The sequence below is a fragment of the Lutzomyia longipalpis genome, chromosome 3 (genome assembly GCF_024334085.1).
Source record: "Lutzomyia longipalpis isolate SR_M1_2022 chromosome 3, ASM2433408v1".
Classification (NCBI taxonomy): domain Eukaryota; kingdom Metazoa; phylum Arthropoda; class Insecta; order Diptera; family Psychodidae; genus Lutzomyia; species Lutzomyia longipalpis.
This window is the reverse complement of record NC_074709.1, coordinates 30323377-30395465: the sequence shown is the minus strand read 5'-3', so window position 1 is coordinate 30395465 and position 72089 is coordinate 30323377. Positions and strand designations below refer to the sequence as shown.

Genomic DNA, 72089 nt, shown 5'->3' with positions numbered 1-72089 from the left:
CAGCAAATAATTCTCGCAAGACGAGATGATATAACTTTCTGTACGAAATTGTAGCTCCCAAGAGCGAGAGATTATTTTACATTTTGCATACTTGCTTGGAAAATACTTTCCACGGAACAATTTACAAAGTTTTCACACAAAAGAAAATTCATGTGAAAGAGTTTCCTTATTTTCCAATGTAAAGAGATCTTTTTGATGGGAAAGTTTTTGTTTACCGAGTATTAATTTGTAAAAAGCTTCGAGCTTTTGTAATGTAGTAGTGTTGTTGGCAAATAATTAGTATAATAATAATGTAAAACATCGCTGGAGATGAAATGGTAGGTAGAACATTGAAAAGGAATCTTTAAAAATGAATTTTGTGTGTTGAATTTAAATTCATTTTAAAATAAAAAAATATATAAAGAAGCAAAATAATCTATGGCATTCTGAGAGACAAGTTGCTCACATTGTCACCCCTCGAAGCTTTCTATAAAGTGCCCAACTAGTTAAAAAAAAATTGCAAAGAAAAAAAGTAAAATCAATTAAAAGACAAGTTTTTCAAAGTAGATCCAATAAATTAGAAATAAAAGCCCAATAAAGTGAGCATATTTGCATAAAATGAAACATACATGTTGGTGAGAAGTGCACACACCGATTTTTATTATACTAGATTTTTTTCAAGGTCAAATTGTCAAATTAAAACATTCTCTTTGGAACGCGCGCGCACGCTCGGGCACATTTATGAACGCGAATGTCCCAGCAAATGCGCCTTGACCCTCACTTTTCCTTCTCTTTGAATAAAATTTCCATGCACACAGCATGAAAACATTAATTAATCTCTCGAGCCTATCATTTCCATAATTATCACACTGCAAATTGGAATTTAAAAAAAAGGCAGAAAAAGAATTTTAAAAAAAATATCCAAGAGAGAAAAACTTGACTCTATGAGCGATATTGATTCCACTATCGGGGTTAAAATTATCTACATACATAAATACATTATATTTTGTAAATATTGCTGGGAAAAAGAGAAAGGAAAGTGGGAAATTTTTGCTTATTTGCCTCCCCCAAAAAAAATTGATAAGGCTGCGAGATGGTGTCAATGTTCTGTGAATGATCGCCAACAGCTCTTAAAAACTAAAATGTACATATTTATTTTCCTTTCGATTGCCACTTAATCGCGCGCTTATCAATGCCTCTCATATGGTAACGATGGATGGGGTGAGAAAGAGGGTGGGAGGATAGGGAAAATTTCCACTCTTGCCACACAAAAAGGAGTTTTTGAGTGAGAGAGCAAAAGTGCCAATAAAAGAATGAAAAACAAGATTAAAAGCAGCTGATTGACTCAATTACTTATATGAGGGAGGGCTGTGTGAGTGCATCTAAAAGTGATTGCTTTATTGCGAGAAAAACATGCGTGCAAAGAATTAAAAAATTCAGGGATCATCACAGATTTATTTTTTCCCCACCAAGGGGAAGGCTTTGCGCTGAATGTGGTGTACAACACACTTTAAAGGGTTTTTGATGTTGAAAAAAAAAAGATTTCTTTGTAAAATTTCTTTAACAGGAATTTAGGAATTTTAGAGAGAGAAAATGAACAGTTTTCCAAAGCTTTCGACTTTTTCTAAGTTTTTATTAGGAGATTATGAAGAAGATAAAGGATAAGATTGTTTAGGTATCCTTCTGAAAATTAATTATTTAGATCAAGAAATTGCTTTTTTAAACAGAATATTAACCCTTTCAAATAAAAAGTCGTTATAATGCAAATAATTTGAAAATGAATCTTAGGAACACAAGAAACTAGGATAAAGAATTACGTTAACAATGAATAATTCAAAAATGAATTCCACAGAATATGAGAAAGGAGAAAAAGACAAAATTAGTATCATGATAAGCTAAAGACATCCCAGAAAACTTCTGAAATATTCGAAAATAAATTCCATGAAACATAAGAAATTGAAAGAAATCTACAGAAAATCTAAAACTAGAAACTATACGTTCCGTAAAACACACGAAACGAAACAAATAAACATGAAGTCTGGAAGAAAGCGAAAAAACTTCAGTAGAACGTAAAATATTCGAAGCTACATTCAAAGAACCTGTAAAAATTCAAAGTTTATAAGATTAACTAAAATTTGTACGGAGCACGCGAAACCAAGGAAAAACACTGCGAATCGTGAAAAACATAAAAAAAACTGAAAATTAAAAAATATCGATAAACAAGATGATTTCTGAAAGATCTAACATTTCGCATTTATTGAAAGTTTCATCTTTTCCGAGGAATTTCTTATTTAACACTTGAAGAACCAAAACTTCTAACCTCAAACTTTTCCTTAAATTTTTGTAACTCTTTTAATTCCTTCTTCAATGAAAAAACCTAAATTTCACTTTTAACACAATTTTCTTTTATTTTTCCTCTTCACTTTTCATTTTCCATTCGATTTTCTAATTCATTCACTTTTGATGCTTTATAAAAATTGACAATCGGGCCGCGTGGGACATCTACAAAACCCTGGACTTTTCTGGCTCTTTGGCCTCTCTCTGTTGCTGTCGCTGCTGTTGTTGCTGGTGTTGATGCTGCTGCTACAGCTCAGCGCTGGGCACATACTGCTTGATCTCTGCAAAGGCAGAAGAAATGCCCACGGGGCAATTAATACAATATTCCCATTTCGACCGTCCGCGCTGCATTTGGGGGAATTATTTAAAAATTTTCTGCGCGGACTTTTTCAAACGTAACATTTTGTCTTTAAAAGAAAATGTTTTTCTAGACTTTTTTTCAACGAACTTGAGGTAATTGAAATCGTTTACACAGAATTTATACATTTAATTAGATAGACTTTTTTATGTAACGATTTAAAAAAAAAAAGTAAAATTGGCAGTGATTGCCAATTTTGTCCTTCGGTGTTAAACAGAATAATATTAATCAATTTGATTCATTTAAAATTTGTAAGTCCCTCGAAAGGATTTAAAGGATCAATTAAGATGAAATTGTCTAGCCCAAACTGGACTAACTATTTTATATTTAAACAGTACATAATAGAGATGGTGTACATAGCATAAAGATGCCTTGCGACCACCTTGACCACCTAAATCGCATTCTGCATGAAAATGACGAAGCAAACAAAACTCTGTGCGGTGGTGGAGTCTTAAGTGCGAGGAGTTTCTTGTGAAGCTCGCCGGTCAAAATGATTGCGCCCAATGCTCAATGCTACACATGTTTTGGCAGTTGTCCGATTGTGGCGAGGCTGATGCATCACAGTGTCGCATAGATGTTTCTTTTTTTTTTCTTCGTCTCATACACTTCAATAAATCTCACCGTTCATGGTTGACTTTTGCATGGGTGAAGAGCAGAGAACCGGCATCGCGACTGTTGTCAAGCGTGTGGACAATTAAAAATAATCTCTCTCTGGCAAGTTTGCCGGCTTTTTGATTTAGGCATTAAGACTTTCTGCGCTTGTCTCAAGAAAGCAAGAAAAAATTCTCAATTTTTGAATCTCTGTTAGTCTGATGGAAGAAGAATAAAAAATTCACAAAGAACCCTCCATTAGTTAAATCAGCAAAGAAGCCTCCTCAACAGCCTCAACATGATAATTATTTTTCCCACAGAGGTAAATGTGTGTGTGTGTGTTAAATATTTAAGGGAAAAAATGTAGAAGAAGAGTCACAGAAGCTCCAAAAAGATTCTCTTTCGTTGAGGAATGTGGAAAAAAGATGAAACGTGACTTGGAAAATGTGTTTTGGGTGGGAAAAAAAGGTGTGTGTGTGTGTGCAAAAAAAGAAACGTTGGATGAGGAATTAAAATTAGAATTTACCTTTTCGTGGGTTGAAAGTACCCCACGGCATGGGGATCGAAGGGATGGTGGCTTTCCCGGGGATACGCGGTGTGTGAAGAATTTAATGGAACTTGGCACTTGAATGGCATCTACTCACAGATTAACATTCCAAACTCCAAACACAATCAATATTTTACCACGTGTTGTGAGCTGTCTCTTTCGCTTCTTCCTCCCCCCCCCACCCCCCGAAAAACACTTGACAATGTTTTTTTTTTCTTACTAAACTTTCTTAGAAGAAGGTAGCGAGGGAATCTCGTATGTATATGCCTCACAAAAACACGAGTATTTGCTTTAGAAGAAAAATTTTGGCAAACATTCAGCGATGTTGAAGAAGAGAAGTTCCCAAGGCGCCAATCACGTGAATTGACTGAGAGAATTAAATTTTCATTCAATGAGCAATTGAAAAAAAATTCATTAAATTTTTTAGCCTTTGGATGCATTTTTTGGGATTTTTTTAATTAAAAAAATAATTAATTTATTAATGGAAAGACATTAAAACGATTAAAAATGTTTTATCTTCGGAGAAAGCTCCGAAAGTTCACTTAAGATTATTTCAAAGCTTTCAAAAGAATTTTTCTCACTGTCTTCTAATTTAATTATATAATTCTCCTAAAAAACATTATAAAATATACCTGAATGGTGGCACCGGCTTGACACCATCGCGAGAAGCTAATTAGTGATTAATTTTCCCATACAAGCGGGTGCAACAGGTGCACCATTTTAGGGCAAATAGACACTAGCACATACATATTATAGATAGGTAGCATTTGGGTGGATTCTTTCATTAAGATTCCTCAATGTAATTTGATGTGTACCAATTAATTGAATACCACACATTTCTTGCAGAGAGCGTGTGTGTGTTGAGAAATTAATAAAAAATACCACATAAAATGAACTTTTAGGAGAGATTAGGGGGACGGCAGCGGGTCTACAGCAAGTGGGGCAAAAGGAAAAAAATGCTCCTAATGCAACAATTGCCAATACGGGGCTCGATAAAATTAATTGATTGAACAAATCCAATAAGTAAAGCAATAAACCAAATCAAGTTGCGGCCATTTTTTTCCTACGTTAGGAGCTAGCTAATCCAGGCGTTTGTGATGCAGAAAGAAATATATAAATGTTGATTTTAGCAGAGAAAATGCAACATAATTAGAAAATGTTGAAAATTTCAAAGAGGTGTGTTCTTTTATGATTTTTTTATCTCTAAAGTTTATTCAATTTTCTCGAAGAAATCTTTGTAGAAAATTTTAAATAGAGAGATTTTTTTTGAAGTTCTGTCAAAAATTTGACAGCTGTATCGCTTTGAAAGTTCTATTAATTTGACAGGTGCTTTGTTTGACAGTTCTCAGGTATCTGAAAGTTAAAAGACTTCCTTTCTTATTTAATTCATTATTATTTCCTCCATGAAGAAATTTTTGTTTAATAATCTTTAATTTGACATTTCTTTGAATAAAATATAGATCATATTATCATTATTTAATAAAATGCAAAATAACAGCTTCTAATAATTTGAAAATAATTATTTTACTTCCTACAAAATTATGAAAAGTATATTTTTTTCAAAAATTATTTTAAAGAAAGAATTTAGGTAATTTTTTTTTCAAAACAATCTTACAGTTGACAGAACTTTGACAGAAACTTTGAAATTCCTTTTAGATTCTCACGGCATATTAAAGCTGTCTTTAAATTTTGACAGGTGAAACTAATTTTTGAATTTCTTGTCAGTTAATCTCCTAACGGATTAACTATCTTGTGCTTATTACATGGGAAAAGATGTATGTATGTAGCACGGAAAATCTGTATTGGAGAATTTTGCAAATGAATTTCCGAGAAAACCCGCAATGTGCCATTCACTTGCGGAGGAATTTGCTGAAAGTCGATGACCATACCACCTCAACATTGTTGGATTTAAAATCTTGTTTAAAAGTATTTAGCAACTTTTAGAGTATAATGTTTTTTTTTTCGTGTGTGCTGCCCAGTAAACAACATATACTGAATATCTCGCAATATGTCCACTAATTAAGTGCTTAAACTGCAACAAGAAGAGAGAGAGAAAATAAATCAAATGGCATGGAGATTGATAATTTGCCCGTTTTCAGAATGTCTGTGCCTCACATTTCAAAAAGAGAGAAGAAAAAAAGCTCTTACATACAATGTATGGAGCGCAATGTTGGAGCTCTATGGGTGAGAGTACAAGTGGGAAAATTGGCTATTTCAGATACAACGCAGTGATTTCATTTTCAATCGCACGCCGCTTTTTTTCTCCACAAACTCTGATGTTTTGTGGTTGAGAAAAAAATTGATAGATTGGAATTTTATGCACATATCACAGACTTTTTTGCGATTTTCTTTTTTTTTTCTTACGAGACATTCTTCAATCAAAATTACATTTTTCTATCTTCTTATTAAAAAAAATCTTCGCAATTTAATCAAATCCGGTTCAATTTCATTTTTGCAATATAATTTCTACCCTCATGAACGTTTTCACTGACCAGCTAGGGAATGAAAATAAAAAGCAAAACCAAAAGGGTTTGTCCACACGCAATTACAGCAATTTATAGGCAATTACAGAACCCCTTTTTTTTTGCTCGTATCCTCCTTCCTTCCGCCAGCACTTAAGGCGCGCGACTTTTAATACATTACATATACACAACGGATCATCCCATGCAGAGAGACTTGAAAGAAAAATTGAATCTCATTTCCATGCACATCCACATGCCATTGCGTCTTTGTCTTTGGCCACACAAATGATGTGCAAGATGTTGTTGGGGGTACATTTGTGTTTGGACTGCGGACGCGTATTAAATGACTCATTCATAAATATGCTGATTTTTCTTTAATAAAATGTGTAAAGAAGAACATATCGTGTCTTCTTTTAGTACTTTGTTTAAGAAATTAAATCCTTTTTTACCATTTTTCATTTAAAATTATCTTCGTTAATTGAAACAGAGTTGAAAAACCTTTCCCAAGCAACTCAAAGTAGTCGTAATGTACTACATTCGAAAATAAAGTAGTACATAATGTAATACATAAACTTATACGTAAAGTAGTCGTATAACATTACTTTGGGAATCATCAAGTAGTACATTTTTTGGTCGAAGCTGACAACTTTACGTAATACTTTACGACGTGAAAATTCCTGGATTTAGGCAAAAATTTTTTTGCAACATTTTGCATTTAGTGAAACATTTTTGTACATTTTGTATGCTTTTTCCCCTTCTCGTTCATATTTATTGCACTCACTCTCTCTCCAAATTACCTGGTGAAGCACATTTTGGGTGCACAAAAATGTTCTCCGTTTTCATGTCGTCCCTTCTCTTAGAAATATTCTCTAATTTTTTGCCACATATAGAAATAAAAAATTTCATGCGTATATATGCTAATAATTTTATGCGAGACTATATCCTCGACAGGAAATAAGTCATTATATGGCAAAAGTATTGAGAACAAATAAAAATTTTGACTATTTATTAAAATTTTTAACTGAAAATAAAATTTTTTAAATCTCATATTAATTCATATGTTAAGTATTTGCTTTGCGAATGCTTGTAATAGCGAATAATGTGAATTTTATTTATATGAATTTTATCAAATATTTTAAAAAAAATAGTGAAATTAATTTGGGTGATCAAAAGCAGCTGCATTCACAAATTTAGTCAGTTACTTCAGCATAATTTGTACGTTCCATGGGATTTTTACAACAGATGTAAAGAGTGGTGATAAAACCGACGATTTTTCCACCATTTTTGTGAATTGCATACCTTATTTTGCAAGAATTCACAAATATTGTCAATAAACAAATATTGCTAACAAGGAATTCTCTAAAAGCTTTCTATAATAATTAGTATAAAAAAAGCGTGTGATCTTGTAAGATTTGATAAGAGTTTTTAAAAAGAAAACGAAATTTAGAAAAAAAATATTTAAGATTTTTTATGACATTTTATCTGTTCTTTTACTTAGAAATGGGATAAACTTAAAGATTATCCTGTGAACTTCATGGAAAACAAAAACAGTTATTGAGAAAAGTTTACCTGCGCACTGCAAATTTTATTGCCCTTAACACTTTTTAAGTCTGTGGGTCATAAAAGGGTATATTTTTCAGGTACCCATAATTGAATTCCAAGAACTGAAGATATTTAAACATTATTTACTTGAATGCATAGAATTTTTAAGAAATGTGAATATTCGTTAAAAAAAGCTGTGTCTGAAAGAAACACAGCTAAAATATTAGTTAGATATACATACATATTCTGTTAAAAAGTAAAAATATATTTCTATCTTCAATGGCATACATTTGAATCATAAAGATGAGGTATGGGAGAAGCTTACGATGTTTGGGAGTTGTGAACAATTTGCCGGAATGTTCATCCGGAATGAGGTTATGCAACACAATATTATAAAAATCTTAATATATCGTAAAGTTCTTTGCGATATTCAATAATAAGATTCGCTGATAATTCGCAAAGATGCTAAAATTATTAAATAATTTAAAAAGGTTCAAAAAACAATAAAATTTGGCAAAATTCATTGCAATATTTACGACTTCTTAAAGACTTCTTTTTGGTAGTCGTTCATTAAAATGTAATTTTAACTTGTTTCTAAATAATACAGAAACTAAAATTACAGCTAAAGATGTGTGCTCCATTAAAACAAACCTTTTGAAGATATATTTACTTTATAAATAATCAGCAATTTCTTCAAATTACAAAAAATTTCAGGTGCGTGATACCGTATTTTACGACTTCTTAAAGACTTATTTTTGGTTGTCGTAGGAATGAGTCGGTTACAAATAAATATTTTTTTAATTTTAAGTTTTTTTTTTATTAAAGAAGAAAATTCAAAATTGTTTATTCCAATGAGAAATGCAGTAAATAGTATTATCATGTAAAATTAGTTTCTGTAACTAAATAATAACCACAGGAATATTCAATATTTTGTCCAACGCATTATGACTTCTTTAAGACTTCCTTTTCGTGGTCATTCTCATGTTTTTCTTTAATTGCGTTTTATTGTAATTTTAATCAATATTTTGCACTAAAATGTATCCAGGAATTGTTTATAAGTAAATTACAACGATGAAAGCATTTCAAAATGTGATTTATATTAAAAGATTAAGCAAAAATTGGATTTTATGTTCACGACTACTCACGACAACTTTACGGATCCTCATTACAAAATGTTGTCAGAACTACGACAACATTACGACTACTTTTCTTAAAAACTGCTAAGCATTCAGTTTTTGTATATTATTTTTATGTCAAATCGTAGAGTAAAAGGCGACGACCACTTATATTACTCAATTATAAACAGGGATGCAATAATAATTAAAATATTGAGAAAAGAGTTTTGACTAGTCGTGAAAACCCAAAAATACGACGTCTTAAAGTACTACATAAAGTTGTCAAAGCAGTCAGTAGTCGTGGCGTGTTGCTTGGGTTGTCACTTGCAGAGAAAAAGGTTTTTCCGTGAGATGGCGTTTGTAATAAATTACATGATGAAAATTAAAGGGTATGTAGTGACATCTATTGACTGATTTTTAATTATTATTACTATTTTAATTATTGAAATTTAAAAACTGCGTATAAAAAATGGAAAACTTTCGGAATTTATTTTAGATTGAATCGTTTAAAAGAGGCAAAAATCTACGATAGATGGCGTAAAAATATTTAAAAAATTAGGCGACATCTCGTGACTAATTGTTCACAAAACTAATGACATTACTATTAAGGTTGAATAGAAACATTTCTTGAAAAGATTTGTCTATTTTATGAGAGAAAAATTCTCAATAGATGGCGTAAATAATCATCAAACTAACGACATCTGATGGTTTTATAAAGCAAGCAAAAAAAAAATGTATCAGTCACTAAAAATGGAATGAAATATCATTCTAAAAAGAAATATTAAATCAAACAAAGCGTTTTAAAAATAAGTTCTATTAAAATTAAAGTTTTTATTTTTCATTAAAAAAAAATGTTTTCGTGTGTTTCTAGTGAAGCAAAAGACGTTAAATTTTATCTTCTCACGATTTTTGGGTAAAGAAAATTTAACAACTTACCCGTTTTTTTTCCTTTTCAAAGCTTTAGAGAAACTTCCTTTTGCAATAAATTCGTGTGAGAGAAAATACTTTAGGAAAAAAATGTAATTTTGACGATTTTAGTGTCTCCATACACAACAATATATTGCATTGTAATGAGTTATAATATTGAGTGGCGCGGAGGTAAATGCCCTCATTAAAGCACTATGTGGCTGCCAACGAAGACTTGGTGTTTTAAAAAAAAAACTTGTTAATTTGGAGTTGACTTTTTTTTCTGGGTGAAGCCCATTTGTAATGTACATAAGGGGGGCGCCCCCCGCCCCGCGAAAAAAGTAGCAATTAGATAACCACAAGTGGAATTATCACATATATTTATTTGTGTCAGAGAAAGAGGAAAATAATGCGAATTCAGCAGTTAGAGCACCAATTTATTATATTAAATTACAATGCAAAGATACTCTCGGTAACACCAGTTATTAAATCACAAATCATTGTCAATACTATGGTGGCGGCGTGGAGGTGGCGGGGATTTGAAATTTTGATCCTACTAACTGCTAAATTGTAGCGCAAAATTGAATAGAAATTTTCCAGCTCTCATGATATGTGGATTTTGTGGCAAAAGCGTAGTCTCTATACTCAATGGTGTTGGCCAAAAGTGAATGCAGGTGATAATTTTGCGTGCATTCAACCACCCACCGCGTTGACCCCTCACCGTGCCCCGGCATTTTGAATAGTAATCATTTTGTTCAGTGGCTGCCCATTTGTCGCCTCCATGGTTATGAATTTTGTTGTTTTTGCCACCTGAATGCCCCGAAATAATCGTATTTCACCTGAAGATTTATTATTCATGCGCATTTTTACATGATTTTGTTGTAAATTCTCTTGGAAAACTTGTGCTAGAAGGTTTATTTGGCTTCACTGTTGTTGTTTCTTGAAGATTCCGCTGCGCTGCTGTCGCATTGAGGTAAGCTATCCTTTAATTTTTTTTTGGCAATTTAAATTAATTTTCTTGTTAATTTAAAGGTTCTTCTCTAAATTTGGAAGAATATTTTTTTACATATTTGTTATATATAGACAAAAAAAATATTAGAAACTTTCTTGAAGATTCTATGACGCTGCAGTTGAATTGAAGCCTAGAAATAAATTGCAAGTTTTTGAACATTTAATAAATTTTTCATGCACATCCTAAATGAATTTTATTTTTCTTTAATGAGATATAAATTAATTAATAAAAATCTAGTAAATGGCTCCTGTGTATTAGATGATATCTTGAAGATTCCGTGGCGCTCTTATCGTAATAAAGCAAACAATTAATTTATTGAATTTCTTAAAGCATTTTTCTTGAAAAACTTTTAAATCAAACTGTTAGATTTTATCAGTTTCTTTTTAAAGAAATGTTTTTTTCTTATCAGTATAAAATTAATCTAGAATGGGAATAGGATAAATAACTAAATATTAGGTATTTAGTAGTTTTTAGAAGAACTCATGGCGCTGCAATCGTTTTGGGGCAAGCATCATTCAAAAATAATTCGTTATTTCAACAAAAGCATGCAAGAAAATTCTTTAAAAGGTTATAATTTAATTTGAGGAAAATATCCAGGAAATTCTGTAAAGTATTTTTATTGATTTTTCAATCAAAACTCGCGGAGACTGTGATGATCCGTCTGGACAGCGAAAAGCTCTCTCTCCCAACAAGGGATAGAATTTAGTTAAATCCTCAAATTTCAGAGATGGTTGGAGGTCTCTCTCACATTTTCTTTTTTGATTCACACATCTCGGCGCCAGAGACACAAATAAGGAAAACACAGAATATCGATCGTATGGCGGAAAATTTAGTTTATCCACCCACGGAGATTTTCTGTGCCACCCACACACAGCACTCACTTTGCAAATGTACTTCTTCACGGGGGTTTGGCGCTCCTTCAATGTGTGCAGCTCTGTGAGAACGTGGAAAATATATCCATGCAGACCATGTTTTTCTGGGGGAAGTTGCAGAAAATTTTATACGTCTTTTGAAGAACTTTCAACTATTGGGACTTCTCTTCCATCCACGTACCGTCAGCTGCAGTTGTTGCATGATTTGTGCCAAGAATAACAGAAGGAATAATTTGGAATATGAAATTAAATTCGAATTTGGCAAATAGGTATGTTATTCCGTTTATTTTGCATCTGATGAACTAAAATTAATCTTTTTTTTCCACTTAATTTTCGGGAATAAAATTTATATTTAATAATCAGTCCAAGCTGATAAAATTAACACTAAAATACACAAAATAGTTTAATAAGTTTTTTTTTCAGAGCATTTTTAAATTTTCCATACTTTATGTCCCCGTATGTTTGCAAATGCTGATGCCCCCGAGTCATTGGCTTTATGTAGGACATAAACTCCATATGATGTTGAATTTTTTTCACGCTCCTTTTTTTCCATCTCCCGTTGCCTCTGACCCCACGTGCGGACAGAGAATTTCAATTAACCCCCATTAATGGAGCTTTTTTCTCTCCTCACGCTCCACCCACATATTGCCACTTGGCGTTGCTACTCTACCGGAATAAGGACAATTCCCAGGATAATCCACATTTAATAGTACACCGCGTTACTTCCCTCTCACAGCAAATGTATAAATAGAAAGATCCTCAATGGGAAATTCATGTGCGCTGAATTTAATTTCAGCATCGTGGCGAAAATGGTTGGAAAATGGATGGGAATTGCTTTGGGGAAAAGTTGTTTGTGGGGGTGGCGCTAGGCATTGTTTACAGCAGTGTGGCAGGTCTCCAACCCAGGAAATTATCCTTTCTGCAAATTAGGCGCACACGGTATTCCGCATAATATGTAGTGTAGAACTATGATTAATAGAGCTTTAAGCTCCACACGATATATCCCTTGCGAAAGCTTCTTCACAATATATTGCGAGAAATTTGCATAGTCAGGAAAAGCAAAAAGGGAGGATCTGATGAGGATCTCAAGAAGGAAGTTCTGTATGTGTTTGAATTTTCATTTACTCACAGTAGTAATCCTTTAAATGAAGATAATGCGAGTAATTAATTTATTTTGAGGAATTCTGAGGAAGTTCTTTGAATTTTCTTATCAAAGAATTATTTCTTCGTCTTCTGAAATAATTTTAATTTTTTTCTTGATTTATGTCAAGTATTTTTTTTTAAGATTTTCATTGAGGAAAATTCTACAAAATCTTCTGGTTTAATTCTTTCTTAAATAACCCAGAAAGGTGTGATGAATGTTGATGAATTTTTAGAAAGTAAAAAGATCGTTATTGCAGCTGATTTTTTTTCTGCTTGGCTTTGCGAAGAGAATGAAAGAAAAATGCGGCTTGTATAGCCATCAGCCTGGTTTACACTGTCCCCCATATACCTACATTTATGTATACACATTATTACATAAATCAATGACGCACTTCTTGCGTGAAATTCGAGCTTTTTCGCCGACAAATTTTCGGGGGGACTCCAATTGAAAGTGAAAGAACTCCAATTTGATGCCGAAACACACACATTTTTCACTCTTCATTGCTCTTCAACTCATTTTTTTTTCGCTTAATTTGTTCACTTTATTGATGGTTCGTTTTTTTCTTTCTCTTTTTTTTTTTTAAAGTTTACCAGCAATGTGAATTTGCGAGTCATTCTGTAATTCTGAATGGGGTGTGGTGAGCTTCGCAAGAAATTAGGAGCAAAAGAGTATCGATGAGGAATTCAGCTTTCACACTTATTTATCAAATTTATATTCAAATAAAATGAAGGCGGGGGTGGAAAGTAGATTGGAAAATTCTATATAGTATATTCTGCATTATATGTGAATCAAATATCAATTGAGTCGAAAGAGGGATGTAACACGAGCTTTTCCTTGAGCTTTTCTTCATCACTTCCATGCATTTTGTATCGTCTTAATTCACCCCCATTGAACGTTTTATCGCAGCTTCAATTCGCTCCTTCAATCAGACTTTTCTCAGAAATTCCTTTTGCCTGCAATTTTGTAAAATGTTCACCAAAGAAAAAAAATAACACGACATTGCTCTTTTATTGTCTCGCCAATCGCTGGATCGACATATTTTTCGCATTTTGCACACGCAAAAATATGTATTGTATGACTTTGCGCATACATAACCCAACGGCAGAACCCAACATAAATTAATCACCTCTTTGGGGACTGATTGGGGGAGAGAAAAACATGAATTTTTAATTTTTCAACTGAAATATTGAATACCGCGTGTGCCCTTCAGACGCGCAATACTTTATATAAAAAATCCAACCCAGAGACAAAGAAGAAAAATATGCGCGGTGTTCGAGATATTTCTTGGGATTGTTTCTGCCATGAAGATTGTGATAAAATATTATGTTTTTTGCTTCGCTAAGCGCGATATCGGGTGTGTTTTTGTGCCAAAAAAAAAATATTGATTGGAAATCAATCATGGAAATCTTTCCAAATTATCGAAAGAAATGTCCAAAATACATTTCTGGGGAATTCATGGAATATACATATGTATATTCATCTCAATAATTTTGGCAAACAAAACAACCTCTTGAGCGCCTTCTAATCACCCCAAGAGGTGAGAGAGTGAGCCACTTGGTGGGATGGGGAGGGGGGTTAAGGAAACAGCCGTGAAAAGCTACGATTTCCACGTAAACGTAGAAATTAAATGAATTTATTAATATAAATCGTTGCCATTGCATATTGTTAGTAAAATTTTCTGATCTTCATTCTGTAGTTTGCGCTTGAGTCGTTGTGTAGCGTTGAGCGCTACTGTCGTATGAAGGGAATTTTAATTTTCTTAAGCTGAAAATTTAATAGATTTCTCATGAAAATTCTTTTTCTACGATTTTTCAACTTCTTCGTTATTTGAAGAAGAAAGTTTGCAGAAAGTACGACTACTTTTTAATTAAAATTTTAAAGTAACGGTTTTAATATTTACAGCTCCCGGAAAGTCCGGAAAATCACGAGAAATTTTTCTTTATTCCTAAGCAATGATCATTGAGTGTATAGAACAGAAAACAGAATAAAGAAGAGAAAAGGAATTAAAAAATTCAAATTAGCAGCTTAAAAATTATTTTATTTCCGGAAAAAATATATAGCCCTCTAGCGGACATTCTAAAATAGATTCTTTCAATTTTTTGGTATTATTTGAGAATTTATGCAATGCAACATAGAATTTAATCAAGGAAATATTGAAAAGCATTTAAATTTCCTCTCAAATCATCTTCCGGAATACAAAAATAAAGCTTCCGGAAAATTAAATTATAACTCCCGATATAATTAGCGCCATCTCTTGAGAAATATGCCAAGAATTCACGTACTAACAGCATCCAAACACAATGCTTGATGAAGATTTAATTCTTCCGAGAAATTAAATGTTTACTATCTCTAAAAATTTTCACCTTATCATACCCACAGAAGCATTGAAGAAATTCCAAGAATTGGCCCACATCTCCTCGAACCTAGCTCCAGTATTCTATTCAATCGTCTCTTGGGATTTGCTTTATTTTTCTTTAGATCAAACCAAAAAAGATAATTCCATGGAAGCATTAATTTAGCGAATCTTTAGAAAATAAACGTTCAAAGAAGCTTCTTCTTCTCTTTTCAATTTTCTCTCTCTCTCTGTCTTCTAATTCATCACATTCACTTCTGTTTTTCCAAGAGTTGGGAATGTGTGGGATTTTCTAAAGGAAAATGTTTCCCCGTTTGTGTGGGGAGGAGAATAATGTCCAAATATAAATTTCCCAATATTATTTGTTTTGTTTTGTTAGAAGGGCTATAAATTGAAAATTTCGTGGTATTATTCACGGCGGAAATTGGCCCTTTTGTGTATCATATACCACGTTGTGCAACAAGTTGTGCATGACCAGGAAGGTCAGACCTTTTTGGAAATACCTTCATAGAGTACTGGGAAATTGGATTTCCCACTTTAACGGTACAAGAAAGCACCCAAAAAAGCTCACGGAATGTTAAGAGTTTCTTTCATGAAAGGCGAATGTTTAGTTGCTCAATTTGAGATAAATAATTAAAATTACAGAGCTTCACAAAATGTGGGTGGGAACAGCAGCTTCTTTCCCTTTTGGCACTTAATTAAATCTCAAAATGTATACGATGTGTATGCGTGAAGTAAAACGACAAAGTCAAACTTTTCGCATGACTTTTCACGCGAAAAGTGAAATAAATTTGTAATTTCAAAAGCAAAGATGGAGCGAATTAATAATAAAATATTTCTATAAATAGATTATTTTATTTTCAAGTGTTTGATTAAATTGCTTTGTATGTGGAGTGAAGAATTTGTCCTTTCTGTGACAAATTTTTTACACAATTGCTTTGAGAGTTCATCAAAAAATGAACTGATACAATGCTCCTTTATTGAGGATAAAAGGCACAATTTTGAGTCAAAGGGCATCAAACTGGCGAAATATTTTGCATATTGAATAGAAGTTTGTAATTGTTTTAAATTCATTTTAGGGGGAATTTTATTTGCAAAAATTTCCTTTGGGGAATTGTTTTTTAATGAAGTAATTTTATGTACCTACCACCAAGCGTCTCCACTCTGTTAGCTTTTATACTAAAATTGAAATACTCAGCGTCACACTCACTGTCACACATTACAAATTAAAGAAAATTAAATTGAAAAAATGTTAACGTTTAGCAACTACCTGCCTACCTGGCGACCCCATTGTAATTTTTACAGAGAGCTTTTAAAGCAAAAGAAAACTCATCTAAATTAATCTTTGAATTTCTTTTAATAAAATAATTCATTTTAAATCGTATTTTAATTCATCAAAACTTCACAAATAAATATTTTAATTTATCCATAAAATAAATATATTTGAGAAATGGTACGCCCCTCTGGCTATGAGCAGCAGTGCATTAGACTGTTTGTGGTGTGTGTCAGACAAAAGCACGGGCATCGTGAAAAAAAAACCTTGACATTGCAATTAAGTTGGGTGTTATCAGTGCGCAATCCCTAAACCAACAAACACACAATTCTTTATGTTATGTGAAGCACACACATTGGGGATTAAGTAAGAAGTTCAGAGACACTTTGAGTATGTGGCGATAATGCCCGTATCAGCTACATACCATGTATTATGTGTGTTGTGTTGGGTACATAAACAAACCCCAGAAAATTAAGTAGAAAAAAACCGCATCAAAGCATTAAAACATACTCAATGATTGTGAGTTTTTTTCGCTTTTTTTCTTGCTCTTCTTCCACTCAATCCTGCAGCGTGATTATTTCTTTTAAATGCCGAAGAAAAATCATGAAAATGCTTCATAATCTCATTGAATGAACAACAATAAAAAGAATCACAGCTAAAAAAGCTCTTTTTGTGCATCCTGCAGGAGATGCGCAAAATGAAGCTTTTTCGTGGAATTTTATTGCATCTTTTTTGTGGCTTTTAGGAAGAAGAAAAAGTCTCTCACACAAAAGACTCATCATCTTTATTATTGCGCGGGGATGTCGTAAAAGAAAAAAGCTCTCTTTTAGCTTCTGATTTCGACGACACCAGGGACCACTCTCATTGAGTATACGCGTACATCGAGATTAGAACAAGATGATCCCTCGTAAAATCCCACACCCCTGCAGAAAAAGCTCGTAAAGTTTGTGGGGGACTTCCGCGCAATTTAGATGACCAATTGTTGCTCCCCGCACACCCAAAATTCACATCCGATAAATTTTTCCATCATGCCAATGATGACGTTCTTCCGCTTCAAGCAGGTGCCTTATCACAAAGTTTTCTCTTTCACCTCTATCGCGCACCTCTCTGCGGATTCGTGGTAAAGTGAAAAGAGAAGAAAAAAACAGGGAGGGAGAAATTGTAAATTGCACCTGTGCCCAATTTTTGAGTACAACACAAGCCCCTCGAACACCTCATGTCGTGTACATTGGCAATTGAGCAATTTTCGTTATCTCCAACAGCAATCAACAGATGATTGTGGAGTGCACAGAACGTGGTAGTCACATAGAGTTTACAAGAAAGTTTTATCAACTAAAATGCTTCTTTTTCTCTCTCATATTCCTCCATATCAGGAGATTGGTGGAAGCTGTGGAGTGATATGAAAAATATCTTTTTTTTGCAATATTATTGAGTAGTTTTATATAGTAGCTCTGTGAACAATACATATTGAGTCAATTTAGGTCCACATAGACGGTCAATTATTGATCAATTTGATTAATAGACAGTAATTGCTCAATCTTTGATCACTCATTGAAAAATAATATCTGCGCAACGAAACTGATTGAGAATAAATTGAGTAAAAATTGAGCATTTATTGAATTGTTATTAAAAAAAAAAATAGTTCAATTTAACATACTTTGCTTGAGCATTGTTGGTTCAATCAAAATGTTTTCTGTGAAAATAATGTAGCTACCAAAAAAGCCCAAAAAGCTTGTAAAAGAATGAGAAAAAAAAATTAAAGATAATAACTTAAAGCTTCCTGACATACATACATTTGCTATATACAGAGCGAGATTTTTTTCATGCGTGCTTTCTGTTCTTGAAATAATAATATTTTACCATAAAGCAACAGTTTTCTTTTAGACGGGAGGAAGACGCACACACAAAAAATTCAATAAGGCCATAAATTTCACGTCGTCAGGATTTATTGTCGCAGTGACACGAAATCCTTCGGAGAGTGCTTCACGCAAACGGGGCGGGGGTGGGTGGAAAATGAGGAAAAAAAATATAAAAAAATAGGAGAAACATGAAAGCTTGTCCTGATAGTTGTCACTGTAAACAAGATTTCACGTCGTCATCATGTGCTTATAGTGAACATCCAGAGCAGCAAAGTCCTTGCTCTAACACTCTGTCGTGTATGTGGAGAAAAGCTCTCTTACTTTCGTAGGACATATAAAGCTCGCTTCATTTTGCTAAATTATTCAATGAAGCACGAAGGACACGCCACAGTGGCGGGACTTTTGTCTTCCGTTGAGGGATTTTGCAGGAATTTATCACACACATAGCATTATATTTTCCCAGTTGTGCTCAGGGGAAAGTTGTGCGAAATATGAATTGAAAATTGGTGTTGTGAATTTTCCAATTCAATTATTTCAACATATTCCCATTGATGACTCTTCAGTTGGTTGCTGTAGGGGCATGTCAATTCGCAAAAAAGGCCCCGTTTTTTCACTAGAATATTTATTTATTTATTTTTGTAAATATTTCTCCATTGTTACCATCAGTTACCGAGGGAAAGTGTGAAAAATCATTGGGTACATTGTTGTTGAATTTTTCGGGTTTCGCAGTTGCGTGAAATGGCGGGCGCGCGAGGGCAGGAAATGGAAAAACATCCGGAACGTTGGCGATGTTATATTTTCAGCTTTTACGCTGCTTTTTTCACTCTCGTTCAGCACAATACTATGAGAGCTTTTTTCCTTCCTATTTTGCTTCTGCAGAATGAAAACATCCCACGCAAACTTTTCGTACATCGAGGCGCCATTCGTTCCCACCCATCTATGCGGGAAGTTCCCTTTTGGCCCCTTTTTGCACTCTCCTGTCCTCAACCCTTGCTATGTGGCATATGTGAAGGGAAACGGAAGACAATGTATTGAGAAATTTATTATTAAAAATTAAAGATTTCACTTAATTTTTGATTTTTACCTTCTATATATTTATATTAAAAGCATTGGAACAATTAACGACAATTTTCTTTATATTTTCTTTTCAAATAAAACAACATATTGCACAGATGTTGATTTTCCTTGGTTGCCTACCCACCACCCTCATATATAGCCATCACCCACCCCCTTTTCTCTTGCTTGTGGCCCAGTGTGTGGCATCATCAACTTCCATGAGGGAGTTTGCGTGAAAAGTTCATTCTAGAACTTTCGTCATTGCTACTCCCACAATTTTCCATCTCACTCTTGCTCCTTTCATCCGCACCACCAGCAAATATGTGAATGGAGTTTAGTTTGAGGAGCTTTTTTGCTGTTGTGGGGGTGGAAGGGAGAATCAGTTCGGTGGCCCTGCAACAGTTTTCCACTCTTTCTATCTCACTTTTGCATTAAATGTAACATCTTTTCCTCTCTCTCTTTCGCAAGCTTTTTCCTCTGTACATAGGCGCACAAATACAAACATACTAAAGTACCTGAGAGAGCTTTTCCAAAGGACTTTTTGGATGTATAAATATATATATATATAGTTTCAGGATTTTTCTCTGTTTCTCTCGTAGTTTATTTAATTATTTACTCTTTCGTACCACAATTGTTGAGGGGCCTTGAGGGGAGAAGGGGGTGGTGAGTTGGTCGGTGTTTGTGTGAGATCGTTAAGTAAAATTGAAAGCTCTGCGGATGGTGTTGAGTTTCCTCGCGCGCAAATCTACCGCATAGCATTTCATTGACTGAAATTGAAACACCCACACGACTTTCCACGGATGACGTCATTGCTGCTGCCGTAGGGAGATTCTCGTCGCGTCTGGGCGAAATGGGCGCAAAAATTTTCCTTCTCGCACGTCTAGCCCGCAGGTTCTGAGCAAATACAATTGCGATGCCCCTCAGAGCTTTTGGCATTTTTCCATCTAAACGGATAAAATTCCCCCTTATACGACACAAACACATCGTAGGGTTATGGTTTAGGCCGATAAGAAAGCCTCGAAGTGGGTGTGCTTTTTTCCACACACACACAGCCTTTACAAGCCCTGAAAGCTCCACTCAATTGGGATGCAATGAAATGGAAAATAATCCTCCCGCAAGAACTATTCTGTTGCCTTCTTTTGCTCATTCTTTTTCCATATCACATAACTCCCAGACAATGACGAAAACGCACAAGTGGAAAACCCCATAGCTTGGGGGCTAGAGGAAATGGAAATTTTCTCATCCTCCCTCAGACACCAAGAGAAGTTTATCTGGAAAGTTCTAAAATTGTACATAACATTGGGGAAGGTTTTTTGAGAAAGGAAAGTTTTGTGCGCAATATTTTGTAGCAAAATACCGCTCTGGGGGAGGAATGTCTGTAAAAAATCATTCTCTTCTAACCAAGTTTTATTATCCAGCTGTAAGTTGGAATAAATAATGTAGTTGAATTCGATAAGAATTTTGTGGTTTTATGGGAGGATGAAAAATTGAAGAATTTTAAATAAATTTTACGAGAGCATTCTTGGGAGCTTTCTTATGTAGGGAGACATTTGAAGCTCAAGGATTAAATTAAGATTAATTTGTTAATTATTTTTATTAATAGTTTAAAACGTTTTTGACGATATAAATGATTTAAAATCTTTTTATTTAGAAAATGAATAAAGATTATTAGAAAATCAGCAAGAAAATGAAAAGAAGTTTAATTTCAATATCTACCAACTTCCCTAAAACTATAATTGATGGCTCAGAGGGTTAACACAACTATCTCTCAACTAAAAAATACCGTGTTCGAATCTTGAAGCATTCACCTCATTTTTTTCTTTTTTTTACAATCTCTCTCACTCTCTCTCTCTCTCTCTTTTACAAAAATGAAATTGAACGTTCAATAAATTTAAACAATTTCTACCACATTCAATTTATCTCTGTCTGGACAGATTTACCTGCATTGAAAGAGAAAAAACGGAAACTCAATGGATCATCCATTTTCCCACAAATGTTTCCTAATAAATTGACAGATATCTTCGTGCTACCAGACATTGAAATCCTTTGCAATCTTTTCAATCTCCAAGAAAGCTCTTTCACAAACTTTTTTCTCTCAAATTGTGTACGTGGGTGTTCCTTCACAATTGCTTCGCAAATGCTTCTATTTTTTTTCATTGAGAGAAGATTTCGCAACAAGACGAAAAATTTCATCAATTGCGACAAATTTTCTCAAAAGTCAGCAAATTTGTGTGAAAAACCTTTTTCGGAGGATTTTTTTTTGAACCAGCAATTTTTTAAAACGTCCTAAAGACGCCTCTTGGGTTGTAAGGTTGAGTGGGAAGGGGAGAAAGTTTCTCCCAAGCGTCCTATTACATCCCTTGGCCTGATTTGGCGTCTTTTGGGAGGCGCGAAAGGCAAGAGGAAAAAAAAAGAAGAAGCGACCTAATTAGCCGAAAATGTTCTCTTTTGCAAATTTTCCACGCAGAGGATTTTTTTTCACCCATGTTCTTCAAGGACCCATTGGGGAAAGGAATTAATGTTTGAAGCAATTTTTTTTTGGGGTGGGGGGGCGAACAGGGTCGTTTTGCTGCGTAAATTGCTATACGCGAGGGGGTTGGTTAGAGAAAATTCTCAGGCTGTTGACGCTAATACTTCCGCCCCTTGTCTCGTTGGTTGCAAGTTATTCGGAATTTATGGATTTTTCCTCCACAACGTGGGCGTCGGGATGCTGATGCGTCACACTCGATGGTAAATGAATGGTGTTATCGCCTCCACACACCAAAATGCGCTCCATCCAACTTTCCCCGTTCATTCGTTCGTTTTTTTTCTCTCTTCATAGGATGGTTCTCTTTGTCAAGAAAATTGCGGTCATTTTCGATATTTTGTACATATATCTTTCAGCTAAATGATTAATTCTTTTTTTCGCGCCGCACTGAAACTCCTTTTTAAGCGAAGAGAGGAAATTTGTGAAATGGCGATGAAAGCCATTTGCCAATTTTCCCGCCTGGAAGTGAAAAGCGAATTTTCTCACTCGAAGAGGAATTTGAGAGGCAAATAAAATTCCCCATAGTTAATGAAATCCTTTACCCATTTACGTTTATTTTCCTCTAATGGTGCTTAATTATTTGTGAAGAAGAAGCACGATTGAATGCCTTTACGCGCTTTTGGCGTGTCCTTAGAAGGGAATATTCAGCGGTATTTGATAATTTTAGTGGGTGGTGGAACATTTTAAAACAACTAAAGGCATCATCTATTGAGATGATTTTTCTGAATAACAAATTAAATATCAATAAATAAAATAGAATCTATTAAAAAAAATCTACTTTCTGTGTTCTTATATAAAAATTTTTCTATAAAAATTGAGAAAATAATCTGTTTCAACAATTAGCTCCATATTCAGCTTCTCAGATTTTTTTTCTCAGTGTCCTCATTGTATCCTTTCACCCAGAAATTCTTCTCGTCAGCCATAAAATAAATACATGGAGTTTTCCGTGGGCGTGCATGAGAGCTTTAGCATAAAAGAGCTTTCGCAAGCTGATTTGACACCTTTTCCATGCCCCAAAAGGAAAATTCAGTGTGTAGGAAAAATCCTCGAACACATAAAAATTCAACCAGTTGAAGTATAAATAATGACTTCTGGATTAGCATAATTTTCCTCGCAAGAACTTGCAGCAAACACGGGGATTGTCTCAAATAATATATTACCTGCAGATCCATCAAAATCACACGAAAGGGGTGCTATGTAAAAAACTCCTTATTGCACTCCAAAGTGCAAAATTTATCCACCCACATTTTGTGTGAAGGAGAGATGTGAAAATTCATCGGGAAAAGCTTCTCTTTTGCAATTTATCTGAAAAATAAATATTTCTCCTACACCCCCACATATGAGGCGGGTGGTGTGGTGAAGATTTGCGATGCGAGAAATATGAATTTATTCCCAAATTGACACAGTGGGTGGGAATTTTTTCGTTTTGTTGCCACATTACCGCCCCATACCCCGGGGGACCGTCGAAAATTGATGTGTGCCCCAATTTTGCTTCATTTTATTGAATCACCCCGTGCGCGCAACAGACGAGATAAAATTCCATGCAAAAGCCCATTCCATATGGCAATTAATGGTGTGATTTTGATTAAGAACAAAAAAAAAGAGGAGAAAAGTCAATCATAACGCGTCCAGTTATAAGAGTTGGTGTCCCACAACGTGTAGAAGTTTTAATATGCGTTGTAATACTATTTGTGAGCAGAATTAGTGGACAAAATTGATTTTTATGTGAAATTCGGCAATTTGAAGGATAAAAATGGTAATATTTCTGGTTCTATAAGACCTACATAAATTTCTTGACTAGTTTTGGAAAGGTATTAAAACAGGCTATAAATTGAGATAAATTTCAATAATTTTCAAGGTCACCTCCAGAACACAAAATGGCGGCTTTTTATTTTACGAAAATAGTTTTTGATATTTTTTGTCCCAAAGGAATAGTTCTAGAGGTTTCTGATGTTCTAAAAAGTTGTAGAGTTTTGCAAAACCTTTAATTTGATACTAAGATGAGCAAAATCGGTCAAGCGGTTCAAGAGATATAGCTCTTAGAACTTTTCAAACTCAAGAATTTTTCAAATGGCTATATCTTCTAAACGGCGACATAGATTTTCTTCATTTTCGGACTGGTGACAGATATTGAGTCAGGCTACAACATATCAAAATTTAAAGGAAATCGATAATGGGGATTCGGAGATATTGCCCCGTAAAGTTAGGCAATTTTTGTTTTTGAATTTAGCGCCTCTTGCGGTTGTTTTTGAAACTTGAAATGTTCTAGACAGTTGTAGGGCTTCGCAATACCTTTCATTTGATACCAAGATGGTCAAAATCGGTCAAGCCGTTCTCGAGTTATATTGAAAAAACACTTTTTGCTTTAGGCCGCCATATTTGCTAAACCGCTTGACCGATTTTCAAGTATGAATTATCGATGAAAACGTCTCACTGAGCTCTACAACATACTAAAATTTCAGATCTCTAGCTATAAGGGAAGTGGTTGACAGTAGTTCAAAATGGCGGACGGCGGCCATCTTGGATTTCGAAAATGCGAAAAAATGAAATTTTACACCCACATTTCTATAGAAAACTTCAAACCGGAAGTCTCTTTCTATTACCATTCTCGAGCTATAAGGCAAAGTTTAGAGTCCCGGACGGCAGGCCGGCAGGCCGGCCGGATCAAAAATTTTCCACCACCAGTTTTGGAATGTGGATTGTCTGAAATGTGCTCATACCAAGTTTGAGCCCGATCTGAGGTGGTCGGAAAATCCGACGATTACAATACTTGGTGTTGGCCACGAAGTGGAACACCAACTAATAGAGCTTAAGTGACGATGCAGAGCGAATTGGGGGTAAAATGTGTCACGATACATGTGCGTATTATATACACCCAATAATGGTACATAGATAATCTTTTGCAGTAAAAGTGGTAAAATAAATTAAATCTCACCCACTTTTGGTGTGCGTCTGATGCAATGATAAGATCCAGGGCAGACACGAGGAAGGAAATAAAGATATAATTCAATTTCATCGCGCACTATTGTCTTTGAGGCGGAAGCTGCTGCTGCTGCTCAGCCCCTTAAATCCCAAATGAGGGGGCATTGCCAGCATTGTATAGTAGATATATAGCTCAGAGCCGCAGGACAATGAGCCACATAGAGGAGCTTTTTTCCCCGCGCGGGAATTTCCTTGTCTTTATAGTGAGAGGGTGTGGCGGACATAATGGAAGCGGCAATGCCCGTATTGATTATCATCCTGGCACACTCACAAGAAAATCCACCATATCCTTGCAACTTGTTGCACTTAAATCATCCCCCATTCATACTTTAAACGACAATTCTTGCGCTCTGTGGGAGCTTTTTCTTACATGGAAAAATCAATGAAATCTTCAATGAAATGAAAATCAATTCAAAAATACAAAAAAAATAAGGTAAAAGATTTAATAGAAGTTTTAGTTTGTGATTTCATTCACAAAGAAAATATTTTCTTCTACCCCATTCATTAGGTGGGATCTCCTATGTAGCATGCTTTTTAGTTAAAACAACGCCATAGAACTTTCTCAGAAAACTTTTTAATCTCCTCCCCAATGTTTTGAGTTTGAGCTATAAAGCTGCAAACATTTACTCTTCAGATTCCTCCTGTGTAAAGCCTAAAATTTCCCTCCACCCTCTGCTTTTTGGGGGAAACTTCTCCTAAGAACAAGGTGAAGAGAATTTTCCCAGCATTGCGGAAACTTCGCATTAGGTGCGCGTACGTTCATTCATCCCTCCCCTTTGTGGACCTCTTCTGGGGATACGATGATAAATTTTTCCGGCGGCTTGAACATCTCTCACAGGCCAAGACAGAGTATGTTTGCATTGCTAAAAGTCCTCTTAAGGACTACCCATACCCCATGTATTCCCCCTACCGTTGCCCATTGAGTTCAACATTGAGGGCTTTTCATTTGCGGTTGATCATCGACCACTTAGTGACGACAAACACAGGCTGAAGGAAAAATTTCCGTACGCAATTTCCTGTCATTTTCCTTTTCTTTTATTTTTCGGGGGAAAGGGGGGGGGTGGGATGGTTGCCTCATTTTGTCTTCAATTCTCTGGGAAGAGAGGGAGGATTAGAAAGCAAAGCTTCCGCACAGGAATTTCTCACGCAGAAGAGAAAGGAAAATCTTTCAAAATGAAATCTTCGCGCTGGTGAATTAAAATATGGCTTATTTTGGAAAATTTATTGCATATATCGACCCAAATGTGGTATATATGTACTCTTGTTTGTACGTAGCAATGGGAGGATATTAAAACATGCCGTCACCCATCCACCCCCGGGGTGAGCAAATAGTCCAGGGTTTTTGTGTGGGTGGAAATGTATTTATGTTGCTTTCTGTGTGAGGCTTCTCGAGGGGTTACAGAGAGGGATAGGTCGGTGCGAGTGATTTTATGGGTGGCTGCCGTTGGGATTCCGAATTGCTGCTGCCACCCCTCCCCCCCCTCTTGTTCCCCCTTCAAGAAAAAGCTCTCACAGATGAGGGGCGGACAAGCACTTTATGGGGAACCCTCGAAATTGTTAAGGAAAACGAGAAATTGCGAGGGTGGGAAGTCAAGTGCGAATTCGTTGATCGGCGAAAATCTGAAATTAATGTCAATGTCACGGGGAAGTGGCACAGAAATTTTCTTTTCTCTCCTCTCTCTCTCTCGTTTTCTGTGTGTATGATGCGGGGGTGGATGGTGGGAGGAGGGGGGTTTATTTTCGTCTCGCATGATCTAAATATTTCCAACTTTAGATAGAGAGAGAGAGAGAGAGAGAGAGAGAAACAGACAACTTGTAGCACTTCTAAAGGGAATTATTTATAAAGCTAAACATGAAGGTTTTTCTCGTGTAAAACAGCAATTACATTTAAAACGACATTTAGCCCCCGCACGACGAGACATGCGTGTCCAGGTCACTTCTTCCTCTGTTCAAATATTATGTTAATTTCCCCTTTGTTTCCCTTAATTCCAAATTCACGGATTTATCCTTTTAGAAAAAGAAGAAGGTAAAAAGAAATTAATCTCCTGAGAGTTTATTATCCTGAAGAGAAGCTTTTTTTCCAATAGAGAAGTTGACGCAATAAAGCTTCATTCTTTTTGCTCAGTCACGGTGATAAATTGGTTTGAAAGTTACCTGGAAAATCAGTCTAGGTAGAAGTGAGAAAGAAACTAAATTTGTGAACTTAATTATTTCTTGTTCTATTGACTGAGAGAGAAGTTTTAATATTTTTTAATTGTCCTAAATTAAAATTAATTGAATTTAACGCCTTAAAAAAGAATTTTGCAATAGATGGCGCTATTGATGATTAAAATGATAATCATCTTTTTAATGATACCTTCTCACAAAGCTTTGTTTCTTTACACTGTCCTAAATACAAATAAACGAATAATAATAATGCGTTATAATAAAAAAAAAAGATTTTGGTAATAGATGGCGTTAGTTGTTAAGAGCCATTTAACACAAAAACTTTTTTTTTTCATTAAAAAATTTCTAAAAGAACTTTTAATGATTCTTTTCATAAATAATTTTTCTTAAATCAAATAAAATATTCAAGAATTAAAAAAAATCATTTTTAATTATTTCTTTTTCAGCGCCATCTCTTGTCTAAATACCTTCAGTTAAAATGGCTTAAAACTCATTCAAGTGCTTAAAGAATATTTTTACTATCAAATTTCTTACTCATAAATTCCACTTGTGCTACAAAAACCAACCTCATTATATGAATGAATCCATTTAGGAATTTTATTGCCGCATGACGAGACACGGTGTCTTTAAAAATATTATCTCCAGCTCGTGTAGTTAATCCTCCTTTTACGTAGAGACACAGAGTGAGAGGAGCACATTGTGCAAATCTCATAATCTCACCCATTTCCTTGCGCCTAAAGTGTGTGTATATATGGGAAGCTCGATGAAGACGTGAAAGTGAATGAGGAGGGAGGAGACACTATTTTATTTCTAAAAACGAAAGGGATTCCCATCTAATCGATTTAACACGCAACTTTCGGCCTTTCTCAACTTTCTTAGCTCGTAGTGTTTAATAGATGGAAATGCCATACAGATGAGTAGCCCATTGAGCTTTAAGCTCACCACCCCTCACGCGTAGAATCCCTAAAGCTCTTGAGCTGGGAAAAATATATACGACGATCCCTTCTTCTTTTCCCTGGAGGATGAATGGAAATAAAATTCCCCGTCGTAAATCGAAACGAGTGTCCACAGGAATGTTTATGGCTTTAGCGGTGTGGGTGGAGGAGCAATGATGAATAAAAGACGCAATTTCTGCGGAATATAGATTTTTTATTGCAATTCTGCGAAAGAAAAAACCCAGCATTGCCTCCACCAACGCATTTTTTTGCGCGCAGCCCTTTCGCTAACATAAACAGAATTTGTAAAAAAAGAAATAATAGAAAATCTCTCCACAATGGTGCAAATAAATTTCCAAAACATAATCAAATTGATATTGCATTATTTTTTGTAATATACATAAAAATACTTGTGGTGCTACATCAGCATTTTGAGAGGCACTGCTTATGCACAAATGCATTGGCGCGCACGAATGCAATTCCAGAGTCCATTGAGTTTTATAAATTTTCATTCGAGTACCCCATTGCAGTGTCACGTTAATTATTTATGCATTAAATGTTGAATGATAATGCAATGTGAAAAGTTCAATTTTGCTTTTAACAAAAACACAGAAAATAATATTTATAGAAAATGCATTTTTTGCTAGAAGTTTTTTCTGCAATTTTCACGGGAAATTTTCTTTTTTTGGCGCTCCATTTGGAGGTTTTTTTCTCCCTCCTTCATTCACGTTTATTTTATTTTTTTGCCGTTACGCGTCAAGTGGCTGTGACCAAAAAAAACTGATAGTGCTTATCGCAATAGATACTATTTCCGTTCTAACACACATGCAAACAGCACAGAGAGAAACCACAAATTGTATATATTTTTTATATATTCAATAGATATCTAATATTGCGAAATAGAAAGCAATTCGGGGGGTTAACACGGTGAAAAAGCAAACGCGCAACAAGATATGCGCGGAAAGAGAAGAATGTGTGATGATAAAAACCTCCAAACGCTGCAAACTATGAGCCATAGGATGATAACAATTGCAAATAGAATATGAAAGAATTTACAGTAGAGGTTCGCTTAAACGGTAAGGTTCAACAGAGAAGATGTTTTGAATAACGAACAATTGAGGAATATTTTATTTTATTTTAAATTCTTAAAGGAATTTTATTCTGAATATTTTCTCAAAAAAAAAATTAATTAAAATTTGACTTTTATTTCTTTCAATTGAAGTGGGGAAGTTAAACGTGAAACATTTTATTTCATCAAATTTTCATGAACTTCAATATTTTTCCAAGTTAGGAAATGCATTAAATTCACGCAGAAGAGGCCGAAGAACAAGTTTTTCCTGAGAAATGTTCTCTCAGAGCATCCATAGAATACATATTGTGATAAAATGAGGACTTGTTTCACTTGTGTTTCACTTGAACGCAAAATGGTTAATTCTTACTCAAAGAGATTAAATGCGATTTTCTAAAAGTTTTCAGCTTAGTTAAAAGCTTGTGTCTAACTAAAGAGATTCATTAATTTCTTTGACTTTTTTTAAAGATTCTTTTATGTTTTAGGTAGTTAAAATTTCTTTAGCCTTTTCTCGTAAACATGAAACATGAAAACTTAATTGAAACATTTTTTTTCATCATGATTTGCTCTCAGAGAAAATTTTTGATTCAAAACGTCTTCCTTGGCATTTTGAAATGCATTTCTAACTTGAAAAGTCAATTAATTAAAATTAAATTCAGAAAAATCAAATGTTTCACATTTGTACCAGCCTACGCCCCAATGAGCACAAAAGGGTTAAAAGAATAAAAATATTTTATTCTTTATTCTATACGATCTATAACTTCTTTAGGAAACTTTGTTTAATTTAAGAACAATACGGAGGCGCTAAGTCATTGTAAAATTATTTATTTCACCTCCGTGTAGTAAATATATTTTCCTGTATTATACTGTGTCTTTACGTGTTAAAATTCAAAAACGCCTTTATCTGTTTCTTCGCATAAAAAGCATTAGTTCAGCTTCTATTTTTGCAATAATTAACAAAAGAGAAGCTTCTTCTGGAATTCTCTTCCTCCTGCCGTCATGATTGCGAATCATAGGGACGTTGTAAAAGAATTAAATTACCCCCCTCCTTGATGTATGTACTTACTTCTTCATACGTGTTAATGATATTAAAGCCTCCACCATCATACAGAAGGGGGGTGCAATATAAATTGATGGAATTTCTCTGTGTGTGAATTTGTCGCGATAAAGGCATTTTGTGGTGCGCGGGGTGTGTGACGTGTGAGAAATTCTGAATAAAATAGAAAGTGTGGTTGAGAATTTTAGAGTGAAAAACAAGTCTATTTTGAGACTTCTCACGTTTACACCCACCCACGCTTTGCGATAAGAGGAGATAAACTTTGCCGCGCGTATATCCGGAAAAGCTCACTTGGTGTGTATATGGCCAAATGATTGGGAGGGACTTCTTTGCGCGGTGAGCTATGTGACGCAAGAGTGGCCTCTTTAATTGCTTTTGCTGCTGCACTTTCCGCTGATCCGGCAATTTGTTCGCGCGCGCCTTTTTAACCCACTCTTACAGCTAAATTTCTTCATTGTTGCTGCCCGAAACATTTTTGTGTTCAAAGCTTGACGCAGGATGTGGGGATTGATTTGTGCCTCCTGATAAGGCGTGCTCGCGAGTGAGGTCAGGGGAAAATGGCCATTATCGAGGCTTTAGAGACATTGAAAAAAAAAACTGCAAATCGATGAGAGATTTCATTCCATCGATTACGGAGACAAATTGCTGATTACGCCTCAGTTGGTTAATTCAATTTGCAAGCTTTATGGTGTGAATGCACTTCGCCTTTTTGCTGATGCCATCAGCACAAATGTACATATATGCACATATGTGCGAAGTTTTTGCCAGCTATATACAAAAATTTCATTGTGAATTAATAATGAAAAATCAGCAGTGATAGATGGAATTTTTAAAATTATGCTTTTAAGGTAAAATATGCTGGCATTTTCATTTTATTTAGCATTTATCGCACTTTTTGTCTCTTTTAATCAGCATCCACACTGGCTGATTAGAGGCTTTTATTTGAGTTCATTTGATTGATTTGTGACTTGAAATGTTTGATCTTTGAATTTCTAATCAAAATCTATTTTTAATTAACCCCCAAAAAGGTCCCAAAATAATTCTCTGCTATGTTTGCTACTCAAAAGCTCACAAAAAGCTTCCCCTAAGCACATTTGCTTTAAGCTCATTTACTGTGTCCCTTTAAATCCTTCCCTTAGCCCCTCCGCTTCCTCAATTTTATATATTTAGCGCCAACAAAAAAAACTACATATAATAAAAAAAGGGCGGCACAATTGAGAAATTATGCTCTGTAATGTAATTTGAAAATCTCTCCATCATCCTCATGCGTCACATGTCCTTCTTTCAACTCAAAGCATTGGGGGGGTTTGCTGCCTTTCCTCCCCCCATCCCATCGTGTGCGTGGGTGTCAGAGAGAGCATCCGGTATATGGGGTTAAAAATCTTTAAAAGGATATAATGCTGTACGCGAGGGGATGTGGGGTTTTCCTAACAGAATCAACTAATTCCCCCAACAACATAACTGTGTGTGTGTGAAAAGTTTCGCAGAGTTGAGCTTTTTGCACCCACTCACCCACCCTCCATTCAGCCTGTCAATACTCGCAATGATGGTAAATCACTCCCCTAAATGCATTGAGCGTGAAATCAATCTTGACTTTCGATTTAAAAGTTATTTTTTGCTCTTCCACCCGAACAAAATTGTCTGACAAAAGGGCTGCGTATCGCGATGGGGGATGATGAAGCGCTTCAAAAGCTCCCTCGATGGTGCCTATATGTATGTAGGTATATTTATTAATTTTTCACCAACACGCTTCATGTCATTTATCATCCTTTTTTGCTTTTTGTGTACGTACAAGCAAAAACCCCTAACTCTGTGGCCTATCGAGTTTATAGTCTCGCCTAAAAATCTCCTCTTTGCTCTTGGAAGCTTGTCTGCCAGAGAGCTTCAATGGGCTCCTGGCGACACACCCTCATTTCACGGGGGATTTTCCACTGTGATTTTCACCCCACAACGCCAATGGGGTGGTGAGTGAATGGGAGAGAAGGGCCCTGCTAATGAGAATGTGGCGTGGGTGCTGAAAATTGCGTACCCCACCCTCATCCCTGATCAGTGTGACCTCTTTCGCAGACAATCCAAATGATGGGGGGAAGGGATCTCTGTGTGTAGAAAGACCATCGTCAGTGACCATGAAGTGGCGACAGGGCTCACCCTGTTGTATATGAGGGGATGACGAGAGAGCTTTTCACTCCACCTCCATTTTCACGCGTATATTTATATTGGGCGCTTCTCTGGGAGTCCCCACAGCAAACAACCAGGCGCCATAGCAAAGCTCATCCTCACACATTTTATTTGGACACATCACACGTCGCAGAAATCTCTTATTTTTATAGGGGAGGGACCACAAGGATGGAAATAGACTTAAATATAGAGGTTCGCATGGGAAAAGTGGGAAATGATTTTTCCAAGCACGCAGCAAGGTTCGTATTGCCACAAATTCACTCATGTTATGTTTGTTTGGAGAAAAAAAACTCCATAAAGAAAAGCCCAAAAAAAAGTTGTTTGGTGTAGCAAAAAGAAAAGAAAAGAAGCTTTGAAAATTTCATCGGTGTTTAAAAGGGAAAAATAAATAAAAATGGATTTCTTCCAAGTTTAAAAGCTTTAGTCTGCAGAATTTTTAATAGTTTCATGAAATTATTTTGCTTATTCAAAAAAATTCTAAATTCTGAATTCTAAAAAAAATGTTAAACGTTAGAAATTTTGGAAGGAACTTTTTTTTAAATAATTTTTTGAAACTTTCAAAGTTAATTAAATAAAAAAGCGAGAATAATCTTCTGAAACTTTTCGATTTTAATTAATACAACGTGTCGGAGGTGTATATGCCTCCTTCTTCAGGTCTGATATTATACTATGAAGTCTTTTTTTATATTTCACATTCAATTTCTTTATATAAAAATAGTTCAATTTAGAATTAAAAAAAAAGAATGTAAAATTTCAAAAAACATTTTCCATCACATAATTACAAACCTGAAGAAGAAGAAGACATACGTCTCCGGTACGTTATGCTAATTAAAAACGAAGAATTTCTGAAAATTTATTTCATGTTTTACTTTATAAGATTTAACATCAAAGTTTAAATGTTTTAAATTTGTTTCGCAAAGAAAATTCTCAAAGTTTTCCTTAATTCTCTAATCTGTATTATGTAATATAAAGTTCATTGTATTTTACTGAATTAAACTATATATAATAGTTTCTAAAGCTTTTCCTGATGTTAATTATACATGAAGCAAAACTTCTAATTTGTGACAATTTTATGGGAAATTTCCTTCCTTGTAACTTTCTCTCAAAACCTTCTCTATTTCTATGGTAAATTCCGAGGAAATGCTGCAATTTTCCGGAGTTTTCCAACCCTCTGTATATTAATAATTAACCCACAAGTGGAAATAATTTATAAATAATTCAAGATATTTATTTTCTATTTTTAATTCAAGCATTTTTGCGGGTTCTTTTTGGAAGTCTTCTTTCTGGTGAGAACTAGAAAGTTCTACCACAAAGTAATCCTTAGTACATACATAATGTATTATATGTATTAACAACACATTTCCTTAATGCAGAGGAAGGGCTTTTATACTGCGTTGTTACCAAAAGCTCCCTCATTGTATGTATCGCTGTTTTATGTGTGAAGGTAGCTATATCTTCTCCGTTTTCTCCCCCCAAGAAGTCTGGTTTCCTCAATTTCCTTCTCTCGCGCGACAGCTTGTGATCTCTGTACAAACTCCAAATGAAATGAACATCAAAGTTCTCCTCACCCATTATTGATGGTACATGAATTCATCTTCTTTGGTTTGCCGATTAACTTGTGCGGGATTATCTAAATTCAATCTTATTCTGCGCCTTCCGCTTCGCAATGTGGCAATGATGGGAACCACACCAACCCTATTCACAAAGGGACGCAAAAGGGGGTTTGCTGGAGGGATGTGAATTTTCCCAAATGTCAGCCATGCGCGCCATGGAGAGACTTTCTCTCCCATAGCAAGACTTTATCTCCTTATCACCTTTCGCCGTGTCGGAGGGAGGTCGTGCTCCAAAAGGAATAAGAAAAAAAATTGTGCTGATCTGGGGTCACATTGCCAGATAAATTCGCGACTTTTTTCCCATTTAAATGCAAATAGCCCACCCATTCCAGCTGGTGTGTTGGCTCACGACCGCTGGTCATGCTGGTGCTTTTTTTCTCTATGCTATTTCGGCAGCAGCGGGGGGGGGGGGGGGGAGGGAGTGCTTTTGTACATAAGACATACAACCATCTAATTGCGCGCATGACCACTTCCTCCGTGGCAAAGCAACAAGCTTTTGGTGGCTTTGTGTGTGTGCGGGAGCTTTTTGCGGATTCTTCGCAATTTTTGCCATATGGATAGACTTTTGGGGGGCTTTCTCGCAAGGTCACAATGTCTAAGGGGTTAAGGGAGCTTTAGCCCTTCAATAGGGAGCTTTTTCCCGAATTTTATGCCTCTTTAGCCCCTCTAAATTGGTTTTTTTGCAAGAGCTTTTATTTTCAAAAAAGAAAAATAATTCTTCTGGCATGAATGTGGCTTTGGCTCTAGCTCTATGCTCTGACTTTGGTGTGAAACACAGTGCTTGTGGCTTTATGCCTTCACTTTGCCACAAAACGCACACACAGTGCGGTGCTGTGCTAAGCTTGAGAGGCAGCAACAAGCCGCCGAGGAGAAGTTGCTATACTGAAAAGTGATATTTTTATGTGCACGACTGTAGAGAGAAGCAAAAGGCAAAAGAAGAAGTAGAAAAAAAAAAGAATGAAGAACTTTTATTTAATATTATGCCCCCCCATCGATACAACATTCACATATGTATGTACTATATGTATGTATTTGTTTGATTTATATATACATATATGCTATATAGGAGAGGTTACTTTCCATTTAGTGCAAAAGAGACATATAGCAGCAATGTGAGTGCGATAGCATGCTCAAACCACCACATAGATGGAAATTTCCCATTGTGAGTCTCTCGCTACTAAATATGTTTTCCAACATTGTCAGTCGCTCAGTGATTGTGGCCGTGTTCGCAGCTAAAATTGGAAACGTGTCGACATAGGCGAGAAGAGAGTTATAGAAGAGCAAAGAAAAAGAGTAAAATTTTCCCTCAAAATCAGAGAAAAATTTTCCCAAAATTGCCCTCAACGCTATTTTCGCGCCAAAAAAAAGGAAAATTTCCGCCAAAAATTGTGACGCGTCGTGGACTTTTCTTTCACAACATTATTGTTGAAAAACGAACCAAAAGATTTGAAAAGTAACACACAAAAAATCCTCGCGCGCGCAAATTCTCGAAGTTTCCATCCCAAAAGTTCATCCCTAAAGGTGATTTATATTTTTTGCTGTTTAAATATTCTTTGAGAGAAAAATCTTGGCTTTTGTGGTGAAAAAGTGGATTCCAAGAGAAGTAGAAAAAAATCCACACTGCTGTTAGATTGAAAGTGAACAAGTAGAAAAAAACAGAGACTCTCCCAACCTCGCAAGACGGTTGATTGAAGAGGACAAACTACGCAACACGTAAAAAAAATCTGTGCGAAGAATTATTCAAAATTTTTGTGATCAAATTGATATTTCTTTTCTTCTTCCATCCAAAAAACAGCTTTTTGAGCTTTTAAAAATCATCCAAATTTTTTGTTTTAATATAAATATCTTTTCTTGTTGAAAAAGCTGCTCTGTGAGCTTTTGAACTCTCACGATCATCGAACGAATTTGCACCATTTTGAAACCGTTTTTGCTATTATTTGTTCTTCACAACAGAAAATTTATAAAAGGCCCCGCAAAAAAGTGCAAGAGTGTACTTGAAGAGAAATATAAAGCAGAAATCGAGAGATTTAAAAAAGTGTTTTCGTCAATGATCAAGTAAAAATTTTGGAGGAGAAAAAACGGAAATTTATTTCAACACTTTTTCGCATTCCATCCGGAAGTTTTCTTTCTTGGGAGAGTGAATTACCTCAAGTAACTCCCCCTCAACAGAGCTAAAAAAGAAACTTTGTGTGCACCAATTGTAAAAGGCAATTGGGCAGCTGGATCGTCCTTTCTCAGCGGCAGACACAGAAACATAGATTTCATGATATCGGCCTGGATAAATCCCTACAATGAGAAGGTGAGCTTTTTTTTGCTCTATATATAGCACAAGAAACTTTTCTTTTTGTGAAAATTCAAATAAAATTTTGTAAAGTGAAACTGAAATGCGCGAGGCAGTGCTGCTGAATGTGTGTGATTAATCGCAAAGTGGGGCTTTGGGCAAAAGAACTTTCCAGATGGTTCGCAATGATTACAGCATCGACTTTCAATATTGTGTTGTTCTAAACCTATTTTGGGAGGAATTTTCTTCGTAGAAAAAAAAAGTGTTTGCCTTAAAAAGAAAAAGAATTTCTTGGATGGATGTACTTTTAGAAAAAAGATTAGTTCGTTTTTTAAGGGAAAATTTCTTTTCTAAGGAAAACTTTCCTTGGAGAAAAGATTTTTTTCAAGAAATAGTGTTTAAAGAAAAATTCTAAAGGAAAGTGAAACTTTTCAAAAAAAGAATTATACGTAATTTTGAGCATTCATAATAATTTATTTATAAAAAATAAATAAGTATACACAACAAACAAATCAATACACTGTGGAAAATTATTACCTATTTCACTTTAGAAAAGTTTTTTGAATTGAATTGTAAAAATATTCCAAAGCGCAATTTATATATACATATAATACGGATAAAATCAATTAAATACATATTTCAAATTCTCCACTGAATTCTCAATTTTGTAGACTTGGTTTTAGTTGGACTACAGAATTATTTATTGATGAGAAAATTTTATTGAGATATTTCTGAAGAGTAAAGATAAGTTTTAATTTTATTTTGGACTTGTTTTAAGCTGTGAATTTTATTAAACATATTATGAGGTTCTATCAGGTTTAGTTTGTAATAAATGTATATATTTACATACAAGTCATGCTTGAATTTAAATTAGTCGTTTAATCTGGATTAATTAAACAGAATCTACCAGGCAAATTAATGACACAATTTATTAACTTTCAATTTTATTGAATGTTTATTTATTTAGATTAAATATTAGATTAGATTTTATTTTCAATGAATTTTTGAAGTTTTTTCAAGATACTTAAATAACATTAATCTTCTCTTTCAAGCCTTTTAAAATGCTTTCGATCTACATGGGAAGAGAGATTTAATTTCTATATCCAAGAGGCAATTTAATTTAAGAACAAGCCCAAGAAGCTCCTTGATGTTTTCTATTAGTTACTCTTCATTTAGTTTTGTTCTTTTATGTCTTTTATGTTCATTTGTATGCTCCGTCAGTCTTCTCCAACAAAATGTCTCTCATTTAATTCACAAAGTCTTTTTGATCTCTCCTTCAAAATCCCTTCAAAAGGACAAAAAAGCTCCTTCTCCTGGAACATGACATACATGTGTGTAATCAACAGGTAATCAAAAGCTCCCTGAAAGAAAAGAGATTAAAAAAAACAAAGAATTTTTATTTCAAAAAGAGGGTAATACATGCATTTAATAAAGTGAAAGGTTTTAGCTTCTCAATCTCTATTTGGCTGTTAAGTTTGTTGCGTGAATTGTTGCCTCCCGCAATCGGTGCTCTTTAAATATTGCGCAGAGCTATTTCGAACGTGTTAATGCGAATGGTATTTGAGATGAGCGTCAACAAAAATCGAGTTAATTGTTGATGGATTTAATAATAATAATAATGATAGTAATGTAATGAAGAAGATGAAGGAAAAATATAAGATGAGGGAGAAATAAGTAAAAGATGAAAAAAAGAGTATTTTTAAATAAGAGAAATTAAATTTGTTCCATCGATCAAGCAATTTATGATGGTTGATTTTATTGAAAGTTTTTTTTTCTTTCATTTTAATGCAGAAAATCCATGTTTTTGAGAGCATTTTGCATGAAATGTGGTGTAGTGTGTTGCTGAAAGTGTTGCGGCGCGAGGAGGTTTTGTTCTTCGTTTTTTTTTTTGTAACGTAGGGGCGCCACGGTGTCGCCGGTGGTTGCGGAAGGGGGTGGGCGGTGGGCATGCGAGCCAGGAAAACCTTTAAAATGCTTTTGGGTGTATTGGTGTGAAAAACCCAGTCAAGATCAACATACAAAACTGGGTGTAATGGTTTGTGATGTGAAAACAATAAATTCACTCGATGATGGGGTATTTATAGGCATGTCCCAGCTATAATTAGCTAGCACATCACCCTCCTACCCATGCTACGGTGCTGCGGCACATTGTGCAAAGGAATTGAAGATTCTTCATTCGGTCGTCACCCACTCCCCCGGCATGGGGACATGCCGCTACACACCAAACTTCATATTTTCGCTTCGCAACCATTCAGCATTTTTGCCACACTTCTTTTTTTTTCTTCTGAATTGAAACACCTCGCACACGAAAATTTTTTTTATTCTTAGACCGGTACACCGTGAGAAATGGTCAACTGAATGGGGCTAAATGTGTACACTTTGTCGAGGATTCCACACATCATTTCATCCACACCCCTCATCGTGTATTTGTGTGTATCCTTGCTAACGGAGGTTTGTGTCCAAGGATACTAATTTGGCAGATATTTTAATTGTCTCAAAACATTAGCGATGGATTACAAAGTATTTCTCTTACAAAACTCATCATATTTCTCATTCTCTTCACTATTTTCGAGCAATTTTAGACATTATTTGTCTTTTTGGGGCTGAAGTTGATAGAACATTTGACAAATTGTGAGATTTTTTGAAGAAAAATGGGGTATTAGCTAAGATTCTTACCTTTTATTTTGACAGAATATATTTTAGAACTTTGAAAAATGTAAAATTTGACGGATATTTTACTTCGTTAAAAAAACTTCTCATTTTATTCTAAGAAATTTATTTTAAAGAATAAAATTTCTTCATGAAAAATTCTCGTTAGATTTCATAGTTCTTTTTTACAAATTATTTTCGTTCTTTTCAAGGAATTTCTCCCAAATAATTCTTTTATTATTCTCTTTTGAAAAAAATCGTTATCAAAAATTCCCAATTTCCTATTCTTCATAAAAATTCTTTTTCTTCACAAAGAATTTTCGTTTGTTAAGTGTTGATAGATAAATTTTGATTAAAAAAGAATCCGCATAGAAACATTTTCATTTTCTTCCCTGAAAAATACTCTATTCCTCTTAAAGAAATTTTGTTAATTCTCAGAAACTTTCTTTATTTTTTTCAATAATTTTTAACTTTTCTTTTTAAAAATTCTTTTTCTTCTCGAAGTATTTTCGATCTCTTCTAAATATTTTTGTTCTTAGGGAATAATTGTTTTTTTATTCTTAAAAGAAAATCTCTTAGAAGAAATTCTTTTCCTTCCTCTCGTTTTTCATAGAGATTGATTAGCTCCTTCTATTAAAAAATCTCTTTCTCCTAAGAATTTACATTCTTCTTAAATAATTCTTGAAAAACTTCGTTCTTATTCAAGAAAAACTCCTTTTTTTTCTTAAAGTATCTTTGTTCTTTTTTTATTTAAAAAATTTAACATTCTTAAAGAAATCTTGTTCAATGAAAAGAATTTTTTTTCTTCTCAATGAATTCTCATTCTTCTTCCAAAAGAATTCCCATTCTTCTCTACAATAATTCTTCTTTTATCTTTCTGAATCCTTATCAAAAATTCAAATTCTTATCGAAATAATGTCGAACTTGACACCGAAAGGAGGAAAATTCTTTCCTGCGCACTAAAAGAACAAAAAAAAAATACCTTCGATTTGCCAAAATGATAAAGGTGCTACGTGCCAAAAATTCCACACAATAATACTTAAACGAGGGAAGGTGGGAAAGAAATGAGCGGGGGAGGGAGGAAAATAAATCATACACACTAAAATTAATGACAACGGTTAATTAATTAAAATTATCACCGCATTGTTATATCACATTGTAGCATGTTATGTATTTTGTACATAGCTGTGGCCATTCGTACACATCGTGACGGAATACATAAGGAAAAATTCCAATGTGCACAAATGTCAATTTCACAATTGACGCAATTCATTTACCGCGCGCCTCCGCGCACTTTGCACCGCCACACACGGTAAATAAGGTCTCTCTCTCTTCTCTTTCTCTGCAATGTACTTCACCGCACAAATAATTTTCCACATACCAACATCGCCTATTTATTATCACACAAAATCGCCATGCCAGAGAAGGTAGGAGGGGAGGTGGTGGAAAAAGAGGCATGAAAAAGAAAAAAAAGAAAAAAATCAGCATGATTTTCTTTTAAGTAGCAAGAATAACGCCTCGTCGGCCCCGTCGAATCTCACCGCAACATTCGGGTGCGCTTCTGCTATCTCGAAGCGGGGATTTTATCACACATGAAAAAAAATTGTATAAATTTCTGTTACTCAACACACAGCTATACGAATAAATTGCTAAATTAAATTATCGTTGAATCATGGATGTGGTCTCTTTTTTTCCTTCTTCTTCTTTGATTCCTCTCACTGCTCTCATTTGAGGCTCTTCTTCTTTTTTTTCCTTCTCAAAGTAAAGCTTCTCTGTGTCTCAAGCAATTTGAACTTCACAGACCGAGAACTTGGTTAGTTACATACATATGTAGCACACTCAATGTGTGGTGCGATTGCCAAGAAATGCGAGAGGAAGTGGCAGAAGGAATTATTGCAATATGATAATGATATTCACTGCGAAAGTTCAATAATATCTAAGGTCAGGCATATCAAATGAATTGCAATACAACGACGAGTGCTAAAAGCAAAAGACACGCATAGAATGGGCACTAAAAGTGTATTCGTGAAAATTGCAGAGCAAAAGTTCTTGCAGTTATGCAAAGTTCTTTAGAAGGGGGTACTAATTGCAGGAGAAAATGGGTTCAAAATGGTTGAGGAAGAATTGAAAGGCAAAGCATAATTTTTAGAAGAATAATTTAAGACTGCATTTTAAGAAATTTTCATAATTTCACACCAGAAAATAGTAAGAGGATCTAAATAATTAATTTTAAGGCATTATACTTGAAGAAGAATGTCAAAGAGATGCTGAAGAAGTAAAGAAATTCATTTAAAAAATTTGGTGAGAAGAATTTTATGAAAACTAAAAATTCTCATTGATTAAGAAGTCAAATTAACGGATAAACATTTTGAATTAAGGCAACCATAAGATGTTCTAATGTTAGAATTTAGCTGGTAATTTTATTACAAATCAAACAGTCAATCTAACACTAGAATTTGAACAATTTAAATGTTATAGTGTAAGAGTTCAAATTGCCTAAATTTCTAACGTTAGAATTCACTTCTGTTCAAATCGATTTAACGTTTAAATTTTAACATTTTGTCTTACGTTGAATTTAGTGAGTTTAACGTTTTAATTTTGACACAGATCTTCAGACAGAATTTCTAACGGTTGGAATTTAAAAATGTCCCAGAATTTCTAACGATCACCCTTCTTAAATCCTCCTTAAAAAATCCAATAATTTCAACATTTCCGCAGTGTGGTGTGGGTGGCATCCAGGTGGGAAGGTGCAAATTGAAAAATCAATTATGGTTAAATTGTGGAACGACTATAAAATTCCACGGGAGTTTCCTCATTAATTTTTTTTTAGCTCTATTATTGGTCATCTATGGTCATCCATCAAGAGTTTTTTTTCTTCATCACTGTGCGGCACTTTGTGCAAGAAATGAATTGACGGTGATATATAATTTTTTATCGCGCGGGTGGGTGATACAGCTCTCACCCCTTTTCCGCCTTAATTAGTTCCGCAATTCATTAAATCATACCCAGTATGTGGTTACACTTGGGCGTCCTCGGACGGAAATCTCACCCAAAGGAGATATTATGCTGATGGACAACGCGAGGAAAGGGGGGAGGGCGGGAGGGGAGTTATTTGGGCAAAAATGGCGCAAATTGTTGTAAAGAATTGCGATAAAAACATCGTCAACTGCACGCAATACAAAATTTTGCTATTGTTGCTTTTGCCCTCACGTACGCCATTCGAGATGTAATTGCGGACCTTCTGTGGCACTAAAACTTTCGTGCTTGCCCCTGCCATTCTTTTTTTTCTTTACCAAAGCTGATATTCACCCGGAGATATCAACGAACCAAGCGCCATATAAGCAAATTCAAAAGGGTCTCTATGGGGAAATAAATAACTATATACCTGCTGGCTGGCTGCCTGGCAAAAGTGCAAGGAAAAAGGCGTCAATTTTCCACACAATGTAACACACAAAGAAAAAAAATTAATTTAACCACCGCGGCACATTGTATTCATCAACACACCATCCAATGTGATTAATTTCAAATTAAAATTGCATTTTGGTTGGTAAAGTAGCGACAGAAAAAGTTCTGAATAAACAGAATATTTTCCTTCTTTAAGAAAAATTGTGAAGAGGAAAGAGCAAAAATTAACTTGAATTGCTTCGTGAAGAAGCTCATCGCACATTGTTGTTTCACTTTTCACCAAACCGCAATAAGTTGGACATGCCTCCCAGTCCTGTATACAACGAGACATCGACTCTCACTTCCGTGTCTTGATCATTGTTATGGGCGATAATCACACAAAATCACCGATATTGCATTTGCGCGCATGTAACCAATCTAGGTGGCAAGCCTAAGCAATTTCCCTCTACTAGGGAGGGCAAACAATTTGGCATTTAACTGAAGCTTCGTTGGGTTTTATTTTAAATTCAAATTATACGACTTTTTGGCACTTAATTACGGCAAATAGTTGATGATTCGTGTGATCGGATTTCTTCGTGCATCGTCGTTTGAGAATTTTCAATCAGAAGAGACAGCAAATTAATTAAATGCAGACTTTAGACCATTTAGACCAGTTTTGTAGTTTATGTCTAAATTGTTTTTTTTTAGATAGAGAAATATTCAAAAAATAAAATTTTTTTCCTATTTCAATTTTCTAATAAAATCTTTAAAAAAAAATGTTAGTCTAAAAATTTAATTTATTTTTAACGACTTTTGAAGAGAAGTCTAAAAATAAATTGTAAATAAGTAACATTCAATTCTTTTAAGGTTTCTTCTCATAAAACTTTTTGAATCAAAACGTTAAAAACGATTTAATTCTTTAGACGACTATTGGATAAACTTTCAAAATAAAACATTTTAAAAATAATTGTAAACTAAATTCTTGAAGAAAACTGCAATATCTTATTGATTTTAACTAAAGTTTCTCAATAAATCTACACGTGAATGACCTTTCATTTAAATATCTCTTCTCAATAACATTTAAGAGTGAAGAATAATATTTAAGGTATGTGTCTGAGCTACTATTTCGTCTAAAATGAAATAAATCAAATAAATGGACTTTGTGGCATTCAAGAATATCATCTAAAGTTCTTTTAATGGCAATCATTTCCCCCAAAAAAAACCAACGAAGAGCAATAATAAAAATTCAAGGCAAAATTTCGCGCATTCCATTCAAAAGTATAAACTTTTCCTTTTTTTCTGTGCAATCATAAAAAAAAAGAAAAATCCAATTGATCCGCCTCTTTGGGTGCACTTGAGTAAGTTCCGGCCGAAATTGGACCACAAGGGCAAAGACACGATCGCTGATAGTTTTCACTTTTTTACCGCGACACACACTGGGTGAGTCTCTTTTTGAGATTTGTATCTTAATTAGATATGCAAATTCCACATGTGATTAGCTTCCAACTATTTTATTGCGCTCACACTGTGCCTGCCTGGCCTGATGAGGTATTTATAGACGCCTTTCCAACACTGCGATGCGCGCGAATACATTGAGCGGGCGCTTCAAACTTTCTTCCATTGTAATTACGTCATAAATTTGTCGAATATTGAGGACAGTGAGACACACGAAATTTTGTACCCAGAGATGGGGAGGACCCACTGAAATAATAATTAAAAAAAAAACTATTATATTGACTCTAAAATACAATCATTGGCAATAGCAGTGAAAATTCATCATCACCTGGCGAGATAAGTTCAATCATTTCGCTCACAGAGATGATTTTTGCGCTTGATTGGATTTTATTGTTTTATTTTTAACGACTTTTGAAGAGAAGTCTACTTTTACTCTTTTGATCCCATTTCTTCTGCACCTTCTTGCAAACTTTCAGCGCGCGTGTGATGGAGCTTTTCCTCATACGCGGCAAGGAGAGCATCCTCATCATTAGTTTTCGGGGTAATTGGAAATTCCCACAATTCTGTCATCGCGTATAAACCACCTCACTGTGCCGAGGAGAACGGCGTACCGTGCATTTCAATTGGTACATAATATATTTATTTTTTAACCTCAACGTGAGCCTCAACAGTGGCAAAAATCAACATTGTATAGGTCACTCTAAATGTTCGATGCGTAGAAATTGCATTGAGAACATTGAGAATGATTTTGAAGGATATTTACTGATTTTCTAGCAGTTTTTGGTTAAAACTTTAGTGTGGTTTAAGTATAAGGGGGATTTCTAATGGGATTTTGTTAATATTTTGAGGGTTTTTCTTACAATTTTTGCAATGTGTTTGTGAAATGGGTTAATTTCTAGTATTACTAAACGCTTTGAAGATTTTCTTGCACTCTTCCTCAATATCTCTAGTGTGGTTTCTGGCTTGAAAATTTTCTAGCAGTTTTTAATAAGGAATAGTAAAAAAGATTTGAAATTCTTCAAGAAGAAAATTGGCAAAAAGTACAGAAAAACTCAAATAATTCTTAAAGACAAAAATATGTTTAGAAACGTAAAAATATTAAATTTTAATGAATATTTGACTAAAGTGCTAGAAAAAATTTATTTTTCGGTCAAAATCAGCTCAAAGCATCTAAGTTATTTAATAGAACTTTGCAATTTCTAGCAGTTTTAGACTTTTCTTCAAAATAAAACTTCAATTTAGTCAGATCACTGACCCATCCACAAAAATGTAAATCATTTTCGCAACCGAACCTTTCAAATCACCTCTTCGTACATCTATTTATTATAGTTTGATGGTTAAATTCCAAATGGTGTGGGTCTATGTGCCACACGAGAGTGAGAGAGAAAAAGGGGGTCAATGAAATTCTGGCTACAAAGTCTCTCTTTTCGTGGATATATGTTCGTATACATAAAAGCTCCGTCCAAGTCAAAGAAAAAAAAAAGACAACAAGAAGAGGTAGAAGGGGGTACCACCCAGCTGTATGAATTTTTAATACCCTCCATGCATTTAATATTAAATTCCTCACATTATGTGCCATTCAATTGTTTATTGTGCGTAATGCCTGGGTAAAAACACTCATATATATTTTTCACCCGAAACATTTCCTTCACGCCAAAAGAACTTCTGCCATTTTCTCTCTTTATGCTGCTGCAACACATTGCAACACCCACCGCGTGATTTTCCTTCCCCCTTTTAAAGAATAAAAATAAAACTTTTTGTTGTGGAAAATGCAAAATGAAAAATTTCGTCTATTTTGTAAGAAAGAGAAAGAAAAAATGTGGCAAAAAAGGGGGAGATATGGGCAGTTTGTGTGTGAATTAATTTTTTTTGGCTTTTTTAGCAATCGCGCCTCTATGTTGGGTGAATTAATCGAATTGGAAAATTGCGCAAAGTGGAATTTCGAATGGATTTAGTGCTGGAACGAATGTATGATCGTGAAATGAGAAGAAGTTGTGGAAATTTGAGGCACAACACAGATAAATTAAATACTTTTTTTTCGTGTGTACAAAGTTAGCTGCCCCACCGTTAAAATGCAATCAAAAGGTGTTGAAATTAATTCTTGTCTGTTGGGTTATTTTTTGCACTAATCGGGTGGTTAGTTGAAGTGCTCTAGTGGAGAAAATTCAAAAATATTAGATCAAAACATTTTGAGTCTTGTATAAATTCGAAAAAAAATTGTAGTGTGGTTATTAGTTGAAATTCTTTTTACCAAAAACTACAATAAATTCTTTAGTTTCCTATTTTTTTTTACAAGGAAACGTATTAATACAAGTCTAATAATCCAAAAGGAGGCACAAATGTCTTACAAAGCAAAAAAAAATCATTTAACCCCATCGGTTTTAAACAGATCAACCCCTTCCATAAAAGTAAATAAATTCAAGCGCAATAAGTGCCGAAAAAAAAGCTTCAATCAAGAGCTTTGTGGTAGTGGCGAAAAGGCCTCGAATGCACGTAGAATTTGTGCAAAAAGAAGAGTGGTGGTGGTGGTTATTGCACCAAAGTGAACTCTCGAAGGCAAAGCAAAAAAAAAGAGCTTCTATCTCTCTTGGCTATATGGGTGTATAAAAGTCGATTATGAAATAGGAATGCGAAAATGCAATAATAAACCGACACAAATGCTCTTTTCCAATTTACATTCCAGTTTTCTTGCAATATAATACACACATTCACTGGCTATGTACTTGGTGAGAATGCTCTTTATTTTTTTCTTTCACCATCATCACCAAACTAAAAGGTGCGAGATGGAAATTCTTTATATTATGTGGTTAATATAGGAAGAAAAGAAGTCAACAATGCACTATGTCAAACTTTTACTCTCATCTGTTCCACATTTTTCCGTGTGCGCGTACTTTTTTCCTCTCTTTTTTCTTCCAACTTCTTCTTCTTTTGCAAATCGATGGCCTCTGGCACAAAGTAGAGTATAAAAGGAGAAGAACGAAGGGAAAGTCCGATGAGGAAAATCACAGAGAAAAACTACATTGGGCAGATCTCCAAGAAGAGATTAAAGGCTTCCTTGGAAGCACTCGAATTAGTATAATACACGTAGAGCTTTTCCCACGTTGAGGGAGCTTTTCAATGGCAACAGAGCAACAGTTTGGGAATGGATGAAGGAAAAGTCCTCCCAAGGAAATTCCTCCCTCAACAAAGTTCTCATTTAATACTAAAAAGATAAATTCACCACAAATTCCATTTCTGGCGCATTATAGTTTTTTTCCTCTTCTCTTCTTCTCGTTTGGTGCCATTACACAGAAAAGGTTAAAGATGACGGTGGAATTGTTATTACAACATTTGAAGACATTTTTGCACACAGCTTGATTTTATCAAAATGTGATGAGAAAAAGATTCTTTTTTTCTCGAGGATTGAAATTTGGATGTAAAAGGCTTGGTTTAACCATCCCTCAGGCTATCTTTTAGCACAATTACAACACACCGAGAGAGAGAGACTTTATTGAATTCCCCCTGAATTGATTTAAGTGCAAGATTAATGGGAGTTCAGTGACTGAGGTGTATGCAAAGTTTTTAATCAAAACTTTCAATCAACCAGCAATTTATTTAACTTGACTCTCTTACAAATATTTCTGGGATAGTTTGTGGGGATTTTATCTCTAATTTAAAGGTCTAGAAAAAAAATGAGAGTGAAAGTAAATTTTGGATTTTTCTATTCCTTAAAGGAGTTTATGCATTTTGTTGTTCTCACAGATTTTCTTGTAAAATAGAGGGAAATAATATCGACACATTTTAATAATAACAACCAAATTCTAACGTTCGCCTATTCAGCAGCGCATTTTCTGTCAAAAGAAAGAAAATCAAATTAACGCTCATTAAGCGAAAGTGATGCCATTAATAAATCCACACCTTATCTCCTCTGCCTCCATTTGCATTCCCTCCGATTTTCGTTTAATTAATTTAAATCGAAAAGCCAGCATCACGAGTAAATTAATGCTATTTCTTCTTCTTCCCATTTGGAAGAATATCTTTCTCTTCATTCCTTAATCCCCCGAAAAGCTCGTGTATATAGCTTAATTTACATTGAGCAACATTATATTGAATAATATGGAAAATAGGTTCCGGAAATTTGAATAAATTTTGTTGACGGAGAAAAATAAACTCGCGATGAATCATTTTTTGTGTAGCGTTTGAAAAAAGAACGGGGTTTGTAATCACGATGCGATGATAGAGAAAAGCGTGGAAAATTCCCGTGAAGTCCCTTGGAAGAGGTGGTTTTTTTTGCACAATGAATGATGATTTACAGTGGCGATTCGGATGAAAAAAATAAAAAATAAATAAAATGCGCATTTTGTGGTGGAGGAGTGTGAAATGTTGTGAAATTATTAGAAATTTTTTCCATGTTTATTTTAACATAGATTTTGTGATTGAAATTCAATAAATTCAACAATATTTTAGAGAAAAAATTAAGATGGCGGATTCTATTAGAACTTTCTATTGGTTCTGATGGCGCTGCTGTCGCCAAGGAGCTCAGGATCTCACGGAATTTGAATTCAAATCAAAATTCTGTACGTTTATTGGAGTCAATTTCAAGCAACATGACTTGAAATAGAAAATTATGCAAATTGCCTGGTAAATAATGAAAAAGTAAAAAGGTAATAAATCATACATGATCGTCATGCCCATCTGCTATTATACTTCCCATAAATTCAACTCTCGCCCATTTTGGCGCAGTTCTCAATGTTTGCCAATTCATATTTTAATATTTTCCTCACCTGTGCAGACTTCCAGGAGAATTCTTTTTTTTTGTGTTGCTCACAGCATCGCATTCTTTTATCCATTTCCGTGTGGTTTATTGTGTGGCAATTTGGCTGGAGATGTTATTTTTCTTTCCATTCTCGTCTCTCTCTCCCGCACATAAGAATATCTCAAGGTTATTGATAAAAACCTCTCTGTGAGATAATTAGAAAAAGTTTAAAAATGTGAGAAAAAAATCAGATTTTTTTGTGGAGAAATCCATCATCCGCCTATGGCAATCGCATGAATAAAATGTCCGCAGAGTGTGTGTTTACCGTGTCAAAGTGAAACCACAGATCGGGGCAATGAGAAAAACATTTCCCGCGAGAATGATGCGCATTTTATTATAGCATGAAATATTATAAAAAAAAATTGCCCAGTAATATTGTATGAGATTTGCTATTAAGAAAAAAATAGCAGCAGAACCATCTCCAAGGTGCTCCGGACACACGTGTTTTGTTTATTAAAGTGAGAAGAATTCTTGCGGAAGTAGGCAAGAACTTTAATGACTTATTAGAAGTTTTTCTTGTAATTTTAAAACTAAAAAGAACTTTAGAAATTTTCCAAAAAGAAATATTAAGATTAAAAATTAATTATGAGACATTTCTAAGCAAAATACATATAAAAAATTCTGAATTTAGAACCTAGAAAATTAAATTCGTAAATTCAGAAAATTCAGAAATTTGTTATTCGTTAATGATTAATTGGTTAGAACTTTCAAGAATTTATCTTGAATTTTAATTTCTTAATAGTTGTGAACCTGAAGTAATTAGACTTAAAGTTTAAAAATCAATTTTATGGATTGAAGATTAAGGTTTCTTTTAGAACGTATTAAATTCTTTAATCTAAATTACCCAAAATTTCTGAATCTTTAAAAATTTGTTTTATTAACTGTTAAAAAAATCTTCAATCGAAAAAACTCTTTGAGCTCATGATTCTTTAATCGTATAATAAATTAATTTTTTACTTAAAAAAAGCTAAAGATCTTCTAGAACTCATAATAATTTCTAACCTAAATTCCTAAAAATTTATTTTATTTCTTTAAAATCTCTTCAGAAGATAATATAAAAAGATTATATTCAAATATCTTGGTCTAAAATCTTAGGAAAATCTTTGTTCCTTCCATTAAATCTCAAAAGAAATTCTTCTAAAATAACTTGAAAAAATAAATAAATAAACACACAGCGTTGTGTCTGAAGTATCTTGCGCAGAGTGGTCACCGCTGGGCACGACTGTAAATCTATATAATAAAGAAAGGTCTGTTTGTTGGTAATCAGTCGTGTTCGGCTATACAAATCTACACCGTTTGACCGATCGTGAAGAAATTTGGTACAGAGGCTCCTTATATCAGGCGGTTTCGAGTGGCCGTATTCATTTTCACCCCAATGCCCCCCTTCAGGTAGCCCCCATATAACAGTCATGCATTTTTTGCGAATTTTTGAATTTGGCGCCGGAAATGTTGTATGAAAATGATTTCTTCTCTTTGAATTTTTTTTTTTTTGAGATTGATGAGAGCTCTCCATCTATATAATAAAGAAAGGTCTGTTTGTTGGTAATCAGTCGTGTTCGGCTATACAAATCTACACCGTTTGACCGATCGTGAAGAAATTTGGTACAGAGGCTCCTTATATCAGGCGGTTTCGAGTGGCCGTATTCATTTTCCCCCCAAAGCCCCCCTTCAGGTAGCCCCCATATAACAGTCATGCAGTTTTTGCGAATTTTTGAATTTGGCGCCGGAAATGTTGTATGAAAATGATTTCTTCTCTTTGAATTTTTTTTTTTTGAGATTGATGAGAGCTCTCCATCTATATAATAAAGAAAGGTCTGTTTGTTGGTAATCAGTCGTGTTCGGCTATACAAATCTACACCGTTTGACCGATCGTGAAGAAATTTGGTACAGAGGCTCCTTATATCAGGCGGTTTCGAGTGGCCGTATTCATTTTCCCCCCAAAGCCCCCCTTCAGGTAGCCCCCATATAACAGTCATGCATTTTTTGCGAATTTTTGAATTTGGCGCCGGAAATGTTGTATGAAAATGATTTCTTCTCTTTGAATTTTTTTTTTTTTTTGAGATTGATGAGAGCTCTCCATCTATATAATAAAGAAAGGTCTGTTTGTTGGTAATCAGTCGTGTTCGGCTATACAAATCTACACCGTTTGACCGATCGCGATGAAATTTGGCACAGAGGCTCCTTATATCAGGCGGTTTCGAGTGGCCGTATTCATTTTCCCCCCAAAGCCCCCCTTCAGGTAGCCCCCATATAACAGTCATGCAGTTTTTGCGAATTTTTGAATTTGGCGCCGGAAATGTTGTATGAAAATGATTTCTTCTCTTTGCAAATTTTTCTTTTGGGATTGATAAGTGGCCCTAATCTACCTTTAAACCTTCACAATTTATTTTCTTTAAAATTTGCGCGAAGCGCAACAAATCCCCGCGAAGCGGGGCGAGGTAAATTGGAGCGAAGCGACAATTTACCTCGTATTAAATAAATTGATGGTTGGCAGAGAAACACTAAAAGGAGGAAAAAAATCACACCCAGAGAAGACATACATCGCGAGAATCCGGATTTAAACATTTTCCAATTGCTCTTTTATTGTCGAACGCGCAGAGACGGATTTTTTCCTTCTTCATCTCAATGCAGTGCTCCGCAAAGCATCCAATTTATCGATCTTTAGCATCTCACGGGGTGTCAACACATGCCGTGATGTCTTGACATTTTGTGCCCAGCGGCAGAAATGAGAGGGAAATTTGACCTAAGAAAATTCATTAGTTTTCGAGAGGCCAAAATCAAGGTTTCCCCCTTCGTATGTAGCTTGATTTATCGACGATCTCACTTCAGGGACGTGAAAGAGATCACCACGCACAGGCACTCCCATCATCATTGGGTACCTTCCAAAATAACTACAAAATGTCCAGAAAGGTTTACATTTCTGCAGCTGAAAATATCCTCCAAAGTGGGTCAAGTTTGTGATTCGCGCGCGTTCAGTTGAAAGTGGTGGAATGAGTAGCAAAACTTCTTAATAATCTTCTTGGTATTACACACAGGAGAATAACTAGAGTGTTGAGGTGTGAGCCGCAGGGCAGACAGTCAATATTCCACGGTAGGGTGTCTGAGAAAAAAAAACTTGAAAGTCTTTGAATATTAAATGGTCAACCGACTAATAAGAGATGCCCTTGTTGTGTTAAGTATAATCTCATTTTTTTTTCATATTCCAATTTAAATGTTAAAAGGTTAAGCCCTCTGGCGGAAAAATATTTGGGTTTGATTGGGAATTGATTCTGAATGATTAGTAAAAATTAATTTATTGGATCATTAAGAAGCTGAAACTGAGAGTTTAATTAAAATTCAGTCTTAAATTCAAATGATCTTAATAAACAATCTTATGGTTTTAATGTAGCGTCCCTCTTTGCGATAGAAGCGCCACGGTGAAAAATTTCAATGATAAGAAATTGGCCATTTTTTCTCTTTTTCTGTATTCTCAATCTCTTGTACATATCTATCTATTTTTTCACATTGATATTAAAATGATTTCAAAGACAAATAAAATCATAAACACTGCAGTTATTCAATGTATTCTTATGTTTTTACTTCCAAGAATATCCGATTATTTCCACTGATTTTAATCACATGAAAAATTGTATTTTTATTTACGTAATAACATTAACACGTGTTCCTCCTTGCTCCATATATAAAAAAAACTTGTTAAGAAAAAAAACTTACAAGTTCTAATAGAAAAAAACACGTCTAGATTTTTTTTATTCTCACCTTATTCCATATTTTGAATTTTTTTCTTTTGAAAATATAAATGCGAATGAACTTTCTCATATTGATGACATCCTCATTGTTTCGCACATTTTTTTTCTCATTCTTCTCAAAGCTCACGAACTTGTAGCATTGCCGCGGGAGCTTTCTGTTGGTTGCTGGAGAGAAAGAAGCGAGGAATTATGAATTGCTGAATATTCATTTGCAAGAGCGCGAATAATTAAATCATATGCTGGTGTATTATTTAATTCAAGCAATTTAGTACTTCCATTTATCAAATGTGCAGTTCATTCTCTCTATCTTCTCGCGTGGAACTCCTGCACAAAGTATTTGTATGTATATAAAGTGAAGTTCTCCACAACAAAATTGATTAACTATTCAGAATGAGTAATATTTCAATGACATTGAAATAAAAAAAAGAGCAGCAATTACACCTTCAGTGAGCGACACTATGGCTTTCCAATCTAAAAAATTATCTGCGTCTCTTTTGCATTAACAACAAAAAATGCCTCGTAAATTGCTTCTCTGTGCCGCAGAGTTGGAAGACTAATTGTTGCAATTTCTTAAAATATGTGTATCACAACACACAAGATCAGGTTGGGCTATTTGTACGTTTATAGCTCAACATAATGGAGCTTCTGAGTCATGCGATTCTCAATAAAAAGAACATTTATTAGGTATATTTTGCATGGAAAATCGTTGAGAATTTCGCATTTTCCTTAAGTATAAAATTTTAGAAATTAAAGGACTTTATAGTTGCAGGTTGAAGAATATTTAATGGAGTTAAAAATCGAACGTTAGAAATAAAATTAAAAGATTTAGAAACTATGAAGTATTGAGTTCAAACTTTAGAATTTTTTAAACCTGAAAATCTAACGCTAAAAGCTAATAAGTTTCTAGGCCTTATCGTTAGAATTAAAAGGAGTTTTAGAGTTAGAAATGAATTGTAAGAAAACATTAAACAATATGGAAGTTGAGGAAGTTTTTAAAACAATATTTATAATTTTTAAGACATGAAAATCTAACGTTAAAGCCAAGAAGTTTCCAGGCCCGAATCGTTAGAATTTAAAGGACTTCATCGTTGCCGGTTAAAAAATATAGGGTTAAAAATCAAACGTTAGAAAAAATTAATCGTTAGATATTAAAAGATTTTTGTGAATTGAAAATCTTAACGTTAAAGAGCAGTTAGTTTTACCTTTAATCGTTAGAATTTTAAGAGATTCTAGTTTGAAAAGTTTGTAAATCAATGGAAAATTTAAAGGTTACAAATTCAAGATAAAAAATGTCAAACGTTAAAAAATAATCAGTTTCAAAACCAATTTATTTTAGACAGAAAAATTTAAGACTTTTTCCTTTAGAAATTAAAGATTCTTCACTACCAATAGTAAGAAATTCAATAGATATTTTCTTATCATTTCTCTTCTCAACAACACAAACTATCTTTTTCATTTTCTTTTTTTTTCTGAAAACTTCTAGCCCCTTTGGCTCACACACGTGACAAATTCAAACCAATTAACGTTTTTTGCGTTTTTCTTCACATTTTGTAAACTCTTGTTTTTGGTCTTCCAATATCACATTTACAAGTCGCATTTAGATGTTGCTTTTTGCCATCGTCGTAATATGCTTCACAACATGTGAAATGATTTCCTGTGATAAGGAAATTGCCGAAATTTCCTCGCGCGCGCAAAGAAAGTCTGCGCTGTTTTATTCGGTTTTTTTTGGGACTTGAGGAATTAAAAGAAGAAGAGGAGGAATAAAAAGTATCGCATGTACATTTGTACGAAAAAGAGGCAAATAAGCAGCAGAGGGCATAACCCACTGAAAGGTGCTGTGAATAGAATTGTAGGTCTGCGTGTGACGTAAGAGCAGGTGACAATTTTATTCACATATTTGTCAATGGGACTTTTATGGTGTGTAATATCACTGTGTTAAGGTGCAAAAAAACAGACGTGTGTGTCTTTTTTTCTCACTCTCTGCGCTTGGAATGAGATGAGGAAGGTAGTAGGGGAGGGGAGGAGAAGTAAACAAAATCTCAATATAATTTCTGCAAATCACGTGTTAGAATTGTGGCTTAAAATGGTTACATATATGTTATGTGCTTCAGGTGCGATGAGTCAACATTTGTCGTGATTTTTTGGCATGAAAGAAAGTCTCCTCATCGCGTGGTTGGGAATTTCCCCACCAGAACTTTGTATCAGAATTTTTGTAGTCTTTATTCTTATCTCCATATTTAATTAAGTATCACTTGAAATCTTTAATTTATAGTGAAGATTAAATTAAGTTTTCTTGGAAATGGATAAAGTTTGCGAATTTTAGAAGAGCTTTGAGTTGATTTTTAGCTTCAAATCTTAACATTTGAAGAATATTTTTAAATGAGTTTGTCCCTTATCGTATTCTTCTGTTGGGTCAATGAGTTTTCCTTCGATCCCCTGAACGGAAAGTCTTTCGGTTCGAATCCCAAAAGAAACTTTCATTTTTACCTTCATAAAAGTAACTAAAGCTATTTTTTTCTTAACTATCATCATCTGCTATTTGGCAATGAAATTGATCAGTTACTTATTTGCTAAAGAGACTTAAAAGATCATCATGAGCCACTTGAGAGGCACAAACGATGAAAAAAAATCTCTCCATTGTCAATTCACCAATTTGAGTGGATTTTTGAAGAAGAGTCCATTGCACCACAAAAAAGACTCCACAAGAAGATGCTAAGTAGATAGTTTAGGAGGTAGATGACACAAGAAGAAAAAAAAGTGGAGAAGAGTTGTAAACAAAAAAAAGAAGCAAATTGCATAATATTCACTCACAAGAGAGATATTACTACATATTTTATTCCCCTCTCTTTGATGTTCTTTCACTTCTTCACTGTTGCTGCTAAACAACTCTATTTCGCTTTTTCCGCGTAATGCATATTACAGAGGAGAATTTGAGAGATGGACAACAAGAAAGAAAAAAAAACCAACGAGAGTGAGAAGTACAAAAAGCACATCGCGACGGGGGATTCCACCAAATTACACAAGAAAAATGTTTAGAGATGGGTTAATTTGTACATCATATTTCAATCTTTTGCGTCTTGTACGCCACACTGAACCTGTCTCATCGTCATCCGCGATGTACAAAGCGGAAAAGATCGTGATTAGATCTTTTTTCCTTCACTCAGAAGCACAAACAATGAGAAAACTGAGAGGTTAGAATCTCTCCGATTGATCCTTCCTGAAAGCTTTCTCAGAGCTTTTTCTTACTCATTTTATTTTTATAAGAACACTTTCAGTACAATAGACTTTGCTATACAATATAGAAATAACCACGATGGTCACTTTTCTGTGGTTTCACTTCAATAGTCAGGCGCGTAAATGTAAATAAGCAAAAAATGAGGCTAAAAATAGATTTGGTGTTTATAAAACATTACGCAAATTTACAGTGTTCATATGAAATTACATCGCGCCCGTATATTTTAGCGCATTTGATTGCAGAATTTTCACAAAAATTTCTCAATAAATTTTCCGGTTAATTTAAATAAAATGCACCATGGAAAATCCAATATATAGTTTGATGAACTATTAAGCAAAGAATTTTTCCTCATTTTCCATATAGAGGTGAAAGCTCCCGCCGCACTGGGATTAATTAATGGAATTTATAATTTATCACTCTGGCTACAAAAAATATAGTTTAAGACTTTTTAATGCGGGTTTCACTCACTAATGGCGCTGGTGTTGCGAAATTCTTATTTTTAGCATGATTTTTGTGAGATTTTAGGTCAAAAAGTTCAATGAAGAGCTTTTGTTGGAAAGTTTTTAAAGAATTTTTCATTTTCTGATTTTGATTTACAAATAAATTGATTTATGAGTTATTTATTGTTTAAGAATTTTTTAGAAGGTTTAAGGAAAACTATTTTAACTAAAGCAAATGAGAAAATTCATAAAAGCAACAAAAATGCAATTGCACATATTAAATTTATTTTGAATTAAATATATACTGACTAAAATCAATATTCACTGTGAATAAATTTATTCCAATAAATTAAACTCTGTTTATATTTACTTTAGTGGTTGTCTCTGTGCATCAAAACGGTGGCATTTTCAAAGGTTTATTTATCACTAAAACTCCTGTGAACACTGTGAGCCAATTAAAATAATTATTTATTGGTTTAATTGCTTTTTTGTTTAATGTTAAAGCTCCGTCATATTGATGTTTTACTTTACAAATAAATTAATCGGTCAATTGACTAGCACAAACACAGTGATGGACTTAATATCAAATGGAGGAATTAAAATGCAAAAAAAATCTTTTTTTTTTCAATAAAGGGGATTTCTCAGTGAATTACGTGAGAAATAATTTGAATTTCAAGTGAAAATCGCGTGCGTCATTTCTTATCAGTTATATTCTTGTGCCATTTGATAAATTGACTTTCACACCACAACCGTGCGGGGGAGTTAATCAGCAATTGAAGGTATAATCAATCAATTAGGTATTTTTCTCTAAATGATATAGAACGCTAAATAAGCTCCACTGTGACGTATTGGAAGGAGAGATAGAAGAAAAAAACACGCAATACGAATTTCTAGAGCTTTCCAGAGCTTTTTCAACAATCTATATTATCTGTAGGTCTTTTTATAGAAAAGCTTTGATAGAAAAAAATTGTATCAGAATCTGCATCTGATGACAAACATCTCACATTTTTTTCTCTCTGCAAAAGCACGTGCATTTTCAGCTGTTTTCCCCCATCCATACATTTTACACAACAACGCAAAAATTATTCAATAGAGGTGCGTTTTTACGAAGAATTCAAGGTGATTTCTCCATGTGCCACAGCATACGAGTATGTAGAAAAAATCCATGTTGTGCAATAGAAATTCTACAAAAATAAATTCATTATTTGTACACCAAACACGGTCGCTGCTGCAAGAAATTCTCCTAACATGGTTTTTTCTTGGAATTCTCGGTACAAAAAAAATGTTTTGTATTTTTTTTTAACACTACGAGGATGCAGAAACATCTGGGAGAAAAATAAAGCTTTTTTTGGCAATAAGAGAAAAATATTTTCATGGGAATTTTTTCGCGGAAAAGCGCAAAATGTCATTTAATTTCATCGACTTGAGAGACAGTTTAATTATTACTCATCACACATTCACGTTTTATTCATTTGCAGCAGCACAAGTTCTTTTTGCTACTGTCTCGTTTTTTTTGCTTTTCAATTTTATTTAGTACTTCTGTGCAATTTCTCACGCGAGGAGAGGTTTTAGCACGAAAGGCACATAATGGGCTGACTGAATGATGAAGAGCAAATAAACTAAAATGCAGCCATTTTCATGATAAAATTAATCTCTCAGGAAAATTAGCCTTGAAAGGAAATTTAGAACAATATTAAACTTTTGGAAGAAGCTTAAAGCTCTCAAATAAATAAAATGAGTATTAGGAAAAAAATTCTTCCTCGCTGAGATTTGAACTCAAAGATTTTGACTTTGTTAAAACCTATCGAACTAACTAAGTGTTCAATGAGAAATAATCTTTAATTATTCTTAATTATTTATTTATTTAGCCCACCCACTTTTGCAAAAAGAATTCTTCTAATTCCACCATATTGCTCATCATTCTGATTAGAAAGGCAATTCATTGGGTGGCTTTTGAGCAATACCGGCTTCTGTGCAATGTGAGAAACGTGTGTGGGTAAAAGTTTTATAAATAACTTATTCATACGATGTGAAAAATGTGATGAAAAATTGTGTTTTTTGGGCAATATCTCGCAAGGAATGCCAATGAGGCGGGAAGAATTTTTTTTCCTGGCGTGTGGAGTGCGTGACAATTTGCACTGCGGTCGAAAGTAATGCCATCTATCCATGCAAATGCGAAAAATGAGCACTGAAAAGCATAAATTTAATATTTTATGCTTCAAATCATGATCAATTTAAGTTTTTTTTTACCTGCGAGAGGAAAAATTCTGTAGGGATGAATAAAAAATCATTCCTTTCATCCCCTTTCATTCCTCATTGCTACAGGAAGGCTTAAAATATGCATTAACATGTGCCGCCACCTGTTGGATTGCAACGAGAAGAAGCAAAAGAATTTTTCTTCAGGGACTATATATTTGAATATTCTTCTATATAAATCTTCACAGATTTTCTTCACTCTCTCCCTCTCATTTTTTCTGTTCTTCTTTTGTCTCTCTTGTGTAGTCAGCTAAATGCAACAAATACAGAGTTATATTTTTCCATTTCACTGTTTTTCATGTTGAACAATTTTGCTTGTTGCTTTCTGACCCAGAATTCATTTTGTTACGAAAGTAAGTTAAAAACGATAAATCAATACTTATTGACCGATTAAATCCTCGCGAGTACGCGTAATGCGGCTCACAAAAGAAAATACAGAGAAAAAAAAACTCTGACAGAATTTCTAAATCGTGCGCACTTTTAGGAATAAGAAAAAAATGAAACATTAATATTAAAGAAAAAAAATTACTCTCAGTGTGGTTTTTTTCTCACACCACGCTCTTGTCCGTTTTGCGCATGAAGTATTCACTTTTTCTTTCCATGCCAAATGTTTTTTTTCGGCGGCGCGGTGAGGCGGGAAAAAAAGATCAATCTTCTTATTTTTCATCATCATTTCTTCGTTTTTTTTTGCTCTCTTCTCTAACTCTTTTTCTTTTTACCTAAAATGGGCAATAAAGATGTAAGGCGCGCGGGGGCTAAGAGAGAGAGAAATAAATATAATCATGCGTGTGTGCAAATGTTAATTAATTTTTGTCCAGCCGTGTAAAATGCTTTTGTAATCATTTTCGAATTGGTGAGACTTTCAAATGGCTTTATAATTTGTTTGCTAATTCAGATCCCAGAGAGAAATGAAACAATGTGTCAATGCGTGTCCCCGCCATTGTCCAGGTGTTTACGTTGAACAGGTGAAAATTCGCAGCTACAATGGACGAGGGGTGGAGGTGATGACCTCTTAATACATTTCAATTTTATGTTGGGATTTTAATGGGATTTAGAAGTGGATTTGTGAAGCTCTGTGAGCTTTTATTTGTACTAAAAAAATAATTTTGATTAATTTTTCTTGTGGAAAAACAATCTCTTTGTGAATTTCGTCTAAAAATTTTTTTTGTGTCAAAATTAGGCAGAAGTTTCGTCACAATAATGTATTTTGGAGTATCAATAAGTCGTTTGAGTCTGAATTAGATATTACTTGAGTCCCAATTGAACAGAGTCAAAAACCGACAAAACTTATTGACCAACGAAATTAATTAAATTGAATTACATCTTCTCAATTTCTTTAATAAAAAAGAAATAAATATTATTTTCCTTAACTCACTAAATAATAATAAATTTTTTTAGGCAAAAAAAGCAACGATAAAGTCTCTATAATCACACAAATATGGTTTTTCCGCGATGATTCAAAATAAATTTAAAAAAAGAATAAAAAAAGACATCTCCCCACTCAGCTTAAATTTTTTTCTTAGAAATAATTTAAAGCTTTTTTTTTCTTGTGAATATTTCCTCAAACTCTGAGCAATCTTCTGAGCAAAACTATAACTTACAAGTGGCGCGCGCGATAACTTAAATAACACACATGATATTTTCTTAAGTTCAAGGACGTTTTGTATATATGGCTTTAAAGTTCATTGGACAACACACATGCCGTATTTATGAATTTTTTTATTGCACAATAAATGGTGCTAAAATCGTTTTCACAATGAGATGTCTTCTTATTAAAACAACATTGTGATCAATACGAATTTGTGGGATTCTTATCGATGCTATCAATGTGATTTATTTGCCTCTATGAGGGACATTTGATATGAAAGTCAATGGAAATTCAAACAATGTCAAATGGTTGCAGTATTGAAAGTTATTTTTATACAAAAAGAAAAATATTTATTTTATAAAAAAAAGGTTCTTCCCTCTGTGAGATTCGAACTCATGACTCTCTCTTAAGGAACATGGGGTGCAAACTTATTAACCCACGAGCCTCATGTTCCAAGAATAGTTTAATACGTATTTTAGTTTTAATTAAAACGTCAATTTCTCACATCTTAATCATTAATTTCAAACAGAGGAAAGCTCCACAATAAGCTCTTTTCTTTCACATGAGAAAATGTCAACTAATCCACCGCACAAACACCGTTCTGTCTCTTTCTCGCAGCATTAAATGGGAAGCTTTTGTAATGTAAATAAAACCATCGTCGCTGTGACTTCAATCAATTCTTTGACCTCCGTCCGTAAATATTGCTTTTACTCACGTAATTCTTATTCAATACAATATAAATGGAGAAACAGATGAATTGTTGACAAGTTCCATTGTAATGGGACAAACTTTATGGGATTGCGAGCTTGAACTTTTCCGCGCATCATCCTCTTCTCTCCTCCTGCGGGGGCTTTTGGATGTTATTTGTGCACCAACGCATTTAATTCCGATCATTTTTTTTCGATGCTTTTGGTGGAATTAAGCACATTGAATTATGCAATTTCATTTTGGGAGGGAATATATTTTAATACAATTTGATTTAATTTTCATTTTTAATTTGCATTACCTGTTGAGCGTATAAATCCACCTGAGAGTCAATTTATTATTTATTGGGTCAAGGTGTCCCAGACACATCTTGTTTGTTTTAATTTATTTATCTTATTAAATTAATAATTAATAAATTTAAAAAATGAACTGAATTTTTAATTTAATTTCGGCATTTAAAAAAAAATAATTCAATCAATCAATTAAAAATCTTCATTTTCATTTTGTTTTACCCTCTAAAATAAACAAACAATTGAAACATCTTGCTTATCACATTTATTAAGTAATTTTTTCTTTGCTTTTCTCTCTCCCTTGTTTTCAACTGATTTTTTTTAACTTTTTAACAAACCAAATTTTATTGTATATAAATTGACTTTCAAATGCATTTTGCTTTTCGTTTATTTTGTGTTTACAACGAAAAAGCTTGAGCTGTGAGTCTTGAATAATTTTTTATCATTCAAATTACGCAATAGAGGTCAATTTGTTAAGAAATTTCCCCGAGCGCGAGATAAAGTCTCGTGAGAGCTGCGAGAAAGATAAGCTCTCATGGAAAGCTTATAAACAATTTTTTGTTGCTCTGCAAAAATTCTAATTTGAAACGTTAAAAAAAAATTGATAAAAATGTTAGCAGATTGTTAGTTATTTAATTGCGGGGGAGGAGTGATGTTCTGTTTTTTGGTCAGGAAAATATTTTGATAATTTACCTTTCTTTCCATTAATTTCTTATGCATTATTCCTTCGTATTTTTCTGTTAAAAATCAGTCAATTCTAATGATGCAAAGAGAAGAAGAAAGAAGCATAATAAATTGCATGCGTGAGCATTTCTTGCATTAAATGGTGTGTTTTTGGCATCAATTTGTTCATTCAGCATTGAACCACTTTCTCTCTCGCATAGCCCCATCGCCGTGGTGCGTACACTGTGCGTCGAGGTAGCGTCTCCCCCTTGGGCCACCCGCACAATTGCAATGGTCTGGTGAGCAAGATGAAGCGCACAAAATTTTCTATTGTACCTCATTGTGCACATTCAATGAAAGAGGCAACACAGCAAAAAAAAAGAATCTGAAAATTGTGGTCACTCTCACATCTCTCTCACTGGATTGATAATCAATTTTCCTCTCAATTGAAAGCGCTTTGCGACTTTCGCGAACGCATTTCAATCGGCACCGAAACACACATAATTTGAGCCCATTGGAAATGCGCTGTGGATTTTTTTTAATCCACACACACACAATGGAAACCAAAAAATTTTCACTCTGTGCGGGATATTTCCCAATATATGTTTTTCATGGTTAATTGCACAATTTTTCATCTCCAATTTATGCAAACAGCTTCCATTTATTAGCCATGCCGTATTTTTTCCTGTCTTTCACTTTTTTTTCTCTCTCTCAACACTCTGTGTGGCGTACGTGTGTTTAGTAAGGCGATATATTTATATTAATTGCAAATGACGATGTCAATTTTTTTGTCCGACCATTTGCTTTTGCGGAGTGTTTGCAAAAATGGCACAGAAAATATGATTAAATGGCGCAATTTGTAAATAAAGAATAAGCCAAAAGCTCTTTTTTTTGCCCACCATTCGCGTCAGGTGGTTGGGAATGTTATGTAAAAAAAATTAAATCAATTTTACACTGAGGCTCCGCACAAGAGCCAACATCCAGTGTTTGTTGTTTAGAACTATTTGAATATTTTTAGTGATTTTCTTCTTGGTGTTAAGGAATGTATTTTGGGGAATTTTTTATTCAAATTTGTTATAAAAAAAATAATTTTTTATGGTTCTAAGATGAAACACTGCTGTTAACCCTTTAACGTCCAACATGAAACATTAAAACATTGAAACATGCGCTCTTTTATCGCGATTTTTATTCTATGAATTTTTTAGAGGACTTTTCTCACTCAGAACGTCTTCTTTGACCCCTTATGCGTGAATTTGATGCATTTGTAACATGGAAAAAACAATTACATTAATAAATAATTGAAAAAATAAAATGTTTCACGTTTGGGTCAGCGTATGACCCTAACCCTAAAGGGTTAAAATAATTCTTTTGAACATTTTTAGATTTATATCTTTGCAATTGAATTAAAAAAACATTTTTTTATACAAAAATACCTAAAATAACAAAAGAAATAAGAAATATTAATAAATGAAAAAATACTAAAAGGATAAAAATAAACAATTCACAAAAGAGGTAAAAAGTTGAAGAATTTACAGAGCAACAATCTCTTGCCGCATTGTGAGAGCGTCACGACGCCTGTTGCACGTCCTCATTTATTTTTCTCTTCTCTACAAATCTCCATACAGAGCTGACACACCTGAAATTCCTATTTGCGTACCGACAGTCGCAATTAGAATAGCTCTGCAATTTTTTTTCTAACTCTTCGCATCTTTTCGTGGAAAAACCATGAAGAAAATGAAGATTAAATACTTGAAGAAAATTATTTAGAATAAGGAATGTAAATTCAACCGCAATTCATCTTTCAGTATTTAATGCCAATAATTTATGCTAATTGCCCTGCGATGTAATCAATTCGATTCGATGCAAATCAATTCGAAGCGAATGTTTTTTTTTATGGGCATGCGAATGGGCTGCGAAGAAGAGGCATGGAAAATTCAACCAATAAAAAAATAGATCACATGCATTTTTATTTAATAAATAAATATTTATGCTAATTGACTGAAGGGGAGGGGGGATATATCGTGTAGTCGTGCAAACAACAAAATTAAAAGAAAAAATATATTTGACCTAATTTTACTTAATTTTCCCGCCCGTTGTCGCACTTTGATGAGGAGCTTTTTTTTCTTTCTCTACTTCTTTTTCACATTTGCCCGTGTGATCGTGAGCTTTTTCTTTTTGGCTCACAGAAGAGGAAGTATATACATATAATGCGATAGAGAGAAGTAAAAAAGAAAAAACTTCAAATTGCACTTTGCGTGCATCGAGGCCCTTAAAAGTGAGGCATTTCCGCAAAATGATCGAGCTATCGCGCGCTCACACAAAATGTCCCTGAGAAAGCAATTAGATGCGATCGTAGTTTAGGCATTTTGCAAAATGTGTATATAAATGTTTTGTTGCAAAAATCTACGCCACAAAATTATCTCACAGGCAAAATCATCAAGTTCTTCCCCAACTTTTAATCATTAATTTGAATTGCAAATGAGCTGTTGGTTCGTTTTTTTTTTTCTTCTTATTTTTCTTTGCACTATAGAACACGTTTCTTCACTTTTCAACCATCTCGCTTTACGACACTTTCTACGCGCCGATTTAGAAGCTTTGAGAAGATGTAGAGAAATAAAAAATTTACCTTGAAAGTTGCTTTCAAGATCACGCAGCTTATTGAGGAGATCGCGCACATGTGATCTCCATTTGATGAACGATCTCTCCGTGATTAATTAATTGATTGAGACTTTTTTCTCTCTCTCAATTCATTTTATTGCAATTTATATACATTTTGTGATATTTGATTGCCTAAGATGATCATTATAAAAATTGACACTGAATCGAGGAGAAAAAAAAACAGAAACGTTCCGGTTAGAGGAAGTGAAGATCACCTTTTTTTGCAGCAAATATCGCTTTGAGATTGATCTTTGTAGGTTAAATCTTTTGTTTTTTTTAACTTCCTAAAAGATTTTTTTTTATTGGTGGAAGAAAATACATTTAATACGTGAAGAATTGGTAGACGTCTTAATAGTTTTGATTTAAGAAAAACTGTCTTTGATATAAATTTTCTTGGGGTTACTGATCTTATCTAAATAATCTCCTAATTCTAAAAAAAAAGGTTTAATGTCCTTTATATTGGGTTGATAAACCATAAGCTACCTAGACGTTTTTTGGCCTTAAACTTTGTCTATTAAGTTGATAAAATAATAAAGATAAAAACTAAACTAAGAAACTGCTATAAAAATAGAATTTGTTTTTACATTAAAAAAAACATTTCCTGTTCTTATTTTACAGCATTTTTATATTTTTCTGAGAATTTTTTTTACTTACAAATCATGACTAACAAAATTCTTATTTTAAAGATTAACAGCACTGCCTCGAAAGAAATAAAATATTTAATAATGAGATGACAGAAGGAAAATTTTTTCCTTCTGTCATCTCATCTATCTGCGCCAATTTCCACCAAGAAAATATTTAATAATATTAAGGGGCGTTTACGAATATTCTAAACCTAAAGTTTTAAAATGATTTTCTTTGTTCTTTTCATTGTAGTGCGGGACTCTAGAGGAGGCGCCCGATACCCTCAAGCGATCCTCTTCGAGGATGGACTTTCACAGCTACCGACATCACCAGGTGGACGATGGTTTTCATTCAGATGGCAGCGGCACAGAGACACCCCCACTTAGCCCAGGAAGCGGCAGTGGTAGTGCATCCACATCATCAGCAGCCTCAATAGCCTCCCTCACATCGGATCATGGATCACTGGAGTCTGTGGATACGAGTGCCCAACGATTGGCTGTGCTATCATTTGAACAGGTTCGCAAGCTCAACGATGTAATGGATGAAGTTGTCTCCATACATGGTCGTGGAAATTTTCCCACACTCGAGGTACGTCTGAAGGATCTTGTGACGCTTGTGCGAAAGAAATTGGAGCTGGATGTTGCATCCGGTGGCGCTGGTATGACTGTAAAAGATATCCGTCTCAATGGTGGTGCCGCAAGTCACGTTTTGGCATCTGAGGCGCAGCCCTACAATGACCTAGATCTGATCTTTGCCCTTGAATTCAGTTCGGGTCGGCACTACGACCGCGTCAAGTCTGCCGTGCTCAATTCCCTGTTTGACCTCCTACCCGAGGGTGTCTCCCGACGACGAATCACACCGTGCTCCCTCAAGGAGGCCTACGTGGGGAAGATGGTGAAAGTGAACAATAACAACGATGGTGATCGATGGAGTTTGATCTCACTGGGCAATTCGCCAGGACATAAGAATGTTGAATTGAAATTCGTCGATACGATGCGTCGGCAGTTTGAATTCAGTGTGGATAGTTTCCAAATAGTCCTTGACTCCTTGCTTCTCTTCTACGACTGTGCCGCCCTACCCATAAGTGAGAACTTCTACCCAACTGTTGTTGGGGAGTCAGTCTACGGGGACTTCCAGGAGGCACTCTACCACTTGCAACATAAATTGATCTCAACGCGACAACCTGAGGAGATACGCGGTGGCGGTCTACTCAAGTACTGCAACCTCCTTGTACGCAACTACCGACCCGTCGATTCGGAGAAGATTAAGACACTTGAGCGGTATATGTGCAGCCGTTTCTTCATAGACTTCCCCGATATACCCACGCAAACGGTTAAGTTGGAAGCATACTTGAGGAATCACTTCTGGGGTGCGGACGAGGAGTCGCTGCAGTATCAGTACCTGATGCATTTACACGAAGTCGTGGAGACGTCAACGGTGTGCCTGATGGGACACGAGCGCCGGCAGACATTGCTGCTGATTGAGTCTCTGGCAATGCAGGTGTTGTGCCGGGAGCAACAGAAGACACAACCTGCGCAGTCAAATGTACAGACACAGCAGCATCCACCGCCGCAGCCATCGCCACAGCCGCAGCAGCAAATGACGACGCTACCACCACAGCCGGCTGGCTTGCTCTATGCCAATGGTGTGTACTATGCCCCTGTGATCCCCACCACGTTCTGCACGTGCAACTCCACCTGGGTGCCAAGTACGTGATCGCGGAGCACCCAAGACTCTCTCCCACGCCATCGTCAGCCCACCCATGCATTGGCTGCAACATCGCAGAATTTCGCAACAACAACCGAGTACCGAGAGGATGGCAGCTACGATGACACGATGCAGTGGAGATGATGTCGCCGCAGCACACCAACACCCTCCAGTGCTCCTTCCACACCTCCTGCAGCAAACCCAACCGCCATTTCTCTACGCCTCTACACCACTTAGAGCGCCATCTGAAGTTGAATGTGTAGAGAGAAAAAAAATGAAAAGAGCTCCCATCAACTTTAACTTCCCTGCCCTCCTGCCCCCAGACTACAGCAACTCTTCCACTCAACCCCCACAAACGGTTATGAGGTAAACGACAAACGCAGGAAAGAATTTTTAATTATTAATTAAATGAAAAATCAGTTTAAAAAAAAACGTACTTCCACTTACAAAATATTATATAGCATTATTACCTCTCTTAGTGTGAACGTGTAGGCCATCTGCTAAAGGTTAGAAAGGTTTTTTTTTTAATCATTATATTAAATACTAGCGCTCCTATAAAAAAAATATTTAAAAAACCATCTCTAAAAATTCCCAAAAAAAAAGAACTTTTAAATGTACAACTTTGAGACGTCTAGTTCGTCAATTTTTAACTGCTACGTGTAATTTAATCCCCCATAATTATTAAAAGAAGAAGAAAAGAATGAAAAGTGAATTAAAATGCTATTAAGTGTTGTCCGATGTTTAACATGCAACATTATGCATTAATAAAAGATTGAAATTTAAAAATAAATAAATAGAATTAAAAAAATGAGAGAAACATAAATGCTATATTGAAAAAATTGCCCGAGATCCATTAAACAGAATCTGTGAATGCGTGCAAAAATGTTAAATTGCAAAATGAAAGAAGAAATTTAAAAAAAACTATTTTGTGAAAAATCTTTCTGAGATTGAGAAAATTATTAAGATAAAGTGAATTTTCATGAAAAAAATGGCACCAAGTGTTTGTAATAAATATTTTTGCTAAAAAAATAAAGTTAGAACTACAAAATCTTCAGTAAATACAGAAGAATGTTTTAAAAACTACGAAAACAACAAAAAAAAAATCCGAAAAGACTGGCTATTGCGACATTTCTTTTTCTTTTCAGTGTTATTACGTGTTTAGCTTTTTATTTTTTTGATTAAGAAACATAAAACCTCTAGACTAGAGCAGCTGGGAATTGAATTCACAAAAATTAATTTCTCTTTAAAAAAAAAGAATTTTTTAAACTTCCTGATTTGAAAATTAAAGAAAATCAAAATTAGTACGCAGATCGACCACTTGAAGCGCTACTTGTTATATTCTCTGCAAGATTTTGAATTTTTAGCCTCAACTAAAAGTTTTTATCTTCTGGAAAAGCTTTAAAATAACAAGAACTAACCTACAAAATACCTTAAAATTAATAATATTCAAAAAAGAATTTTTAAAATTTATTTTCGACAATCACAACCAGCGCCATGGCGGTCTATCCGTAAACTTCTCCAATTAACCGATTTAAAACACTTTTTTCTAACCTCTGCTATGCCTAAGTGGTTAATTATTAAATCAAAAATTAAATCAAAATTTCAAGCAATTCTTTGTGACGTAAAAAAATCAAAGTTTGCTCAAGAAACTTAAAAGAAAAGAAACCGGTACAATTTTTAAAAGAAAATTCTTTGCAACTAATTTGTCGCAAGAGAATGAAACTTAATCTTTAATAAAAAAAACAACAAATTCTTATATAACTAAATAAATAAAAACAAAATGTAGATGAGATTAGAAAAAGGATATATCGCTGTAGAAATTTTCATCCTGAATTTTATTATTTCTTTCTTATTTTTCAAAATATAACCTACAAATTTAATCATATTGCAAGAAAAAAAATGAAAAGCTTTGAAACATTGAAAAAAAATCAGTAAGAAATCAATGAAAAAAATGAAAAGTGATTTTAAGAATATTAAACAAGAAAAATATTTTAAATGTTAAATAAAAAAACTATTAATTATCACAATAGACCTAACTAGTGAGATGACTAAAGATGCGAAAATATTTTGAATGAGAGAAAAATATTTAAAAAAAAAAAAGAAATATTTTACAGTAGATTCTAAAAGGTGAATAAATACAAAAAAGTGGAAAATTTTCTAATAGAATGTAGCTTGGAAAGTAAAACTGAGAAAATACCAGATAAGATTTTAAAATTAAAATTAATGAGAGAAAAATATGAAAAAAATCATATAAAACACGTTTCTGTGATTACAAAAAAAGTGTAAAAGAATATTAATTAAAAAAAAAGATAGTTGAAGAGTTTATTTTTAATGGAAGAAAAAATAACGATAGAATGATGAATGGGCGTGAGACGACAAGCACATGAATGTGAGGCAATGGAGGTTGGAGCAGCTACAAAAAAAGTTAATCAATTCAGGAAGAACTTTTGGGAGAAAGATTTTTAATCACAATTTCTTATAAAATACAGCAGTGACAAAAAAATAAATAATTACATTTCCTTCACTTTTTTCTGCAATTCTTCAAATATCATTCCATTCATATTATATTAGTCACAATAGTGTGTAAAATGAATTACAAATTATGCTGAAATAGCTCCAAGAAAAAATCACAAATTGTTGTATTTTATGAAAGAAATGATTTCTTCTAGACTTTGTGTAAAATGGCGTCAAAGCGGGAAATGTCACCTAAGTATTTGATTAGGAAACAATTATCAAAAGTTTTCAAATTTGACGGTTATTTGATGAAGAAAAGCTCACGTACAGTAGAAGTCTGATTGTGCTTTGCCTGTCAAAAGAATCTAGCAATTGCTAGCTGTCAGATCTGACACTGATGACAGTTATTTGAATAATTTGAGCAAACGTTTCTTTTCTGTGAGAAAGAGATTTAAATGGAAAAGCTAAAATCTTCTGCCTTGACTGTCAAAACAATCTAACTAATTTGACAGCTGTTAAAAAGACCTAACAATGACATCTGTCAAATGTGACACATTAATTTCCCGCTCATCACGAACGTCACAAAGCGAAAATTCTCAAAATCTCTCCTAATTAAATTATAAAATATCTTCCCAATCTCCGAAGCCAAAAAAAATTAATTTGAGATTATCTCCATTCCTGAAAGTTTAAAAAAAAGAATAAGTTTCAAGAATATTGTCGTATTGATTGCTACGGGGTTTTATGATTTTTTTAATGCATTAAAATGAGAGAAAGCTTTTCCTTCCCCTTTCCGTTCTCCCCCCAAAACAAACTAAGGGAAGTCAAAGTTAAACAATCCGTAGCGACACATCCAAGGGATTTATTTGGTCAAGGAAAATATTAATTTTAGCGTTTGAACACACACAACTCAACTGACGATTCAAAATATTGATATTTTTTTTATTTCCATCGAAAATGTGAGGAAATGAGATGGAACTTAAAAAATGGGATAGAAGTTATATATGGAACTTATAATGCGTTTTTGTTGATACGTAAAACAAATGTGACATTTTTTCTGTGAACATTATAAAGAAGTAAAATGATGAAAACCATTTTTATTAAATAGTTGGATCTATTTAATTTTATAGGTGTTTTCCACCCCCATTTTTTTCTAATTTCCAATTGGAACTACAACAAGAAAACAATTAACACAATGTAAATGTTAATGTAAATACAAAGAGAGAGAGAGAGAGGAGATGAAAAAAAATGTCCTGTTTTATGAAATTAAGAGTTAAAGTGAGAAAGAAAAAAACTATAAAAGAAAATTATTATGAAAATTGCTTATTTCCCACAAGAAAGTCAAATTTTTTGATTTGCATGGAAAAGCATGAGAAAAAAAAACCACAAAAAAATAAAGAGGATCATAAGGAAAAAAGAAAAAGATTTAAAGAAAAAAAAACAAGTTAGACTGTACAAATCGATTGTAAAATCTTTTGAATTTTTATATTATTATTATTAATGATAACAGAAATATTTAAAATTCAAATGAAAGAAAATCTTATTAATTATAGAAGAAATATAAAAGCTCTAAATGAGATGGAGATGATTACATTTTAAGGAAGTGAAATTATATCTGATAAAAAATATGTTTAAAGTGAATGAATAAAAAACAAAAAAATGTCTATAAAAAGTAAAAGAAAAAAGGAAGAAAACCATGTAGAAAATTGAAATAAAAACATCTACAAAATGTATAAAAATCAACAAAAAAAAGCTTCAATTGTTCTTTTTTCTTGTTCTTCTTCTGCTGCATCTTTTCGCTTTTTGTCTGTTGTCTTTTCTGGTCATCAGCCGATTTTTCTTTGAATTGTTTGTTAAAGGAAACTTCAAAAAGGTTTTGCTTTGAAGATTTTATTCATCAAGAGATGCTAATTTAATTGAGCAAAAAAAAACATCGAAATGGACTTAACGCCGAAGAACTACAGAATTTTCTAACGGTTGGTATAAGATTTTCTTAATTTTTCACATTAGAAATTTAAATGAATCTCCATTCATTATTCAACAAAAAACATCAGAAAAAAGAAGAAATTAAAAAAAAGTAAAACGTTCCTTAAAATCAAGTCACAGCAGACCTCAAAGCTCTTATTCTCAAGAGAGATCATTACAGAAATTCTTGTGCGATCATATGAGGATCTAGCGAATGATCTGCAAAAGGTTAACGGGCTCGGCGTTAGTAAAGCTCGTGATTTTTCCCCCCACAAGTTGTGCGCGCAACTAAATTAGCCGTGTGGTGTGGCGTATGGGAAAAATTAGTAATTGTAGTGTATTAAATAATAAATAATAAGTTTATAAAAAAGAAAAGTGCCACCTTGACTTAATTTGTTTGGCGCTGCGAGCAAAGTGATCGATGCAGAGAGACTGACAAGAATCCGGACCAAGCTCTTTGGCTATGACCTCAATGCCATATAGCAGTGATCTGGCGGTAAGTAAAGTATACAAAATGCCTATCTATAGACACACAACTCTTTTTATTTATGTACCAGCAACATTACAATAATAATGTGCCTTAAGGTCGGCTCAATTCGATCACTCGCGAAAGTCCGCGCGCCATAGCAAGATCTTCTCTTTGCAACACTTCTTTGTGAGTATGGAGCATCCACATTGCGCAGATGGCCCATTTTGACGCGAGGCAGCACAATCATCAAAAAGCTGAAGAAAATCCTTTTGCTTTCGTCACACACGCCATCGTGTATGACGTAAGAGCAGCATCATAAATTATTTTATAATCGAGTGAATGGATTTGTCGTATATGTGAAGCCACATGCAGAGGATCGCAAAGTGATCGCACTCTGTGGCGTCAGCTGATGCTTTACGATGAGATTATTTTAACAAATACCCCGCGAGAGATGCCTATCGCAATAATTCAAATTAACCGCCTTCCTCTCTTCCCTCCCTTTTATCAACCAACTAAACTGCCAGCCAGCCCAGCTTTATTTCCCCCGGGAAATGTTGATCCAACATCAGAGAGCATCTACTATACGAAAGACATGGAGAGACTTTATTTATTTTCTTCCAAGAAGACTACAAGACGAGTTTGCTATATACCTACTTCATGTTTGAAAGGGAATAAAATAGACTTGCAATGACCATAAATGATTTTAATAAGAATTCCTGCAAAAGAAGTTGATTAATTTATTTTATTTTTTCTTCTCAATTTGTAGAGAATAAATTTTAATTAATTTAGAATTTA

The 72089-nt window shown here is 34.3% G+C and overlaps 1 protein-coding gene across 3 annotated transcripts; it reads left to right on the top strand.

The window, feature by feature from the left end:
- Positions 1–35133: 35133 nt before the first annotated feature.
- Positions 35134–67217, top strand: LOC129793841 (terminal nucleotidyltransferase 5C). 3 transcript variants are annotated; one of them, XM_055834285.1, is made up of 3 exons: positions 35134–35454; positions 35887–36232; positions 64955–67217. In XM_055834285.1, the coding sequence occupies exons 2-3, from the start codon at positions 36197–36199 to the stop codon at positions 66416–66418; spliced, it is 1500 nt and encodes a 499-aa protein (XP_055690260.1). In that variant the 5' UTR covers positions 35134–35454; positions 35887–36196; the 3' UTR covers positions 66419–67217. The 3 variants fall into 3 exon arrangements, with proteins under 3 accessions (XP_055690260.1, XP_055690259.1, XP_055690258.1); XM_055834284.1 differs by having other exon boundaries at positions 35134–35659; XM_055834283.1 differs by having other exon boundaries at positions 35134–36232.
- Positions 67218–72089: the final 4872 nt, after the last annotated feature.

What these genes read in the sequence shown, in the direction of transcription:
- LOC129793841 (XM_055834285.1), top strand. Translation starts at nt 36,197, where the DNA reads ATGATATCGGCCTGGATAAATCCCTACAATGAGAAG. An exon ending in TAAATCCCTACAATGAGAAG is followed by an intron (nt 36,233 to 64,954) that starts GTGAGCTTTTTT and finishes TTTTCATTGTAG; the next exon opens with TGCGGGACTCTAGAGGAGGC.